Source organism: Dermacentor albipictus, chromosome 1 (genome assembly GCF_038994185.2).
Source record: "Dermacentor albipictus isolate Rhodes 1998 colony chromosome 1, USDA_Dalb.pri_finalv2, whole genome shotgun sequence".
Taxonomy (NCBI): domain Eukaryota; kingdom Metazoa; phylum Arthropoda; class Arachnida; order Ixodida; family Ixodidae; genus Dermacentor; species Dermacentor albipictus.
Window position 1 is genome coordinate 169,123,645 of NC_091821.1, and position 72,089 is coordinate 169,195,733.

At 46.7% G+C, this 72,089-nt stretch overlaps 1 protein-coding gene and 1 long non-coding RNA gene across 5 annotated transcripts; both read left to right on the forward strand.

Moving 5' to 3' along the window:
- Positions 1–21,700: 21,700 nt before the first annotated feature.
- On the forward strand, positions 21,701–27,492 carry LOC135905767 (uncharacterized). Of its 2 annotated transcripts, none has more exons than XR_010565485.2 (3): positions 21,701–21,904; positions 25,004–25,202; positions 26,815–27,492. It is a non-coding gene; the product is annotated as an uncharacterized lncRNA (long non-coding RNA). The 2 variants fall into 2 exon arrangements; XR_010565486.1 differs by lacking the exon at positions 21,701–21,904 and adding an exon at positions 23,355–23,993.
- Positions 27,493–55,421: 27,929 nt separating this feature from the next.
- On the forward strand, positions 55,422–68,083 carry LOC135905727 (uncharacterized). 3 transcript variants are annotated; one of them, XM_065436705.1, is made up of 2 exons: positions 55,422–56,283; positions 66,715–68,083. In XM_065436705.1, the coding sequence occupies exons 1-2, from the start codon at positions 56,267–56,269 to the stop codon at positions 67,103–67,105; spliced, it is 408 nt and encodes a 135-aa protein (XP_065292777.1). In that variant the 5' UTR covers positions 55,422–56,266; the 3' UTR covers positions 67,106–68,083. The 3 variants fall into 3 exon arrangements, with proteins under 3 accessions (XP_065292777.1, XP_065292779.1, XP_065292776.1); XM_065436707.1 differs by having other exon boundaries at positions 55,446–56,283; positions 66,793–68,083; XM_065436704.1 differs by lacking the exon at positions 55,422–56,283 and adding an exon at positions 56,345–56,508 and having other exon boundaries at positions 66,793–68,083.
- The last annotated feature ends 4,006 nt before the right edge of the window (positions 68,084–72,089 follow it).

Below are 72,089 nucleotides of genomic sequence, written 5' to 3' on the forward strand. Positions count from 1 at the left end.
CATGTTTTTAGGAAGTAGATTAATTTTGAGATGGCGCCTCTGATCGTGAGGAATTTCTACTTTAGTGCTTTGCATCGGCTCGTAGTTGATGCCGAGATTCTGGAGGATGTTTCGTCCGGTTGCGCTCTGAGCTAGCCTTTCGTATTGAGATATAAAGTAGGCTTCCACAACTTCCTTGAGGGTGTTGTGAACATCTAGGGCTAGCCATTTAGCACTGGCCGTTCTTATAGGTAGCCCAAGAGAGAGAGAAATAGACTTTATTGTTAGACCAGGCTTCTTGAGCCCAAAGGTGGGTGGCCTCCTCAGTCCAGGTAGCCATGGCTCGCTGCCGCCGCCCGAGCCCTGTTCACCAACCGTAGCTGGCTATCAGGGTCTTGCGTCACCAGCAGAGCCTCCCACTGGTCTTCCGATTCTTCCTCTATATTCGCTTCTTCCTGCATGTTATCGCCTGGTGGTGATGATGACGGTGGTACCTCGCGGTTATTTCTTCACTCCAGCACCATATGGCGCAAGGTGTTGGGCGTGTCCGGTGGGCAGAACTTGCAGTCTCGCCCGTAGGTGCCCGGATACATGGCGTGCAGCAGTGTTCCATGCGGGTAGGTTCCAGCCTGGAGTCTTCTCCAGGTTACCGCTTGCTCCCTACTCATCGTCTTATGCGCGGGTGGGTAGCGACGCCTCTGCTTCCTGTAGCCCAAGAGCCCGTTTTTAAGCCCTCCGGATAATTCCCTCTATTTTCTCTTTCTCAGCCTCTTTGAGGAACAGGTACGGTACAGTGATGCGGCTGAGCACGAAGGCTTGTACCAACCTTATCAGGTTGGCTTCTTTCATGCCAGAGTGTTGGTTGGCAATTCTTGAGATGAGTAGCATCGTCTGTTGGACGCACGCTTCTAGTTTATGAAGGGTTTTGCCGTTGCGCCCGTGAGCTTGCATGTAGAGGCCGAGTACACGGATGGTGTTCACCACCGGGATCGCGCCTCCTCCGGCTTGCACAGTGATCTCTGTGGGTGGTCCAGTGTCGGATTTGCAGTTTGTGGGGGCTCTGAGTAGGAATATTTCTGATTTTTGCGGGCAGCAGGCGAGATCTTTGTCGGTCCCATACTTTTCAACCGTGTCTACAGCTTGTTGTAGCGTGGCTTTTACATCTCCATCGCTACATTTAACCATCCACAGGGTGATGTCGTTGGCATACAGACTGTGGTGTATATCTGGAATCTGATTAAGTTGTTCCGGTAATCAGATCATTGCTAAATTGAAGAGAACGGGGGACAAGACTGATCCCTGCGGCGTGCCGCGACTTCCTAGAGGGATCTTGTGCAATTGCTGTTCCCCTATTCTTAGTTCCGCTGGGCGGTGGTTGAGGAAATCTTTGATGTAGTTGTAGGCAGTGGCGTAGCTAGGTCGTCTGGTACCCGGGGCCCATAGGTTTACTGTCACCCCCCCCCGGGTGCAGCCGGCGGAAAGAGGGGTGTCTTCAGACGTATATGACACCCCCCCCCCCCCCGCTGGCCCCTTGCACCCGGGGCCCAAGGCCCCCCGGCCCCCCCTGTTGCTACGCCACTGGTTGTAGGTCCTCTGGCCTACACCTAGGTACTGCAGATTCTCCAGTATAGCATGATGCACTACGTTGTCAAAGGGCTTTGTAAGATCAAGGCCCACTACAGCCCGGGTACCATTCTTGGATATGTGGTCTAGAACTTGCTGTTTAAGCTGAAGCATGACGTCTTGCGTGGAAAGTTTTGGACGAAAGCCAATTATGGAGTTTGGGAATAGGTTGTTGTACTCCGCAAAATTGTGGAGGCGGTTCAGTATGACGTGCTCCATGAGTTTTCCTGCGCATGAAGTCAGAGAGGTTGGGCGTAAGTTCTCGAGCTGTAGTCGCTTACCATGTTTAGGTATGAATACTATTTGTGCATGCTTCCATCGCGTGGGGATAGAACCTGTTTCCCAACAGCGGTTGAAGTACTCTGTTAGGGCAGTGATATATGCGTCGTCTAGATTTCGGAAGGTCTTATTTGTTATGCCATCGGGGCCTGGTGCAGATTTAGTTAGGAATTTCAGCAAGACGGCTCGTACTTCAGCCTCTAGGATGGGTGCGTCCAGGTTAAGATCCTCCGAACCAGATTCAGCTCTCCTTATTGTGCTTCTAGCCAAAGATTACGACCTTTCACCACCTCTGTGCGGCATACCCATGCAGTGGGGAGCGTTAAAGTTACCTGATAATAATATGGTTTGCTGTTGGGGGATTCTGAGAGCCTCTGAACTTGTGGCATCGGCACTTTGGACAACTATCGACAACAAGGATGAATATGCTTCCATCCTCCTTACATTTAGAGATGAGTTGAAGAAAGACGTAGTCTAAGCCAACTTCAATATCATGTTTAATGGCTGTTAGCCTTCTGTGAATTAGAATAGCAGTGGTGGAATCCGACCCAGAAGCATTATAGGATTCGTACTCTGCCAATTTTACATGGCCTCCCGTCTCCTGAACGGCAATGATATCCGGGGCCTCCTTGCCCTAAACGAACTGCTGAAGGTTTCCCCGTTTCCAGCGAAACCCACCGCAGTCCCACTTCCAGATTTTGTAGTTAGGAGTGTGAGCCATGTTGAGGTGTCGGGGGTTCAGTGGCCGGTTTAGAGATTTCGGATAGAGATGGGCGATCATGGGGTTCGGATGCCATACCCTTAAGGGAGCCGGAGGTCCTGGAGGTGAATCTCAACTCCCAACGGAGGGGACTTTGACTTCGGTCGCGGCTACCCGGGACTCTATATTGGTGGTTCTGGTTTCCAGAGCGTCTAGACGTGCGCTCATTTGTTCCTAGTGGGCGCCATTCTCCGGGTGTTGCTGAAGCATCTGGTTGACAAGTTCAGTAATCATGTGTCCGAGTTTCTCGAATTTCGGATATATGTCTGAAGAGTGGTCTGTATGTTCTTCTGCCTTACGTTTCTGTGGTGGTGCTGTGGTGTTGTACGAGGAAGTAGACGGTGGGGTTGGGCGCGGCGTCTGACTGCGCTCCTGTTGTCTTTTTTGTAGTCGGGTGATTTCTGCCCGCTGCTTAGTACTTTCGGTTCTCTGTTCTATTAACTGCCTCATTTGTTGGAGTTCTGCCTCGACAGCCTGCATCTTAGGATACTGAGCATTGGAAGAAGAGACCATGTTAGCCCAGCTCAACTGTGGAGCGCTCTTAGTCGGGGTCGTTCGTCTCCCGGAGCTCGACTGGTTCCGCGACGACCCACCAGAGTCGGTGGCGCTCGGAGTTGAGCTTAGTCTCGAGTAAGATCGAGATCGGCCCCTGCTGCTCGATCCTCCAGGGAAAAAGCTTGCACTGGTTTCTTGGCTGTTCTGCGTCGATCGGCGTTCTCGCGATCTATTGTGCCTGCCCTCGTTGGGGTGGTTCTGTTCTTCCACCGAAAGTGTTTGCCATTGTCGCCGTCGGATGATGTAGGGAATTTGGAAACGCTCCTTGGATTGCTTTGATCCGGAGAGGTCGTTGCCGTTGCAGATAGCACGCACTAGTTCACAGTCATGGTCCGTTGGCGGGTTTGCGTGCCGCACCGGATACATATGTCGTTCGGGGGCAGGGGGGGGGGGGGGCACACATCGTCCCTGGGGACAAATTTTCGGCAGATTCCGCACACCTCAATCTGCTTCTTGCACATAAGACATCGGTATGTAGTGTTTCGGTAGTTCATGTACTGGGGTACTTCTTCACCTCGAAAAACGATGATAACTGAGGACGTCTTGCCCATGCGCCTGGCGTGCAGGACCCGGGGGGCGTTACGCGCCAAACTTCTAATAATGTCTTCTTTTGTGTCGCAGTCCGGAATCCCATGGATGATTCCTTTGGCCGAATTTTCGGGGGCCGTAATGTAGGTAGTCATGCTGAATCTCTTCTCTTGTAGTTTCAGCTCCTTGATTTGGCTGTACTTTACAGCTTTGTCTTCTCTTGGTGGTGCTGACAATATTGATATTTTGACTGGTGTTGATTCAGATCGTGTCTTCTAGTTGCGTCGCCGCTTCCAGAGTGGACGTTCTTATAATGTTGTCGGTGATGAGCGCGGAGCTCCAGCTGGCTGTATTAAGTCTGTCACGTGGTCGGAGAACCACTTTAAAGTCGTCCTCCGGCAGCTATAAAGACTTCGGCGCTTGTCGACGCGGATGGAACGCAGGCGTCTGCACTATCGAACTAGTTGTACGCAGCATGGCGCTGGGTTCGGTAAGGCTTTGTTTACGTCACTGTAGGTTCTTATGGGCGACGAGCCATCCTGCCTCGTTTAGTTCTTCTGGGGCGATTTCAGCCCCTCCAGTTCTATTTCCATAGCTGCCTGATAAGTTGGGAGACATGCCGGGCTGCCGAACCAGCGTTAGGGTTAACGCGGCGAATCGGGCATGGCGAATCGGGCACGAGATGTGGCGTTTTATAGATTGATACGGAAGCACTTGCCGAGATGTTGAGCTCTTAGTGATGCGGATGACTTCCCGCAGTCGTGGCGACGGTTACTTCCAGGAAATGTAGAGGTTGACGGTCGCTGTGAAGCGAAAAGCCGGAGCTCATGTGAGGTACGTCTACATCGCTCGGCCCCCTAGCGGCCTCCCCAAATTTCCGGAGTTCCTCACTATGACGTGCCTCATAATCAGATCGTGGTTTTGGCATGTAAAACCCCATACTTTAAGAAAGTTATGGGCTTATACGCAAACGACACAAGCGCACATTTCTCGGATGAAATTGCAAGGCTTTGATTGCGGAGATAAAGTGTCGCCTGAGTCGCAGCTCTCTGGTGCCTCGCAAACTTCTGCAGGTATGTTACTCTGGACGCCCAAATATAGATATTATCCGCGTGCATCAAGAGTTTATTTGTGCTTGGAAGGTGATCAAGAAGGACAATTGGCGTGATTCTGAACAACGGAGGACACAGTACACTGCCCTGGGGCACGCCGCGACATGTGCAATGCAAAGAAATGGGGCCGTATTCAGTGCTCGCAAAGAAAGATCGCAGAGATGGAGAGACAGCTGTATATCTATCGACATAATCCGACCACCCACGCTTATCGCTTCGACAGCAGCGCGGATACCTTCACGTATGACGCTCCCATACACAATCAATCAATCAATCTTTATTTAGCATTCATTCATTTACAGAAATGAACACTAGGACAAGAACTAAAAGCTGCTTTTTTGCAGCTTGACAAGGTTCTTGCCAATATCCATGACAACGGGGACAGAATAATGTTTGTACACTTTAGTGTGTGCAATGCACAAATGTATAAGTGAAAAACGTGTGAGGCGAAATGTACAATCAGTGATACAATACAAATAGTGATAATACAATCAGTGATACAGTACAAATGACATATATGAATATACAGTATATAACAGAAATACATAATTATTTTCAACTGCTGTAAAATTTATCATATAACGTTTTCTTGACATGCAGAAACATAGATAGCAAATGAAGATGTGCGTAAATTTCTTGCAGGTTATATCCTATATGCGAAAATGGCATCAAAATGAAAAACTACTTAATTTAAAGGAGGTAAGTAGTGACTTTCCCTAGCCAAAGTAACTTAAAAATAATTACTCAGTTTGAATTAGGAAGTCTCGTAATGTTTTCCTAGTAATGTCAGTTATCTCTATACAATTTTCATGAAGTTTATTTAATAAAGATGGGACGCGACTGGATAGACGATTTGATCCATAATTAGTACGGGAGAGTGGTAGCTGCCATCTCTTTCTTTCCCTAATGTTATACGATATATCTATTGGTTCTGTTAGGTTGCACAAGCGCAAGAACGCTTCGTTATTATACTTAAAGTAGCTCTTGTATTTTTGGGCAAGGTTAACGTTATATAAACTTACTAGACAAATGATATTATACTTTGAAAATAATTCAGATGTATGTGCGTCGAATGGCGCGTTTGCGATATGACGAACAGCCTTTTTTTGGAGTAGTAATAATTTATTGATATTTCCTTTTGACGTGGTACCCCACACAAGGTGGCAATACATTAAATGAGAAGAGAATAGTGCATTATAAAGGATCAGCTTAACTTTAGATGGTATCGTCTCACGGAGTCTACAAAGCACGCCGCAAGCTTTGGCTAAACGGGATGCTATAAGTTCCACATGTTCATTCCACGTTAGTTTTTGATTAAATATAACACCCAAAGTTTTAACGTTAGGAACAACTTCAATTATTTCAGAGCCAACCTGCAACGGTATGTCTTCACTCAGATGTTTTTGTGGAGGTACAAAAATAACAGCTTTTGTTTTTGTTGTATTTAATTTGAGAGCGTTAACCTTGCTCCATTCGGCCGGTTGTTCTAGTGTGGTATTTGCCAACAACGAGAGATCGCTGATATTGCGAGACTGAAAGAATAGGCTGCTGTCGTCTGCATAAATGATGAAGTTAGCGTCATTAGAAATGTTGACAATGTCGTTAACATATATATTAAACAATACTGGCCCTAGTATACTTCCTTGGGGAACGCCCTGTGTAATTTTCCGGAGACGTGAATCTTCTGATGAAATCGAAACTATTTGTTTTCTGTGATTAAGATACGATTGTAAGAGTTTGAGAGAAATGCCCCGAAACCCATAATGTTCTAGTTTAGTAAGCAAAGTCTGATGATTTAGCCTATCAAATGCTTTAGAGTAGTCTACGAAAATTCATAGCGTTAGTTCTTTATGTTCAAAACCATTTAGAATGAACTCTTTTTGGGTTAGCAGAGCCAATTCAGTTGACATTCCCACACGGAACCCAAATTGTTTATTTGATATGATGGAATGTTTATCACAAAATGACTTTAGTGTTTTACAAATAACTTTTTCTAGTCCCTTGGATAGGACAGGCAGTACTGATACTGGCCTGTAATTTGACAGCTTATTTTTGTCACCGGATTTAAATAGGACTGTAACTTTCGCGTGTTGCATTTTTCTGCACTCGCTTTCTGCATTTTTTTTCTTTTAAATAAACGTTTTGATATATATTTTATAGGAAAAATTCCAGTTGACAGCGATAGGTTAAAAATATGAGTAAGTACTGGGAGCAAGAGATCAAGCACAAACTTAATAGGTCTTATTTGAAATCCGTTCACATTGCGGGATTTACTATTTTTTAGTGACATGAAAATTGCATAAACTTCATATGGATCTGTAGGTTTCAGGAAAGCTGTATGTGCGTTCCGTGTGCCCAAATACTTGGTTACTGCTATGTCGTGAGTACTTTTTTCCAGACTTGTGAAGTAATCATTAAACATATTTGCTAATTCTTTGCCTCTTAGCGTTTTATCTTCAACTACAAATTCAAAGTCAACACTATTGTGGACATCGGAATTCAAAAGCTTTTTAATTTCGCGCCATAATAGACTGCTCCGATTACACCATTTTGATTGGCAGTTGTCGAACAAGAAATGCCGCTGAAGCCAACGTTTCTACAAGGGGACTTGTCTTCGTCAGGGCGAGAGAGGTTCACAGTAAGATGGAATCTTGTCACAAAGTGACAAGTTCCTTTCTCGAAATGTTGACTTCGGCGATATACCTTGTTCTACGACTGTTAGTAACTTCTTTCATCCACCTTCATGTCAACCTCTTTCTTGCTTAGACTTCATACACCTTTTGGCAATGAGTAATAAAGCAGCAACACTGAACAAAGGTCGATGACATTATCAGCTGAGGAGTGGCCACGTCGGTAGCCTGGCACCGCGTTTCAGTAAATACTGTGATACTCCAGGTATTACTACAGACGGCCAAGAATCATCATCTCCGCCAGTTTGCCCACACAGCTCGCCATTTAGATTGAGCGGTATGATGAACGTTCCAAAGATGACTTGCCAGACTTGAGAAGTGGAACTAGGTGACTAATCTTCTATCCTGTGGGAAGCGTGCTATCACGCTAGGATTCAAGTAGAACACTTCTCGCCCGGCCATCAAGATGACACAGCGCTCTGTACGAAATTCTGTCAAGTCCTGGTAATGACGGTAATGACTTTCTGAGACGAAAGCAAGGTCAAGGCATGTGCTGTGGGCTGAATCGCATAAAAACAAGGACTTCCATCATTCGAGAACCAAATTCGTTGTTGTTACAGTTTCGATGGAGGGGCGAAGCAATGACGGCGATAGCCCGCACGCGAGGCCTGTGTTGCTGAGCAGAGTTACTGCCTTTCGCTTTGTTATTAGAACTTCCCCATAGTATATGGCGCGCGTCTAAGTCCCTGATGATAACCCAAGATCGAAAATGTATGGCGGGATGTCTCATAATCTCTTGTAATTATCCTACACTATTCGTAAACGGGAATATTTTCGAATAGTTTTCGAATAGTTCTAAACAGCAACTGCGCCCAAATAAACATAAAACTGGAGCAATAGTATGGCAAGTTTCTACCCCAGCGGGCACAGTTAAGACATAAAACATGAGAGCTTGCGCTGTGAAGCAGGCTACATCACTTAGGTGTAGCCATACTTTACAGGCTATAGCGCTATCATTCCCACTTTTTGAAGAGCCCTGTGCGCGGCAAGAAACAACTTGTTTGCTCCTGATGCTCCATTTGTGCTTTTAGTAAACTACCAACGCTTTATAACGTACTATGTATTGACAGAAACTTGCTAATTTGAAGAATACTGGGATGTGAAATCGTTTTACATTAATTGTGACAACGGCTATACAGTACTGGAAAAGCATTCGATATTCGATGCGATTCACTTCTGGCACTATTCGATTCGGTCTCGCCAACTACTATTCTTACACCCCTAGTTTTCACCAATTGTTTATGACATAAGTGATTGACATAAATGATTGAAAGGGTCAGATTCGGCTCGATAGGTTCATCTCGCAGATCACGACGATCGAAAACTCACAGGTGTATACGCACCGACGGAAATTGACAATGAGTGATCTGAGCCCCCAGGCTTTCCACAGAACATTTGCTGCTCTTCGAACCTGCCCCAGGGGAGAGTTACTGATGAACCATGGTTCTACGGCGGCGTTGCTAGTACAGAACTCAGAACGTACACAACCGAAAATAAGTTGGCCCGACTAGAAAATACAGAATCCACAAAACTAAATAGCAAGGGGGGTGTCCCATAAGGCTCAAAGTTGGGCCATTTATCATTCTTGACATACGTGAATTGTATTGTCAGTATACCAGAATGCCCCGATTTAATAATGCATGCAGATGATACGAGCGTGTTCTTTTCATCAAATAATATACAAGAGATTAAGTGTAAGATAACAGACTACCTGACGTCGCTACCGCAATGGCTGAATTTCAATAAGCCTAAGTTAAATATGGGAAAGACAATGTTACTATCCGTACATGTTACAAAAATATTATCTCCAAACTCAACATTATTTATCATGGTGAGCAAATAAACCGTGTAAGTAAACAGAAGTTTCTTGGGGTATGGTCCAAAGAAGACTTGACCAGGAACGTGCACGTAGATTAGCTATGCGCTAAGTTGTCAAAAACTGTTGGGGCAATATACAAAACAGCACATCTTATTTCATTATGGCTGAAGAAGCAACTATATTTTGTGAGCACCTACTTTAAACTTCGTTACGGGACTCTAGTTTGGAGTACTACAAGCAAAAATTATAAAAATTTTATCAGATATTATACAAAAAGAATTATCCGGGTGTGCGTTAACTTTCGAGGCCGCTATGCTAACTTAAGAACAGCCCCGCTTATCGTCGAGCATTCTATGCTGAGGAGCATAGAATGCTGGGACTTTCACAGAATATCCGGAATCGTACCCATACACAGAAAAATAAAATTTCGAACTGCACTACACCCTCAAACACGAAGTAAGGCGCAACCCCAAAGCTAGAATAAATAAGGGAAACAGACATTTTTATTGCAGTCCAAAAAAAAGATGCTTGATAGAATAGAAAGGCTTATTTGTTCGATAGCATGAGTAATATTTTCAGAAATCAAATAAAATGGTTATTAATTAGAGAAAGCATATGTTTCGCATAAGGACCTGTTTGTTGACGTGTTTGTTGTTTCTTACCAGTAAACTAAGAAATTCACTATTTTTATTTTTATACAGTTGTTGGTTTATGGTACAATACCGTTATATTGACACCATATCTTGCTGTCAATCTGACTGCTTGCAATAGCACTGCTCGAAATGCACAATAATGTGTATATTTTCGTAAACTTTGTGCATGTATGCAAAGTGTAGTGCGCATGTATTCTTTATTCCTCACCACATTTATGTGAAAAGAATATAGAGTAGCAAAATAATGTTAGAATAATATTGTCAGGCTCTGATCGCCTTTTTTTAAAAAATCTTTTTAGTGTGTAACCTATCATTAATTGTTAACAGGAAGCGGGGATCTCAGTTAGACATCAATGTCTTAAGTTCTTGCCTCTTCTCTGGTGCTCGTGAAATCCACAAATTTCAATCAATAAGTTATATAGTCATATAGTTATATAGTTTATTAATTATTAAATTAATCAATTAACATTTGACTGATGGTGTATGCAAGCTGTTCAATAATATGCACATGGTGTCTATTAAGCATCTCGGCAGTGACACAGCTTGCCGAGCAACATATTGCGGCACGTCAGTAGGGGTAATTTGCTGTATAGGGAGCGGCATATGTTGCAGCTCTTGGACAGGCCGTGTACGCGGAAATGGTGGCGATTTCTCTGAACAGATAAATTTCCCAGTCATACTTTCTGTCATCTAGCCTCAACTCTGACTGCGCTTGGGAGCGCAGGTCAAACTGTTGCCTCACAAGGAGCATGCTTCGGAAGTGTTGCAGCCGTTTTCGAAGACCGTCGACAGCAACGTCATCGACGTCGGATTGCTTCAGCTGCCTCGTTGTGAGTCGGATGCTGTTTGCTAGGAGACAGCAACCCACTTCTTAATACTAGGGTAGTCTTTGGAAGGCGCACCATGGAAACCGTCGCCTTTGGCGCGCTCGAAAGTAGTTACGCGGCAGATACCTGCAAGGTTCTCCATGCATCGGGGTCACACTTTAGAATTTGTGCAAATTCCCTTCACATGGCCGATCTTCTGACACTTGTGAAATCGCAGTAGTTTAGCAATAAACGGTCGAACCAGGTGGCGGAAGTGGCCAACTTTTACGTGATAGAATGACGGTCACCCTTGAATGTCATTCTCACGCAACGTTTGTTATCAAGGCGGCCGACGTGCACAACGACAATGCTATCCCTTGCTACTTTTATGAGCGCTTGAAGGTCTGCACCCAGGATGTCAACATCCAATGTCGCCTGCTATGACGCCTGCCACAGTGGCACCATACGCTGGGATGATGGATCGAACCTTGACTGTTACGCCCTTATGTTACACGATGCAGAGTTCTCCGCTAGTCGTCAGATCGATTGCCAAGATATTCTTTCTCGTGTTCAGCCTCACATGTTTGATCTCGTTCGGCACGGTGTTTTCAACAGTCAAGGACAGTGCTTGCCTGTTGGTGACGTGTTGATTGCTAGTAGCTAAAGAAAGGCGTTTAGACGAAGTGCTCAAAGTGGACGAACTTGACACGAAAATACGTCGAATATTCTTTGTTTGGCCTTGTGGTGCAGCTCAGGTTAAAAAACTATTTTCCGAGGACTCATCACCTGCTGCAGAGCACAGCGAGGCACACAATGCCGGAACATTAACATTGCTGTATTGTATACTAGCTGTTTCTTGCGCATTTAGATGAATGAATGAATGAAGCGTTTATGGACATAAAGCTGACTCTATGGCCTAAATGGGAAGAGATATGTAAGGGAGCTATAGAGAGAGGAGGGACATCGTGGTAGTCAGCGGCGGATCCCGAGGATGCCTCCCAGATTTCCTCTAAACGAGGCGGATGACGCCTGTTTCGCAGGCGAACGCGTAGATCGCCTCGAGACCATCCCGCTCGTTCACTCGCGGTCAGATCCAATCCTCCAAGTTGGTCACCAAGCCCCGGTGCTTGGAACGCTGGTCAGCGAACGCGCTGTAATCCCATAGCAGGTGATAAACGGTTGGGCGGGAGCCCATTTCGCCTGCGGGCCAAGTAAGATCAGGTGAAGGCGGAAGCGTGTTCGATTCGGGGGCGCCGCGCTTGCTGCGGTGCTTTCGCCAGCGGCGCGTCTAGAGTTAACGCCGCGCCGGCCCGGGCCACGTGCACCACCGCCCTTGGTAATCCGCGTGGCAGCGGATCCGAGTCATTCGGTATTTGTTGCGCAAGCCATTCCCTAATTCGTTTTTCGCCAATGTTACGCTTTCTTGCAGCAACTTCAAAGTGGACTCCAAATAAGAGATCCTGGAGCGGCGGCACTGTCGTCGCAACGGCGGGTGGCAGACGGAATCTCGCTCACCGCATCACGCGCCGCCTCCTTCCCGCAATGTCCGGGTACCCAGCGTACGAGTGCGCAGTAATGCCGGTGTCGGTTAGACGGTTAATTACCACCGGCATTCCTAAAATTAAGAGAGATAAAGGAAAGAAGTAAATTCTCTACCATACGCTTCTACAGAGCAGTATTTCTGAATGCCGCGCTAGGATAACTGCACTTGGGCTTTGCGCAATAAAGAAACTGTATTTAACGTCTCCGCAAACATAACGGCGTCCTGGTGTTTATTTTATTTATTTATTATCTTGTTGGATATGTTGCGACAGTGTGTTGCCGGTTTCTCCACAATGTTAAATTGTTGTAGGAAGGATGTCGCGCACGAGGTCAAGTAAATCTTTAGAGTTATTAAAGAAGTCGCTGCTACACGTGAGGCAGTCGTTAGTCGTTTGCAATAATTGAAAAGAAATGGCAGAATAATGTGGGAAATGGCACTTTCCGGAAGGTTTGAGAAAGACTGAATGAAACAGTTTTCAGTTCAGTTCAGTTCAGTTTTATTCCTTAAAGGCCCCCATTTCAGGGGGTGTTACATAAGGGGTGGGATTACATTTGTAGTGAGGAAAACAAACAGTGATGGTGATTTAACATTGAAGGTGATCTGTTACGCGTTCTTGAAAAGCAGGTGTTGAAGCGATGGCGACGATGTCATGGGGTAGGCCGTTCCAGTCCGTGGCTGCTCGAAGAAATAACGAAGCTGAAAACATAGTAGTACGTGATAGTGGGCGGGCAACTTGAAGGGGATGACTGGTGCGGTGAGATATGCGTGATGCGGCGGCGATATACGGTGCTTGATTGAGAGGAGAATAAAAGAATTTGTGATAAAGGGTGAGGCTAGCAATGCGACGACGAAAAGAGAGGGGTGGCAGCCCGGATGTGGCTTTCAAGGATGAAACACTGACGTCATATGAGTATGAGGAATGAATGAATCGGGCAGCACGATTCTGCACAGCTTCCAATGCGGGGATTAGATATACTTGATGCGGGCTCCAGATGGGGGATGCATATTCTAATTTGGGTCTTATAAGTGATTTATACGCGAGCAATTTAACATGAGGTGGGGCAAGACGAAGGTGACGTTTTAGAAAACCGAGTGTTTTGTTTGATGCTGAAATGATGTTACCGACATGAACCTGCCATGATAGATTAGAAGAGAGGGTGACTCCTAGATATTTATATGATTGTACTTGCTCAATCTGTGTGTTAGAAATTAAATAATGAAAGAGATATGGATTGTGACGACGAGTGAAGGACATGAGTTTACATTTACTAGGATTGAGGGACATTAGCCAGTTATTACACCAATTTAGTACGTTGTTAAGCTCTGTCTGAAGAGTGTATTGATCGTGACAGTTATTAATGGTGCGGTAAATAACACAATCATCTGCGAAAATTCGTATACTACAGGAAACATGCAGGGGCAAGTCGTTAATATATATTAAGAATAGGAGGGGACCGAGGACAGAACCTTGTGGGACGCCTGAAGTAACCGGGAGAGATGTAGAGAGATGACCGTTAAGATAGACTGACTGAGAACGGTTAGTCAGGAATTCTTCAATCCATTTGAGAATATTAGGGGGTAGGTTCAGCTTTGAGTGTTTTAGTAATAGGCGGTGGTGGGGAACCTTGTCAAAAGCTTTAGCGAAATCAAGAAAGATGGTGTCGGTCTGCATATTACGGTCTAGATTAGTGTGCAAGTCGTGAAGGAAAAGCGCTACTTGGGTTTCGCAAGAGAGGCCCTTACGAAACCCATGTTGTGAAGGGTGAAAAAAAATGGTTTCGGTCCAAGAAGTTTATGATTTGTGAGTAGATGACATGTTCCATGATTTTACAGGGCACACTAGTCAATGAAATGGGGCGGTAATTCAAGGGCGAGTCTCTGTTACCTGATTTGTAGACTGGAACGACCTTCCCCGTTTTCCAATCAAGAGGCAAAATTCCTGAGGAGAGTGACTGTGAGAAAATGAGACATAAATATGAAGCACAAATTTATTCCACATTTTTCAATAGTTTTGAATTAATCAGGTCCATACCAGCTGATGATGAAAGTTTCATATTATGAATTATGGATGAAATGCCTTCTTCGACGAACGTGACTGCCGGCATGGGGGTATCTAAGATAAAGGGTGGTAATTGTGAAGGTGCGTCGAGTTCGGTAGTGAACACAGATGTGAATGCATGGTTAAATATTTCTGCGCAGTCGTGGTCAGTCACCGCTACATGTGAATAATTCGTCAGTTTAATATCGGTAGGATGTGTTGGGTTTAAAACTTGCCAGAATTGCTTGGGGTTTCTTATAAGTAAGTTTGGTAAGTCATTGTGATAAAATGAGTACTTGGCGTTACAAACAGAAAGTAGGTATGATTTTTCGGCCTTGAAGTATTTTCCCCATGCGGCAGGCGTGTCGTTTCATTTGGCGGTACGAAACAATCGTTTCTTTTTGTTTTCTAGTCGTTTTAAGTGCTGGGTAAACCATGGTTTATTGCGATTAGTATGAAAGGTAATCCTTGGTATGAACATATTAGTGAGATGGTTTAATTTGTTCTTGAATATCAGCCAGTCTTCATGAATTGAGTGAGTGTGAAATGCGGATACGTATTCAGGAAAAAAGGTGTTAAGTTCTTCAGTTATTGCATTATAGTTACCCTTATCGTAGAGTTGTATCGTTTTATCGGATGTCTGTTTTTGAGTCGAGGTAAATGAGAATAAAGCATGCATGACTTTGTGATCGCTGATTTCAGGAAGGTAACTGATGGATGATACATTCTCGGGACTGCTTGTTAGTATCAGGTCGAGCGTGTTTGCTGATTCTCGTGAGACACGGGTTGGTTGGGAAATTAATTGAGTGAGGTTAAAATTTAAACAGACATCGATGAAGTTCTTCGCCTCTGCATGACACGTTATTGTGGAACTAGCTATGTTCTGCCAATTAATATCCGGGTAATTAAAATCACCAAAAAGAAGAATAAGGGCATTTGGATATGTGAGAACAAGTTTATGAAGGATGTTGTTCAGATGACGTGGAAAGTCTGGATTATTCTGGGGGGGCCTGTAGCAAACGCCAAGCAGAACTGTTACGGGGGGAGCGCGACAGATGAGCCATATGGCTTCAATGTCGGATGCGACGTCAACAACAGAGCATGATATGCCTCGATGAATGGCAACGAGAACACCGCCCCCCCCCCCCCCCCGTTTGCCTTTTCGATCGTTTCGATACACTTCGAAGTTGGGTAAGTCGGCCAAAATTTCCGTATCCGTTACGTCACTATTTAGCCAAGTTTCTGTTAGTATTAGTATGTTGCTCCCGGATGACGACATGATGTTTGATATGAGTTCGCGCTTTGGAAGAAGACTACGGATGTTAGTGAATATTATCGAAAACGAGAGAACATTGTGCGGTGGAGCGGGTCGACGATTTGTTAAAGTTTTGTGACGGGGCAATTGCTATGCTATTTCCTTAACGGCTTGGGATGATGCGTCAAATACATAGTGTTTTGAGCCGATGTGCAGGGTTTTGAAGCGCAAGGAGTACTTGTTAGAATTGGTTTTGGCAAACACTAGTAACTGTTTACGCGCGTGTCGAACGGTGCGGGAGAAGTCCTCTCCAATACTGTAGCTTGTGTCTTTCAATTTACGGCCATTTGATAACAGTGCATCTTTGGTTTTACGAGATAGGAATTTTACGATTACGGGATGAATTCGGTCGCCTGAATGATTTCCGAGGCGATGCGCTCTTTGAATGTCGTTAGGTTCCAAGGTTATATCAAGATTTTTGCGGCAAACATCAATGACTAGTTTTTCTGACTCAGCCCACGTTTCAGCGCTAGCAGGGTCGGGGATGCCATAGAAAATAAGGTCATTCCGACGTGATTGGTTTTCCGCGTCATCCAGGCGTGTTTCTAGTTCTTTAATCTTTTTAGCTTGGTCGATTGTGGTTGACTGCACTATTTCAATATCGTTTCTGAGGTGAAGAAGTGTTTGGTAATGTGTTTCGAGATCGGCCATTTTTTTTTATTGATATGATATAAGGAGATGTTGGCGCGCAATTTAAGGCGCCGGCTACTCCTTATCTCTTGGGTGGTTCCGTCACACATAATTCAGGGTTCACGGTTACATATCACATAATCTTTTCCCACAAGCACCAGGACTTATAAAGCAACGTTTCCACAGGAAGACTATGGCAAATGTCTCCACACCTGTGTAGTCGAAAGTCTCAAAAGCACAAACGATACTGTCGCCTAATAACACATTTTCTAGTCAGCGGGTCAGCGGGTACATACAATATACATGGCAAATGTCTCCACACTTATGGAGTCGAAAGTCTCAAAAGTACAAACGATACTGTCGCCTAATAACACATTGTCTAGTCAGCGGGTGGTATATACATCGTGTAAATATATTAGCACATACAGTCACAACAGAGCAGTCAACATAACATAATTCCCAAACAGATGGATATATAGAGTGACATTGAAATGAACAGAACAATAAAAGCACTAATAACGTCCAACGATACCGCTGTCTTCAAAAAAAGTCGTTAGTGCTTTTAAAGCGCTCTTCTGCAAGGCCGTTGTTGGCCAAGGGCCCAAAAGTTTCCTTAAACTGAAAGGTCCGCGGTCTAATTTACTTAGCGCTGATTTAAGTCGGCATCTTGGTGTGTCGTGATGTGGGCAATCTAGAAAGAGGTGATATATATCTTCATCTACAAATCCACAGTCACATTCGGGGGTTTCCGCTCGGCCAATTCTGTGTAAGAAATGCTCTGTGTAGGCAGTGCATAGCCTTAGTCGATGAATAAGCGTTTCCATAGTTCTATCTAATGACAATGAAAATTTGAATTCAATAAATGGATCAGTATGATATAAGTCAGAGCTCTTAGAATTCTGGTCAAACCAAGTGTTTCTAGACATGTTGAAAGACGTTGTCCTTATGATGCAGCGTAATTCATTCTTTGATATTCGGAGCGGAGCCGTATCATTTTTCAAGTGCGGTTGTCGTGCTGCTTCATCGGCTGCTGTGTTACCAGGAATGTTGCAATGCCCTGGTATCCACTGGAATGCTATTGCATGTTTCGCTTCGCTTGCCTTTGTGAGGTTTTTAAGTGTTTCATATATTATACTGTCGCTGAATGTTTTCCCCTTTGTACTGCAGAGTGATGTTAGAGCAGCCTGTGAATCGCTGAAAATTACCCATTTTTGTGCTTCTGTTACTGACAATATAAATTTTGCCGCACATAGGATTGCGAACAGTTCAGCTGATGTGGACGAAGTCGCACGAGATAACTTAAATGATTCTTGTTTGTTGAGGTGCGGTATAATGAATGATGAAGTTGAAGAGGTTGCTGTACTGGAGCCGTCTGTATAGACGTGTGTGTATCCTGAATACCGCATATATATCTGGTATAGTGCTAGTTGTTGAGCAGCTTGAATGAACATGTCTCTTTTGCTGAATATCCCTTCTACTGACAATTCGATTTTTGGAACTGTAAGCAGCCATGGAGGATATTTGATGTCTGAGTTCCAAAATTCATTTCCTGGCAATATGTGAAGATTTTTTTGAATTTCTATATGAACATAACTTCTATCTCTTTTCATTATGTCTAGAGCCAATGGGTGGTTTTTATGCTGGGTTTGAAGACGGAAATAATGCCGGCATGTTTCTGCAGTTCGCATAACTGGAAATGGTGATTGGCGAGCCTCAGCTATTACAAGAGAACTCGAAGTCGCTCGTGGAACTCCTAGACATAGGCGTAGTCCTCTAGCTAAAAGTCTTTGAAGTCTCTCTTCTGACGTGTGGGAAAGTCCGTGTAAAATGGGCGCGGAATATGCAATTTTTTGTCGGATTAATGCATTGTAAACAGTCAGCATGGACGATACTGATCCGCCCCATGTTGTGCCTGCAAGTCTGCGAAGTACAGTCACTATGGCATTGACCTCGTTTTCGAGTTTTTTTAAGTGGGGTGCACAGGATAACTGCCTATCAAGTATTATGCCAAGAAATCGATGCTGTGTGACAATCATTAGAGGGTGTCCTTCCAGATTAAGAGTGAAATTTTTTAACTGCCTCCGAGTGAAGGGCAATACAGCAGTCTTTGCGTGTGATAGTACCATTCCTCTTTCTCTCAAAAATTGGTTGATGATATTTATGCCCTCTTGCAATGCCATCTGGAGTAGTTGAGCATTAGACCCAGATGTCCAAATACACACATCATCTGCATACAGTGAAAACTTTAACTGTGATGGCAGTCTTCGCGTTAAATCAGCCATGACGCAGTTAAAAAGAAAGGGGCTGAGTACGCTTCCCTGTGGTACTCCCTGTTTGACAATATGTTCATCACTCTTTCCTTCACCCGTCTGAACAAATATTTTGCGACCTGATAAAAATGCAGAAATCCATCGCAAGGGGACCTGCCAGACAGACCAAGTTCCAACATGCTTAGCAAAACATGAACGTGACTAACGGTATCAAATGCCCTCTTGATGTCTAAGAATACTGCTATAGTCATGTTTCCACGTGCACGCTCATGCTCCACACAGGTTACTATATCTATTATTGCATCCATTGTGCATCTATGTTTTCTAAAATCTACTAAGTAGTTGGACAACACCTTCGTTTTATTACACCACCACTGAAGTCGCGCGTCAATCATTTTTTCCATTACTTTGCATAAACAACTTGTCAAACTAATGGCGCGGAAGGATTCAAGGCACAAGGGCGTCTTACCAGGTTTTAAAATTGGTATGATTCGAGCGACTTTCCAAGAGTCAGGTACAGTTTCCTCTATCCATAACTTATTATAGATGTCTAAGAGCGCATTTGTACCTGTCGGTCCGAGGTTTCTTAGCATATTGTACGTAATGCCGTCCGGCCCAGCAGCGGATTTTTGGCGACATGGTGCAATTGCACATTGGAGCTCGTTTAACGTGAAAGTGTGATCTAATTGAGGATGTTGGACCCAGTAGCAAGCAGTAATTTTTCGCTTAGCCAACTCTACTGAAATATCAAATTCTGCACATTGTGATGAAAAAGCAGATCTGGAAATAAGCTCACAAAATTCATCTGCAACTATTATTTCACACGTGTCCCGGGCTACAGCGAGAGCACGAAATGGGAAGCTTTGTGTTACAGGTCCGCTTAAAGAACGAATTACTAGAAAAATTCGTGGGACAGCCGTGTGAGGAGACAGCGTGCCGCAGAAATTGCGCCAGCGCCGTTTGCCTAAGCTTTCCATTCGTCTGCGCATTACATTGTGTATTTTCTGAGCGTTTCTGTATGCTTCTAAACTTGCACTCCGTCGGTAAGCTCTTTCGGATCGGCGTCGGATGGCTATTAGGTGTTCATATTCTCCGTCAACTGCAGCATAATCTTTCGGTATTGGGACCTTCTTTGTGCATATGTTCATATTATCCTGCAAAAATTCTGTAAATTTTTCCACTGTTGCATGTTGGTTAATTTGATCCGTTAGGCGGTACCGAAAAGCTTGCCAGTTGGTTAGTCTGCTGTAACGCCTGATATCATAGTGCATGCTAGGGTGGTTAACAAGGATGGGAAAATGATCACTTCCGCGCGTTTCCATATCTGTTGTCCATCCCACACCATTCACTAGATCATGTGAACACAGGGTGACATCTATGCAGCTTGAGTAATTATATCCACGAAGGAATGTTGGCGACCCATCGTTTAAAACAGTCAAGTTGCATTTATCTATGGCGCACTCAATAACATTACCCCGTGCATCACAATGATCACTGCCCGGATGATGTTGTGTGCGTTGAAGTCGCCACATATAAATACATTAGAATGAGCTATTTTGAAGATATCCACTAGCGCATCTACTGAAATCCGGTTTGAAGGTTGTAGATATAGATTAATCACTGTTATACAGAACTTGCCAAAGGATACTTTACATGCGATGAATTCCGGGAAGTCTGAATCACTGGACTGAATTTGATAAGATGGTAGGTCCTTTCTGACGCACAGGAGCACTCTGCTAACAGCACCTTGACGAGAAGTCTTATATATCACATAATTCGAGAGGCGAAAGTCGTCAGTGATACCCGCCTCTTGAATGCAAAGTATTGGGAAGTTGTATTGCACAAGCAGTTTACGAAAGTCAGCGCACTTTCTTCGAAGACTGTTGGCATTCCACTGAAATATGGAGACATTTTTGTAGCGGTTATTCATGTAGTGCCTGCCGCAGTTTCGGCCCGGATTGTTGACACAACAGTGCTTCTAGAGGCAACCAGGCTTTTACTTCTGGTAGGTTGTTTGCTTCCGGCAAAGCAGATAGGATTGCCTTAAGAGCTGCGAAAAGCATTGGCAAAATCAGTTGTGTCACCGATGCTGTGGTATGTTCGCTATTAGCTGGTGTTACTTCTGCAGTAGATGCGTAAGGTCGCTGAGAGAAATGTGTGCGAGTACAGGAGCTTTCTTGTGTATTACTTTCTGCCTGTTGTCCTCTGGGTTTCCGTAGCACTGATGCATAAGACTGGGCGCTTGACTGTGATCCTCTTGATTGGTCTCTTGATTGCACTGTTGGTTGTTCTCTAGAGGAGGGATATCTTGTTGGTGCTCTTGGCTGTGGTGGTTCCGGTGCCCGCTGAGGTGGGTGATCTGGCACTGGATGAACAATCTCGAGGTTTGGTGCGGGTTCATTGCGTCGCGGTTGTCTTCCATGAGTGAGTTCATGTCGACGCATTTGTGTCGCTGCTTTTTTCTGTGGGCAGCCTGAGAAGGAGGCGGCATGGTTCCCCGCACAGTTTGCACATTTAGGTTGAAGAAGTGACTTGCACTCCTTGTGGTCATGGTCTTCTGAGCAGATTTTGCATCGACGTGTGCTACGGCAGGTTTTCGCCATGTGCCCAAATCTCTGGCAATTATAGCAGCGAAGTGCGGGTCCTAGGTATTCCTCGACAGGGTGACTGGTGATCGGCCATTCGTTTGTCTAGGCTTGCTATGGTTTGGTCTGTTGTGTTCAGCTGTGTTTTGAGGCCCTGTATTTCCGTGATCAACAGGGTCTGTCCCGCGTTTAGCTTCTGTAGTTCGGCGAGTACAGCAGCGTTGCCCTGAAGGCCAGGGTTAGTCTCAACGTCACCTGATAGCATGAGCAAGGAATGAATTACGTGAGCACACTCAACGGCAACGGCAACACAGCAGTGCGGGCTCGGAAACTGCACCAACATATAATTACTGGATTTTTTAGCGAAGAGGGCATACGATGCACTGACCTGCATCGCAAAGGTAAGCGGATTAGTTGGCTGCGCTGTGGTGCAGTCACCGAGCCCACGAAGCGGCGTCAGTGGACGATGCTCTTTTATACATGTTGGCATTGTTGCTGATGTCGATGTGGCCATCCATGGTACTGTGATTTCCGGTGTGTGCAGCTCCTCTGGCGGCATATCCAGTAGGGACGAGCACCCGCCGGGCGGTGGATGGCAGGAGCAAGGGTCATCCCCAGTGTACGGCAGTGCGCACACCGATGACGCCCCCGTAGACAGGCCTGCCAGGGACGGCAGCAGCAGGCTGGCAAATGCGAGGACGGTCGTCTGCATCGCAAAGGTAAGCGGATTAGGTGGCTGCGCTGTGGTGCAGTCACCGAGCCCACTATGAACAGACAATCGCTTCAACGAGAGAATACAGAGCAATAAAAAAAAGTTTCATAGAATTGTTCAATAGTACACAAAAAACAACAAACGTTTTCAAAGCAAAATATGCAAAACGAACAATATTCAAGCTACCAAAACGCAGTAAGCCTGAATATAATAAAGAACTAAAGAAAGCAATATAAATTACAGAACACTAAGGTTCGCTGTATATCAATACTACGACACTATGTCACTATCTGTTAAAAAAAATTCTTAACAAAACATTCACAGCAGTTCATTGCGCTGATTCCGCGGTAACCAAATCGGTTGATTGCGGTGCTCAAGACACTTCCTTATGAATCGCATCGAGGTCATTTTATTAGAAGGTGTTCTGCATTTTCCCACGATAGTCCACATTCGCAAAAAGGCAAAGGTGTACGAGGTATACGGTAAAGAAAATTGTCTGTGTATTCCACTTAGGCAATCGATCACAGGATCCATATTGCGGCTATATGATCGATTTCACTGGGAAACTTAAGTGTGAATCCACTCAATATAGAAGGCTGTTCACTCAAGCTTCCTGAAAACGCGACACTTAACTCAAATACATGCGTAATGCCTCACCCTCGCATTTGCGACTGCCTTTGTAAATTGCGCAAAACCAACAAGAGCAGACCTGTGCATGTCAGAAGCAAGCTTGTCTGCTTAGTGTTTCCAGGATACCAGCATGCCCAAGTATCCATCGTAGTTTCGCCCGTTGGCTTGAAAGTTCTGCTTCAGCTATTTTCGCAGCTAACCTATATATTCGAAGGTGAAGAACACCGCAGGTACGGAGCGAAGAAAGAGGACACGCGAAGTGCTGATTAAATCAACACAGCGGCGTCCGGGTCACACGAGGCAAAGGGCTGCAAACATGCGAGAGATTATTTCAAATCAGTCAAAATGGGCCATACGGCCGTTTCGAATGATTGCACTCCCCTCCCTTTGAAACGTCGAAGGGTTGAATAATTCAGTACAGGCCATATTAACGCTGTGGCTAGCAATAGAAAATTCATCGGACAAGGCAGAAGGAGTGGAGTTGTCGGTTCAATACGTTCCACTTTCACCTTTCTCCCCCTCTCCCCCCCCCCTTGCCTTGATAAAAGATTAAAATACTAGCTATGCCACAGCAAATAGCCGTTGAAGTTGGATACGCTACGCTGCTACTGCTCCCTTTGTGAACGAAAAGAGAGCCACTCTCGCTACCTGTTGCCGCACTTGGGCAGTTTCACACTTAGTACTACGGGCGCACGGCGGGCCGCCGTTGCGTGCTTCAGTATATACCCAGCGGAGCAAGCTCCGTGTTTCGGCCTTGACCGCTTGTAACTGTTAATGAGCTGCACCTCTCGGGGCCTGCGGCATCTCTATATTCTGTGTGGGGAGACTGCTTATAACGCGAGCGTCTATGCCTCGGTCGTTGTGGTCCACTTGCATAGCCTTGGAGTGCAGGCGAGAAGTCCGCGCAGGTTTTCACTGCGCAGAGTGAACGCAACAGCCTTGCTACTAAAGGTCTCCCGTTCCAGTGTTGGCGCCGCGGAACGAGGGCGAACAATGGGCGAACTGTCGACGGAGGCCCGTCCGCCGCGATAGGTTCGATTGGAGCGCAGGCGAAACGCTGTAATCTTCGGTGGGCCAAAGGACGCTGCAGCCACGTGTGACTCATGTTGAGCGAACTTTCGGGGCGTGCGCTGGTCGCATGTGTAGGCGCCTTTCTCTCTCTCTCTTCAGAAGGCCGCGCACGTTGCGCACGAATGTGTGCGTCTGCGGTAGAACCAGAGCTCGCGCAGACAGCTCTTATGCGTCACGCGCTTTAGCGTAATTCGCCAGACAATAATAGCATTGTCCTGTGCGCATGTAACTCTACAGAGCCGCACTTTTCCCGGAATTGCCCCTCAACAGGACAGCCAGGCAAATAGCACGCCCCATGCATAAAAAATGCGATGTCCACACCAAGGCACCAGTGAAGGTGGTTCCGGTAAGGCTGCGAAACCGCACACGGTTCCAGTGCAAAGACTACAGCGGAGGTTAGTCTCATTTGCCTATGTAAAAAACTTATCACGTAGCTAGAAGCTTCCGTGTCGCGTGCAGCCGCATACTTGAAGGTCTTGTCGACCACTGCGTACTATTCAGAATTGCACCACTCCCTCGACGAGTACAAGCCTAAAGACGAGTGAAGCGACATGCGCCCATGCATAAGGGTGCATTACGGTCACGCAACTTCTTGCAACAAGCCTTTCATATAACCTGTAACTTATTCGTATGTTATGTCATATCGGCTGCACAACGCGCACCGTAGTGAAGACAAGGTCTTCTAATGCGAGTTCAGATTGATTTGGGGTTCGTGGGATCTGGGTATTTAAGCATTTTCGTTTTGTAAATTACACAATATGAGGCTTTATTTAGTGCGTGTATGACAACGAAAAATGCGTCAAAATGAAGCTTGGAAGGAAAAAGACGCACCAAGTGAGCGTACAGCTATGTATGGAGCAGTCATAATGCGTAATTAGCAAAAGAAGGCCTAAATGAAACCTAGAAGCGCTCGTTCAAACTGCGCGGACCTAAACCCGGAACCGGAATTGCGGCTTTACTTAACAAAAAATGTAGAACGATCTTGGAAATTGCGCCGTCTAAAGAAGTAGGTCGATTCCAAAAGTCCCGCAGCCCCCCTCCTTCCCCCCAAGTAAGATAGTAAAGTATAGTTTAAGTAAATGGGCTTTATATAAGAGTAACATAGTATTAACGCAGAATGTGGTGGTGTAAGTGACACAACAGCGGTTGACATCGAAGAAAGGAAGGCCAAAGTCCTCTCTCTCTCTCTTCCCTCCCGAATAACAAACATGGAAAACGTCAAACAACAAACCGCATGGTACACTCATGCGCCCCTGAAGACCTTCTCTTTCTTCGATGTCAACGGCTGTTGACTCATATGTATAAAAGACACATTAGAGATGCTTTTAAAAAAAATGCATTTGTACGTGAAGTATAAGGCAGCAGCACCTATAGGGTTGTTTCTGACGAGGTTAGTCTTTTCCAGATCGCAGCTCTGAGGCGCCTGTTCCTGCGGCGAGCGTCGGCGTCGTCCCTCGGCGTCCTCGTAACCAAGCGAACGAACACAACGAAGGACGAAAGAGCGAACGCGGATGAAAGACGGCCATAGCAAAGAGAGCATCAGGAGGAAAGAGGAGAAGGAGGGCGCAGCGGATCCATGAGGCAGAAAGCGGAGGAGAAGAAAGGTACGGTCGGCGCGCAAGTTCGTGCGCGTGATAACACCGCTGCTTAGAACGACAGAAAGCTGAGCTAGTTGGTAAAGATTCATTATGCAAAATAGAAGTGAGGCGTGCAGACAGGAATGTGCGTGAGTCAGCCTTCGATTACTTTACATAAGGAAGAGATTAAGTACCTTAACAGTTATCTCTCACGTAGGCCGGCACGTGTACCCGATTGACACGTGGTGTTACCATTCCTGAGCATGCGCAGATGAGTTTTTTGTCTTTCTTGTTTCGCCTCAGCTCCCTTCAGTTGATAGCGGCGTTCGTGTTGTCCACTTCTCTACTCTTGTGTCCTGTCTGCACGCCTCACTTCTATTTTGCATAATGAACACCGCTGCTCTTATCACACGCGAACATTCAGGCTAGACACCGCAAACAATTCACGTTCACCGAAGCGAATGCTCCAGTTGACCGTAAAGGAACATACATTGCAGGGGGCACAGAGCTGGCTGAGTGAAAATAAGAGCACGAACAAGAATGGCAGTCGCACACATCGTACTACAAAGTAATGAAACACTTAACACTTGAAGCAGACAGCAGCTGAGAACATGAGGTGTGCGTTTCAAGTATGTGAACCGCACACAGGCTATATATGGCACCCTTGAGCGGGGTTCATTCATAATGTTACGTTAAAATTGGGCACATTTTCACATTTAAAGATAACACCTGTGCTGTGATTTCCGTACACTGTTCCTGGAACGCCATTCCAGCAAGTGCTATTTTACTGAAACGCCTGCGCCTAGTTCGCAGAAAGAGGCGTAGCTGTTTCAGATATAAACCGAATACTTCAATTGGATTTCACGCTGCAGAGTCTATGCCACAAATATCGAACACAAATAGTAGAGCGGGTGGGTGACAAAAGACTTATAATAAATATATCGGTATAGGGGCTCAATAGAGAGCTTTAATACAGCCGTAGGGCAGATACGGCAAACGGCGAAAGTGCTGCATTAAGAAAACAGTGCATTGGGGTGCACTTCTGCTGGTCCTTCTAGTTGAGCAGCAGTTAAACTCGCTGGCACCCGCCTGCATGGTTAGCCTCCTTTGCTCGTGAAGTTTTGGCTGTCAGCTAGGCCCCATTACACTATTCGCTCTACTGTATCTCACACTATTTTGCAGCGAAGCTCTATAGTATAGGTACCCTCCGGCGGTAGTCGATGTTCGTCCGTCTATACGCGTCGCGTCGACACGAAAAAAATTTCGTCTCCATTTTCTCGCGAATGCTCTGTAGCTCTCAATGTAATGTAGCTATCTTGAGAAAGAAAATATCTTGCAATGTGTCGCTAAAATGACTCTATCATTACGCCGAGTTTCATTTACTTCTCATAATTAGTCAGTCCACAATGAAGTTGTAAATGTTACAGAATTTTCGTCGGCTGTGAGTACATGACCGTCTACGGAGAGAGTATGGTTACAGAAAATGACTGTAACTGTTGTTTTATCAAAACTATGCCCCCGTAGTCGGCTCCTACGGCGTAGACCGACTTGTTTCCTTGGCGTTCCTGCCTGTTTCGCTTAGCGTATGCCACATATGTAAGGCTTGTCTCTATATCCCGTAAACTCGTTTTCATTGCAGTGCAACGTGGAACAGCCGCAGGGAGCAGACCAACTGGTAGACGTCTCTGTCTTCTCTCCACATAACCTCCCCTTCAGCGTTATCCCTCTGGTCATCCAAAGCAACCGCACCGGGAACGGAAAAAGAGAAAGCAAGGAGAGAAATGTAGCGAGGTTGACCACACGAGCATCCGCTTTGAACTCGACGCCAGATACACCGTATATATTTATTTGCACCATTAAGGGTGTAAATCGGTTTGCAGTGAATGCATGAAGGAAGTCTATTTACGAGAAAGGGTGGCTCTTTCGCTCGGTTCGGATTTAGGGAATGGAAGGGGATGGAAAAGTGTCCAACCTCGAAGGCGGCATCACAGAACACAGATGACACCGGACTTACGGGCGAAGATGTACACCGGCATAAGAGCGACCCGAACCTCGATTCACCCCGTGTCTTATCCAGTGATGGAGTCTCGTGAGAATTAACTCGTTACCTCAGTTAGAATGGTCATTAATGCCGACATAAAGAGAGTCTTGTTTTAATTAATAACGCGGGCTGGAGACCAGTGCCGATACAAGAGCAGCTGCTTCTATTAAATGTGGCACATGTCATAAGCAGTGACTGACCAAGATGACAAAGCCTTTATTTCCGTGCGAGAACGTCTCAGTTCTCGCTCTGTATATGTTTACCAGAGGAACAAAGTCTGAATGAAACCAATAAAAAATTATGTTGCAATATTTGCCCATTTAACAAAATGCATAGCGAATTTTTGAACAGTGGGTGTAGGCTAACATACAGGCTTTCGTTAAGATTATGCTACTAAAAGTTACGTCCAAAGTCGGTATACTTGTCCATGCGCATACACGTTCGTTGTCTTCCAAAGTAAGCATGCCACGTCAGTCCCTCTATTATCAAACGTATGCTAATTTCGATGCGTGCGTGTGCCTAGAATCCAACTTACGGCCGATGTATCTATAAATGCAAATAGCACGGTTGTGCTACGTGCCGCTTTGTCTCCTCTAATATCACCGCGATTGATCGGGGCCCCTCCTCCGGGGTCGCACCAAGTTACCCTACTGCAGAGGCCCATCCTACGGCTTGGCGGGTTCTGGTTGCGTTGGATGTTGCGAAACAGCCTAACCGCACAGTGCGCTAATCGTGAGCACACTGCTCGCCCTACTCTGCGCAGTATTAAACCTGGTGAAGGCTGAGCCCTGGCGCCTAGACGTCCTCCGGTTCAAGGACACGGCGAAAGGGCTCCAAAGGAAGCGGCGCTGCTGTTATTGATAGCTTGGCCGCTTCCGACGGCCGGCCGTCTGCGGCAAGAATGCGCGCTGTGCAGCGCTTTAGGGCGAGCGCGCACTGCAGAGCATTTCCGGTCCCTTAGCGCGTCCTTGTCGGCGGCAGTCTGCATGCTAAACGCCTTAAAGAGCACGCGCATAGTCCTTGATTGTCCTTGCCCCGACAGTCGAGCCGCGCGCGAGCGCAGCTCGTTCGCGAGAGTTCAGAGCGCACGCGCCGAGCAGAAAAGACAAGCCCGTAGGGAACGCCGGGCCTTGTTGCGTGGTGTCAAGGACGGAAGGTAGAGCTATACCATATCGCGTGCCTGAACGCGCACAATCGGCGTCGCACTATAGCACGCCTTAGATCCCACCATGCAGCGGAGGAGGGCATCATACCGCTTTGGATGTTTCGTTTCCGAGGTACACGTGATTGAGAAGATAACGGCGACATGGGCGCAGGTTCCGAACGGAAGGCAGTCCCTATAGTGGAATACATACGCAACTCGTGATGCTTTCAGAGCGCTCGTAGTTCGTATAGCGGGAAATAATGTCTTTATTGCGTCATGTATATATACAGTACCTGTGTGTGTGTGTGTGTGTGTGTGTGTGTGTGTGTGTGTGTGTGTGTGTGTGTGTGTGTGTGTGTGTGTGTGTGTGTGTGTGTGTGTGTGTGTGTGTGCGCGCGTGCGTGTGTGTGTGTGTGTGTGTGTGTGTGTGTGTGTGTGTGTGTGTGTGTGTGTGTGTGTGTGTGTGTGTGTGTGTGTGTGTGTGTGTGTGTGTGTGTGTTAAAATATAACTAGAACATTTACTCGTATCACGTCACAGCAGCTGGATTATCTGCCCAGGCGGACATCATTCGCAAGAAATACCAAAACAATTCAGTCACTATTTAATTTAATCGCATTATTTAACTTCTTAGTGGCGAACTGGACGACACATTTATTTTGGAAAGTTGAACGCAATCGTCATAACAGTCTAGTTCCGTTTCTCACATTAAAATTATTTGTCCAATCCACCTGATGACGCATCGGATCACCGCGAAGCGCGGCTCGTGGTATAGCGCGGCGTAAAAAATACAGATTCGCCATACTGCGTCACACAAAGCTAGCGGTAGCTCTGGCCCTTGCTGGGTAAGTGAATATATGCGTCCAGTCGCGAGTTGCGAAAACCGCGTATCGAAATCGGCTCGAGGAAAGAGAGAATTGCGATGGTAGGTTCATATTACGCCCCATGTTTAGAGGACCGTGCTTCGCGGTGCTGCGTGCGTAAACAGGTAAATTGAACGAGTAATTTGATGCCAGTTATTTTGGCCTGCATGGCCATTTTTAAATGTAGAAACCTGCAACTATAGGCTTTTATGACTGTTCTCTTCAGTTTTCAGACATAAAATGAGCCTTAAAGTTTGTAACTATAAGAACTAAATAGTATAATTAGTTTATATATTGAATTGATTGCACTGATGCTTCTCGCAAATGATCTCCACCTGAGTAAATAATTCATCTGTAGTGCCGTAATTCGATTAAACTTTGTAGGTTTTCTTTCTTCTTTGAAGTGTACGAAGCAAAAAAAAATTTTTGCGCCTTAAGCGAACAGTTATTTTGCGAGGTACTAGTCCACGTCTCTGAGAGAGCTTGCACACAATTTCTCTTGGCCGAAAGTGGCTGTACTCGAATCTCCACTTTGCCAGATTGGACTAGGATTAAATATTCCCACAGTACTATAATTTACGGCTTCGGCCGTATAGTTTATAGCCACAGGGTTGTTTCTTGCGCTGTGTTTTATTTTCTGAGTAAAACAAAACGCTTATCTATTTATTTTTTTTTCTTTAAGTTTGCTCTTCTTCGATGTTCACTATTCACTTCACTTAAATTGATTCTCCGAACTTTTTTTTAATGTGGTCTTTAATCTCTTCTTCATCAGTGTCTCTTTTATAATTTTGTTACAGCAGGTCTGACTGCTCAATCGTGTACTATTCTAGTTTTTCCGGCCTTCCCTTCTTGTATTTTTCGTTTCTCCTCTAAAAATAGCTATTTCTCATGTGTTACCTCCCGCTGCCCGACTCTTGACCAGCCTCATAAGTGGGTACGCGCCATAAATGAGTACCCCCATCACCGCCACCACCACCATCATAATAATCATAATCATGACAACCAGTGGCATGATGACCCTGTTAAACCATGTCCTTGTAGGCACTAAGTGGTGCAGAGGAAAATTCAGACAACGAACCACATGTGACGGTTTTTCAGGTTTGCAGTTCAGTCGGCTGGACTCTGCAGTGCACCACAGCCCGGGAGCCAACTGTAAAATCCGACAGCAACGACTCGGGCTTGTTTAAAATCTATGTTCATCTCTCTCTCTCTCTCTCTCTCTCTCTCTCTCTCTCTCTCTCTCTCTCTCTCTCTCTCTCTCTCTCTCTCTCTCTCTCTCTCTCTCCACATTTGCATTAGCAGTATCGCTCTCACGGCTTCGCACTATGGGAGAAACAGCTTGCGACAGAGGAAAGGTAACACAACGGACGTTCATAGCGCTTGTATACGTATACATTAAACTTTTTTCCGCACATATAATACATATTCTTTCTTTTTTCGTTTCTCTGCCTTAGTTCGGCAAATAAATACGAGATCCACACTGCCTTCGACGGCGTGACCACTCGTGCAAGGCTATCTTGTGCGTCTCTAATGGAACTTGGTTGAAAACGCTTTCTCTTCCGTCGTATAACCTTGCGACTAAAATGAATTATCATTGCGCGTGTGGCGCGCGTCTTCTGGTTACCTTTATCTCGTTGGGCATCAAAGCAAAAGAAGCTTAGCTGTGCGCACTTTGTAGCCAGATAACCGATAGCAAACTCCACAGACGTCCCTGTCGGTGGAAGCAGACGGGCGGGTTCGCGTGCGCGTTTTATTATGCATGCCTCACAGATGCGCGAGTGAGCTTACGAAAAGCGCGAGGGTCAACTTGCACGCGTAATAAAGAGCACAACGAGCGGGGGAAATGCTTGCGATAGTGCAATAGGCAAGTACAATTGCACAATGAGCTCACTGGACAACGCCGACAGTTACACAAAAACGACGCATCGAAGATTACCAATCTTCGCGCACAAGATGTGCCACGAAAGGCAAAGGCAACTGTGCATTTCACGGCAGGTTGTAAACATCACGGCCGACGTCTCGGAATCAGGCAGTAGCATCCGAGGTCATTGTCGCGGTACAAAGACCGGATGTTTCACACGCGTTGCAAAGAGTGCGCTCGATAGCGGCGTTGAATAGTACCTTGGTAATAATACATTTGAGACTAACTTCGCATAGTAAGCAGGATAGAACAGCGAACGATCATGATCATGATGAGCCTATCTTTTAAGTCCAAAGTAAGACGAATGCTTCTTTGTGCGATGTCCTATTACCCCTGTATTGCGCTATAGCTGATTCCTGCTTGCGCCTGCAAATTTCATAATTTCATCACCCCAGTTAGTTTTCTACTCTTCTCGACTGTGCTTCCCTTGGCACCTATTCTGTAACTCTAATGGTCCACCGGTTATCTACCCTGCGGATTACATGGCCTGTCCAGCTCCATGTTTTTTTTATGTCAACTCGAATATCGTTTATCCCCATTTGCTCTCTGATCCACACCACTCTCTTCCTGTCTCTTAGCGTCACCCCTAATATCTTTCGTTCCATTGCACTTTTTGCATTCTTTAACTTGTTCCCAAACTTCTTTGTTAACCTCTAAGTTTCTGCCCCATAAGTTAGCACCGGTAGAATGCAATCATTGTACACATTTCTTTTTAACAAAAGCAGTAAGCACCCAATCAGGATTTGGTAATGCCTGCCGTATGCACTCCAACCAATTTTTATTCTTCTGCAAGTTTCCTTCTCACGATCAGGTTCCCCTGTGAATATTTGACCGAGATAAACGTACTCCTGTACAGACTCTAGAGACTGACTGGCGATCCTGAGTTCTTGTTCCCTTGCCGGGCTATTGCACATTATCTTAGTCTTCTGCATATTAATCTTTAACCCCACTCTTACTCTTCCTTGTTTAAGGTCCTTGGTCCATTATGCAAAAAGGGGAGGCGTACAGGCAGGACACAAGAGAAGAGGCGTGGACAACACGAACGCCGACTATCAACTGAAGGGAGCACTGAGGCGAAAAAAAGACACAAAACTCATCTGCGCAAGCTCTTGAATGGTATCACCACGTGTCGGTCGGGTACATGTGCCGGTCTAGGCGAGAGATAGCTGTTAAGGCACTTAATCTCTTCCTTATATAAAGTAATCGAAGGCTGACTCACGCACTCACTTCCACCATTGTCGATATGTAATGCCACTCCATAAGACGCATATCCTCATTCTTGTTCCTGTGCAATATCGCGCATTCATCTAACTCTGGAGTGCACTTACAATCTTGGCAATGTAGGGAAAGATTAGAAGGCGATCCACCGGTTAACGACCTTTTATGACAGGCCGCCATTGCAATCTGAACCTGGCAACGTTTAACGTTAGAACGTTATCTGGTGAGGCGAGTCTAGCAGTGTTATTGGAGGAATTAGAGGGTAGTAAATGGGATATAACAGGGCTCAGTGAGGTTAGGAAGACAAAAGAAGCATATACAGTGCTAAAAGGCGGGCACGTCCTATGCTACCGGGGCTAAGCGGAGAGACAAGAACTAGGAGTCGGATTCCTGATTATTGAGGATATAGCTATTAATATACAGGAATTCTATAGCATTAATGAGAGGGGGCAAGTCTTGTTGTGAAACGTAATAAGAGGTACAAATTGAAGGGCGTACAGGTCTACGTCCCTACATCCACTCATGATGACCAGGAAGTCGAAAGCTTTTATGGAGACGTGGAATCGGCGATGGGTAAAGTCAAAACAAAATACACTATACTGATGGGCGACTTCAATGCCAAGGTAGGCAAGAAGCAGGCTGGAGACAAGTCAGTGGTGGAATATGGCATAGGCTCTAGGAATAGCAGGGGAGAGTTATTAGTAGAATTTGCAGAACAGAATAGTATGCGGATAATGAATACCATCTTCCGCAAGCGGGATAGCCGAAAGTGGACTTGGAGGAGCCCGAATGACGAGACTAGAAATGAACTAGACTTCATACTCTGCGCTAACCCTGACATCATACGAGATGTGGACGTGCTCGGCAAGGTGCGCTGCAGTGACCATAGGATGGTAAGAACTCGTATTAGCCTAAACTTGAGGAGGGAACTGAAGAAAGTGGTACATAAGAAGCCAATCAATGAATTAGCGGTAAGAGGCAAACTAGAGGAATTCCAGATCAACCTACAGAACAGGTATTCGGCTTTAACTCAGGAAGAGGACCTTAGTGTTGAAGCAATGAACGACAACCTTATAGGCATCATTAAGGAGTGTGCAATGGAAGTCGGTGGTAACTTTGTCAGACAGGATACCAGTAAGCTATTGCAGGTGACGAAAGATCTGACCAAGAAACGCCAATGTATGAGAGCATCTAACCCTACAGCTAGAATAGAACTGGCAGAACTTTCTAAGTTAATCAACAAGCGTAAGACAGCTGACATAAGGAACTATAATATGGATAGAATTTAACATGCTCTCAGGAACGGAGGAAGCCTAAAAGCAGTGAAAAAACTAGGAATAGGCAAGAATCAGATGTGTGCGTTAAGAGACAAAGCCGGCAATATCGTTACTAATATGGATTAGATAGTTCAAGTGGCTGAGGAGTTCTATAGAGATTTATACAGTACCAGTAGCACTTACGACGATAATGTGAGTGAGAATAGTCTAGAGGAATTTGAAATCCCACAAGTAACGTCGGAAGAAGTAAAGAATGCCTTGGGAGCTATGCAAAGGGGGAAGGCAGCTGGGGAGGATCAGGTAACAGCAGATTTGTTGAAGGATGGTGGGCAGATTATTCTAGAAAGACTGGCCACCCTATATACACAATGCCTCATGACCTTGAGCGTACCGGAATCTTGGAAGAACGCTAACATAATCCTAATCCATAAGAAAGGGGACGCCAGAAACTTGAAAAACTATAGACCGATCAGCTTACTGTCCATTGACTACAAAGTATTTACTAAGGTAATCGCAAATAGAATCAGGAACACCTTAGACATCTGTCAACCAAAGGACCAGGCAGGATTCCGCAAAGGCTACTCAACAATAGACCATATTCACACTATCAATCAGGTGATAGAGAAATGTGCTTAATATAACCCACCCTATATATAGCTTTCATTGATTACGAAAAAGCGTTTGATTCGGTCGAAACCTCAGCAGTCATGGAGGCACTATCGAATCAGGGTGTACACGAGCCATATGTAAAAATACTGAAAGATATCTATAGCGGCTCCACAGCCACCGCAGTCCTCCATAAAGAATGCAACAAAATCCCATAAAGAAAGGCGTCAGACAGGGAGATACGATCTCTCCAATGCTATTCACAGCGTGTTTACTGGAGGTATTCAGAGACCTGGAGTGGGAAGAATTGGGGATAAGAGCTAATGGAGAATACCTTAGTAACTTCAGATTCGCTGATGATATTGCCTTGCTTAGTAACTCAGGGGACCAATTGCAATGCATGCTCACTGACCTGGAGAGGCAAAGCAGAAGGGTAGGTCTAAAAATTAATCTGCAGAAAACTAAAGTAATGTTTAACACTCTCGGAAGAGAACTGCAGTTTACGATAGGTAGCGAGGCACTGAAAGTGGTAAGGGAATACATCTACTTAGGGCAGGTAGTGACCACGGATCCGGATCATGAGACTGAAATAATCAGAAGAACAAGAATGGGCTGGGGTGCATTTGGCAGGCATTCTCAGATCATGAACAGCAGGTTGCTATTATCCATCAAAAGAAAAGTGCATAACAGCTGTGTCTTACCCGTACTCACCTACGGGGCAGAAACCAGGTGGCTTACGAAAAGGGTTCCACTTAAATTGAGGAAGACGCAACGAGCTATGGAAAGAAGTATGATTGGTGTAACGTCAAGGGGGAGATAAGAAAAGAGCAGATTGGGTGAGGGAACAAACGCGAGTTAATGACATCTTAGTTGAAATCAAGGAAAAGAAATGGGCATAGGCAGGACATGTAATGAGGAGGGAAGATAACCGATGGTCATTAAGGGTTACGGAGTGGATTCCAAGAGAAGGGAAGCGTAGCAGAGGGCGGCAGAAAGTTAGGTGGGCGGATGAGATTAAGAAGTTTGCAGGGACGACATGGCCCTGTCACCAGTTATTGGAGAAGTATAGGAGAGGCCTTTGCCCTGCAGTGGGCGTAGCCAGGATGATGATGATGATGTTCCATTAACCTCTGATTGATACACCGCCCCGTTTGCTTTGAAAAAGGAGCAGCTAAAAGGCAAAAAAAGAACAGATATTTGTCCTGTGAAGCACAGTAAGGACAACAGTTTTACTGACTGTCGTATGGGTGTGGTTTATAAAGTTCCCTTTAGCTGTGGCCAGTTCTACGTAGGGCAAACAGGGCGGTGTATCAATCCGAGGTTAATGGAACATAAAAAGTCGTTAACCGGTGTATCGCCTTCTAATCTTTCCCTACATTGCCAAGATTGTAATTGCACGCCAGAGCAGGCACAACAATGAGGATACGCGTGGCATATCTATAATGGTGGAAGTGCGTGCGTGAGTCAGCCTTCGATTACTTTACATAAGGAAGAGATTAAGTGCCTTAACAGCTATCTTTCGCGTAGATCGGCACATTTACCCGACTGACACGTGGTGATACCATTCCAGAGCTTGCGCAGATTAGTTGTGTCTTCTTTTCGCCTCAGTGCTCCCTTCAGTGGATAGTCGGCGTTCGTGTTGTCCACTTCTCTTCTCTTGTGTCCTGTCTGCGCACCTCACCTTTCTGCATAATGAGTCCTTGATCATTTGTTGTAATTCGTCCCCAGTGTTGCTGAACTGGACAATGTCATATACGAACCGAAGGTTTCTGAGGTATTCGCACTTGATCCTCCTAAGCCTTCCCAGTCTAATAGCTTGAATACTTCTAAGCATGCAGTGGCATTGGAGAGATTGTGTCCCCTTCCTGACCCTTTCCTTGATAGGTCACTTTCTACTTTTCTTGTGAACAACCAAGCTAGCTATTCACGTATACCTCCTGTACTCCTACATTACGCTATGCCTCTATGACTGCTGTTATCTGTAATGAATAAAATGTCTTTTCATAATCTATGAGAGTTTGACTGTACTCCGCAGATTTCTGCATTACCTGATTCATGGCATGGATGTTATCTCTTGTAGGATATCTTTTCCTGAACCCATTCTGTTCTTTTGGTTGATTGAAATCAAGTGTCGCCCTAATTCTATTGGAAATTATCTTCTTGAATATTTTATACAATACTGAAAGCAAGCTAATGAGTCTATAATTGTTCGATTATTTAATGTCTCCCTTCTAATCGATTAGTCATTAGACTAATCGATTAGAAGGAAGACACTTGAAGTCGCGAAGCATTACGTATAAAGGGCCACAAACTTTTCACACATAATATATCCTCCACATTTTATTAAATCGACTGTTATTCAATCTTCTCCTGCCGCTTTTTCTTGCGTCATGTCTTGCAAGGTCTTTCTATCTTCATCGCTAGTTACAGAATGAGCCTCGGTATTGTTGTGCCATTACCACAAGCCCGGATTCCGAATCTGCAAGATGCAGAATTTATCCTGCGAGCGCCCAAATTCTCCCTTGACAAGTCAAGATGCTGAGCCGTCAGGCAGCGGTGTCCTGCGGAGAAGCATCGGCGGGCAGCATGTTCAAACGTGTCAGCAAGTGCCAGACAGCCCGGCGCCGCACCTCCTTCTGCCTGAAGGTCACCGCGCGCGCGAACTTTGAACCGTGTGGCCAGCGCGGTCGCTGGTTGGACCTCTCGGACGACCGTCGTGTGCTGACTTTGTATTGGGCCGTTTGAGTTACAATGGTTCTCGGGGAGTATAAAGCCGCGAGGCGGTCGCCTCGAAAACCGGATCCGCCGACCCACCGGGAGCAGAGTGCCGCTCTCGATTGGGGTGAGATGTGTCACGCGTTTTCGCCGGACGTCGCCGTGCGGGAACAGTCGCGTTTGCTGTGAGATCTCGGCCCCAGTGCCGACCCGTTCATGTCCTGTATAATGACCTGTATATAGTGTATAAAGTCCCTTTTGTTATTCTCATCGACGCCTGGTTTGGAGTCTTCGCTACCAACGCTCTGTCACGAAACGGGTGACGAGAGCTACAGGACCACAAAGTCGCAATCGTGGTGCAGCGGTGCAAAGTCGTAACAGTATCCTGTTCGTCACTACTTCGAGTGAAGGCAGCGTGGCTGCCCTGGATACTGTAATTTCTGGGGTTTTACGTGCCGAAACCATGATCTGATAATGAGGCACGCCGTAGTGAGGGACTCCGGATTCATTTTGACCACCAGACACGTTCGTCTGGGTCCTGTACAGGTCAGTATAGAATTATTCTGCTGCTTTTAATATATCATCGGAATTGCTGATGACATTGCATTACTTATCTTTCAGTAAACACATCTTGCCTTGTCCTACGTCAAGTTTTCTTCTCACTGATTTCATGCTGCGGCCTTTTTTTACTGCGTGCTCAATCTTTCTCACTTCATTATTTCGAATATCGTTTGCTTTCTTCTTGCGAATTGATCGAATTCATTTTCCTTTTTTTTGCGCATGTGCGTGTGTGCTACCCTACAGCTGGCTCGGAGGCCTTACTACTTTGTGTTCACACTCGGTAAGCCTTGCGATTTACACATGCAGTGTTCTTTTGCATATCTATCAAAGTCCACAATCTTTAAGAGTATGTATACAGTTAGGAGGTAAAAAGCGATGGACTCAGAAGATGCTTGAAAAGCGCCGAATTGAATGCGCACATGTGAGAGAAGAATCTAAATTCCCATACCTGACTTTTGCCTGTCCACACGATTGATACGCTTACTATTAATTTGTTTTCATTTAGTACCTTTTCTTATGTTAATGTGATTAGAATTCTCAAGATTCTTAACGCACTTTCTGACTATCTATCTATCTATCTATCCATCTATCTATCTATCTATCTATCTATCTATCTATCTATCTATCTATCTATCTATCTATCTATCTATCTATCTATCTAACCAACCGTGGGACCAACTTGGGTTCCTAGGTATGTGGCACTGGGTATGCGTCCCTTTGCTTGTGCAGCTCTTCTGTGAACCTGACGCCAACTTGGGTCCATGTGTTTGTACCACTAGGTGCGTGCCGTGCTTCAATACATCTATTTGAGGCGAACTTGGTTAACTGCGCATGTGTCACTGCGTATGTGGTGCACTTCATTGACAAAAAAGAACCCTTAAATTTTTTTCTGGTGCGCGGCTGACTTGGACCTACTCCAGGCACGGACTTCGATGCGGCACAGCTAGATGGCACAGCGTGACAGCGTGAGAGAGCACCCCGGAAGCATACAAGTTTCAAGGGCCACGAGGTCAGGTGGAGAGTTTGGAAGTGTCATGCTTCCTGCTCCGTTTCGCTTCTTTGTGGGCTGAGGCACTATCAGTGATGAAAATCACTGCAAAAAATCCTAATGGATATGAAAAAATTTCTAAAACAAATACATGGTGGAGGACGTAATACCACGCTAAGCAAGAGGTTGTGAAGACGAAAAGTTATAACGTATGCATACTGTCTGTTTTTCAGAATATGTTGCACGAAACAATTTTTGCACAGCACATGGTTACTTAACGGGGCCTCAGTGATCGGCATACGAGCGGTTATGCATCCCATCACCATCGGAATGATGACCCGACGTGTTGCTTAGTGGCTATGGTGTTGGGCTGCTGAGCACGAGGTCGCGGGATGGAATCCCGGCCCCGGCGACCGCATTTCGATGGGGGCGAAATGCGAAAGATACCCGTGTACTTAGATTTAGGTGCACGTTAAAAAAAGAACCCTGATGGTCCAAATTTCCGGAGTCCCCCACTACGGCGTGCCTCATAATCAGAAAGTGGTTTTGGCACGTAAAACCCCATAATTTATTTTTTTAACCATCGGAATAATGCAGCCACCACCGGTAATTGAACCCACTCTCTCGTGCTCCACAGGAGAAGGTCCTGGCCACTGAGTCACCGCAGCGAACGAGCGCAAAAATCAGTACTATTGCAATCATTTCGAAGTCGCTCTGGGCTCCAGTTGTTCACATCCAAATATGATGCCATGTAATGTAGGAATGTCGGATATTGGAAAAAACAAAAGCAATTTTTCTCAGCTGTCGAAGCAGGACATTTATTATGCTGGCCATAAATATAAGGATGCATAACTACACTTAAATAATTATCTGAGATTGACATAGTTGAATGATTTAACTAATGCCTTGATGGCGGAAATGTACTTCACACTAGCATGCCAGTGTTCTCGCAAATATGTCTACTATCCAAAGAAGATGAACAAAATTATAAGAGAGAGAGAGAGAGAGAAAAAACAAGGGTAGGAAAGGCAGGGAGGTCAACCAGAACAGCACCCGGTTTGCAACCCTACACTGGGGGTGGGTGAAAGGGGAATAGAAAGCGGAAGAAAGGGAGAGAGTAAACACTGAGTACGTGTGGGAGGGACACCATACACAAGGACACTATAAACGGTCTGTTAAGCCCATGCACTTCAAGTACTGCACTAGTGCACGAATCGCTTTTCGAGCCAGTGACGGGTGTGGCCACGGTCCGAGTATCTTTGACTCGGTGAAAGGTCTCGAGTCCAGTCTGCGTAAAGTTACCCGCAGAGAGAGGCGTTGGACATCGTAGCGAGGGCAGGTACACAATAGGTGCTCGATGGTCTCCTCGCACCCACAGGAGTCGCACATCGGGCTCTCGGCCATTCCCATACGGTAGGAGTATGCGTTCGTAAACGCCACTCCCAGCCACAAGCGACACAAGAAGGTTGCTTCGCCGCGGGAAAGGCTAGATGGCAGTTGCAGCCGTAGCGTGGGGTCCAGTTTACGTAATCTGCAATTGGAGCCACTTGAAATCCAAAGATCTTGGGACTTCTTGCGCGCAAGTTGGCGAAGCTCTCTGGCAGCGTCCGACCTCGCCAAAGGTGTTGGACGCGTCTTGGTATCTTCGTGGGCACACCGGGCAGCCTTGTCAGCTAGGTTGTTGCCGACGATGCCACAGTGAGCAGGAATCCACTGAAGTATAATGTGGTGTCCTCTTTCCAGAGCATGATGGTGCAGTTCCCTGATTTCAGATGTCATTTGCTCGTAAGTTCTGGGACGTAATGCGGACTTGATGCTGTGAAGGGCTGCCTTAGAGTCACAAAATACAACCCATTTCTCTGTTGGCTCTTCGGTGATGTACACCATAGCGGCACGGAGAGCTGCAAGTTCTGCCGATGTAGATGTAGTCGTGTGCGACAATTTGAATTTAACTGTAACGTTCTTGGCTGGAATGACGAATGCGGCAGTTGAACTGGTAGGTGAGGTCGAACCATCGGTATATATATGTATGCGGTCATGATACGTCTGGTGCAGTAATAGGAGCGTAAGTTGCTTCAGAGCCGGCGATGGATGATTGGACTTTTTTGTAATTCCAGGAATGGCAAAATTCACTTGAGGTGGTCGCAGGCACCACAGGGGAGAGGAAGGCTTCGCCGCCGGTGTAAAAGATGCCGGTATGTACTCTTGATGAGTGCTAATCACTCGAGAAAAGGTCGCTTGAGGTCTCTCTGCTGGTAGGGAGGCCAAATGATGGTCGGGGATCCTTGACAGATGGCGAATGTGCGCTCTGAGAGAGTAGACAGCTACATGAGTCTGGATTGTATGGTCCCTAGCGATGGCGATTGTTGCTGCGGTTGAAGTGCACCGAGGCAGCCCTAAATACGTGCGTAGGGCTTGACCTTGTATGCTCTCCAAGGCGCGAAAGTTCGTCTTGCATGCACTTGACAATACTGGTAGGCTGTAACGTAGGAGTCCGAGAAACAAAACCCTGTACAGTTGCAACATAGAATGGACTGGTGTACCCCAGTTTTTCCCGCATAGAAATTTGAAGACCTGAGCAATGGCGACTAGCTTCTTCTTCAGATAAACGCAGTGAGGGCTCCACGAGAGGTTGCGGTCAATGATGACGCCCAGAAAGCGATGCGTCTTAACATAGGATACAGCTAGCTTGACCATCGATGGTAACAGGATACGATGACATTTGTTTCCGCGTAAAACCAAGTAATGCGCACTTTTCATTAGACACACTGAGGCCTTGTTCTCGGAGATAAGAAGCCGTCATGGTTGCCGCCCGCTGAAGCCTGGCTCTTAGCTGAGGACGAGTCACCGCAGAGGCCCAGATGCAAATGTCGTCGGCGTATATTGAGACATGTACTGTCTGCGGTAGGTAATCTGCTAGTCCTACCAGGACGAGGTTGAACAAAATAGGGCTCAACACTCCACCCTGCGGCACACCACGGCAGATGTAATGGTCTGAAGTTGGGCCGTCTTCGGTCTGTAAGAAAAAACGCCTCTCTGTCAAGTAGTCCCGAATCCATTGATACATCCGGCCACCAACTCCAACAGCCTCAAGTGAGTTTAGTATAGCGTCATGAGCGACGTTGTCGTATGCTCCTTTTATATCCAGAAAAAGTGCCGCAGATAGGCGCTTGAGGCTTTTTTGATTTTGGACCCATGTTACGATGTCAATGACGTTGTCGATGCACGTGCGACCTCGACGAAAGCCTGTCATGGCGTCTGGATAGATGTTGAATCGTTCTAGGTACCATTCCAATCGAGCAAAAATCCTTCTTTCCATCACTTTGCCGACGCAGCTCGAAAGCGCAATCGGACGATATGATGAGATCTCAAGCGGAGACTTTCCAGGTTTCAGAATGGGGATCAAGCGGCTCGATTTCCATTCTTTAGGAACGGCGCCGTTCTGCCAAGACTCATTGTAGTAGTTGAGCAGCTCATCACGTGCGTCATGTCCAAGGTGGCATAGGGCAGCATACGTGATGTCATCAGTTCCTGGTGCCGAAGAACGCCTGCAGGTCGCCAACGCAGCATCGAGCTCTTCGAGTGAAAATATCAAGTTTATTTCTGGTACACGTGCCTCAGGGATGTCATTCAATGCTGCGTCAGTAATGATGGCCACGGACCCAGCAACCCGTGCACAGAACTCTTCAGCCACTTGAAGTTCCGAGCGGAGTTGGTAGAGGGCCAGAGCAGCGAAGGGCTTCCTTTGATGCGGAGATGAGCGAAGCCCCCTAACCATTCTCCACATGTGCGAGAGCGATTTTCGGGGATCAAGCGACTGACAGAATGTTTTCCATCGCTTATCTTCCAATTTATCCATGCGACGCTGGACTTTCTTTTGTATGCGTCGTGAAGCCCTCAGATCCAAGACGGACTTCGTGCGCCGATACCTCCTCTCCACCTGTCGGCGTGCCGCACGCAGCCTCTCAAGTTCCATGTCCAAGTCTGTTCGCCTTGTTGACCTTGTAAGCGAGCAGATGGATGTTTTCAATGTCTCTGCGATTGCTTCTTCGATGGTGTGTGAGAGACCTTCCCGACATGTGTCATCCATATCCTTCTTAAATTTTGACCAATCAACTGTACGCAAGACAGTAGAGGAGCGTTGCTCAACTCCACTAATCTTTATATATGTTGGAATATGGTCGCTTCCATGTGTTTCTATGTCCGTAAACCATTGGACGCTCGAGGCAAAGCGCCGTGACACCAAAGTTAAGTCCAAGCAGCTACTGTAAGTCGTGCCTCGCAGAAATGTAGGGCTGCCGTCATTCACACAGCACAAATCATGGTCAGCAGCAAAGGAGGCAAGGCGTCTGCCTTTGGAGTCAATTTTAGTGCTTCCCCATAGCTGGTGATGCGCGTTGAAGTCACCTGTGATAGTCCAGGGGCCATTGTTCATTAGTAATATTTTCTTTAGTCGTTCGCCGTCAAAGTGGCCCGCTGGGGATATGTAGGCTCCAATTAGTGTAAATGACACATTCTTCTTTTGGACATTTAGGCAGACATATTGATTGTCGTCATGAGGCTCTATCGCGTTAGCTACATAAGTTAAGTCCGTGCGGATGTAGATGATCACCTTCGTGCTCGCACCGCATGTGGACGAGACGAAAGATTCATAACCGGACAGTCTGAGTGGAATTGATGTATTTGGTTCGCAAATAACCAGTATGGGGAAGCGATGTGTGAAAATGAATTGGCGAAAGTCTGATATACGGGTCCTTAGACCCCTGGCATTCCATTGAACGATCGACGCACTTAAAAGTTCAGTGCGGAAGGGGACTGTTGGTCGAGCCATGATGTTTAAACGATGCTAGCAAGCACTGGATTTAGTGCATCCAGTATTTACAGAGCGCTTCGAGCTGCTGATGTTTGCAGCTTGTTCAGTATAATACGCATTGTATTAATTAGCGATTGCAGCATATCAGCCACTTGCCTGTCTTGGTCGCACAAATCACCGGCAGTAGACGTCGGGAGTTGTCCAGCGAATGTTTGCTGTGTTTCTGTTGGTGAATGTTGTCGTTTCGGTAGAGCCGGCCAAGATTCGGCAGATGTGGTCTTCTCAGTGGAATTGCTCTTCGCGGTCCTTTCCACATTGTCTGGCCTAGGCGGTGGAGGAGGAGGTGGTGTTGTAGGAAGTGGCATGCGCCTTCCTTGAGGAGCCTTCCTTGAGGAGCGCCGGCGACGTGAATGTCGGTTTCTGATTTTTTCGGCGGCTTCGCGATGAGATGAGTGATCTCTCGCCATCTCTTTCAAGATGGCCATTTCCTTCTTAATATGTGGGCATTTCTTCGATGAAGCTTCATGTGATCCTCCGCAGTTTGAACACTTCACTACAGTCGCGCCACATTTATCTGCAGCGTGGGGCTCTCCGCAGCGGGGGCATGCTGCCTGATTTTCGCAGACGCTGCTCACGTGTCCCAGTTTCATGCATTTGCGGCACTGAAGAGGTTTCGCAATGAAAGGCCGCACTGCATGTCTGAAGTGTCCCACCTTAACATGCGAGGGTATATATTTACCCTTGAATGCTATTTTCACGCAGCGTGAACTGCCTAGCCGCTTAACATCAACGATGACCTCATCATTGGCTGGCTTGATAAGAATCGGCAAGTCGTTATTAAGGATGGCGACGTCTACGTCGTAGATAACACCGGTGACTACGTCAGATCCCAGAGGGATGTAAGAGCACACCTGGATGCCATCGAGGTCCGTTACGCTGCGTAGAGTGGTCAAAGCAGCCGCATGCTGGATATCAACCGCCAGAAGATTTTTTCGGGTGTTCACTCGAATGTCCGATATTTCATTTGGCACCAGGGCTTCCAGTGACATCGACACAGATTGCCTGTTAAGTAGCTTCATGTTGACGTTGGGAAGCAAGGGCACAAATATGATGGTATTGGCGTCCGGCCTCTGCGTCTGTCTCACTGTTTGCGTGCTTGACGATGAGGACGTTCTGGTGTTCCTTCTCTTCGCTCTGCGGCTCTGCACAAGCTGGAAGTCGTCATCGGAAGTGTCCTCACTACTGAGAGAGTAGACATGGGTGTCCTCGCTGTCGGTGTCGCTCTGCTGACCGATCCGCTTCCTGGAGGCGGCCGCCGCTGACGCCGCCGTCGCCGGCAGACGTACGGGGTCGTCCACTTCCATTACGACCGAGCAGGGAGCGAGGACCAGCGGATGAACTTAGGTTTTCACAGAAATAAACCGGAGCTAGAAAGAACAGCGCTGTATCAAAAGACACTTCGTCGTCGTTCTCAACAAAATTATAAAAGTTGGAACGGGGGTAAGCGATGAGGGATGTATGTAACGGGGTATGAGGGTTGAAGATGACATTGGCAAAGCAGCCGAACAAAATTATTTAAGACGCGGATAGACGGGCCAAAAATGGAAAACGAAAAAGGCGAGACAACAAAAAAAAGCTATTGTTGTCTCGCCTCGTCATCTCTCTCATCTTCTCTGTTTTCTTTTTTTTTGCTTTAAATATGATGTGTTATGTATGTCAACTGACCGCCATCTGCAAAGCTACACTGTTTCATAAAACACACCTGGAAACCCAAGTCGGAGTCGTCGGGTCCAACAATGCAACGACAGGAGACGCCAAACTTGTTTCACGTAGCTACCATCTACAGGTTTCTCCCGATTAAAAAAAAAGAAAGATGCATGGCACGAACGTGTACTGTCTGCTGCAGAGGCGTCTAAGTCTTTATACTTTGCGAGGACATCGCATTGCCGCCTGTGCGACAATCATAATGAACCGTTCGGACACAAGCACGTATTCCGGCGAGTGCGCTTCAGTGAAGCCGGCCGCCACCGTCACAGACTGTTGTACATCTTGGAGCGCGCGCACAGAAGCAGCATGTCGGCCTCGCTCATGCTGGCCCCGGGACCGACACCGACGCCGCCGGCGTTAGCGGCGCGCGGCAGCGTTTTGCACCAGTCCTCGGCATCGATCAGGGAAGCGCCGGCACACACGTGGAACTGTCGCAGCAGCGCCCGAGTGCGCCTCTCCTTGGCCACGTCGTACCAAATGCAGAGCAGTCCAATCAGGCTGACCAGGGTGAGCACGATCCAGGGCAGGCTGACCACCAGGCTGAAGAGCACACCGAGTGCCGCCAGCGCGCACATGGCGATGGACATGAGCGCCGGGAACAGGTACTGGCCGACCTCGTCCTCGCTTTCGGGGCACTCGAGGCTCACCAGGTGCGCTCCGCTGCGCTGGCCGCAGGAGCTGGGCGCCGGTGCCATGCCGCTGTCGAGCCTCGGGCGTTGCTGTGCGCTTGCCGCCGGCGGGCTCAGCGGATCACGGGGTTCTCGAAGCACTGATCGTCGCTCTTGGTCACTGCGGGGGAGGCGTCAGCCAGCTGAAGGACAAAGCGCGATCGAGAGCGATGCGCGCCTGGCTGGAAGCTCGTTGTCTGCTGCGTCACGAATGTTGCCGAGAGCGAGTGACGCCTGGCGTGAAGAGCGAGACCTTCGAAAACTTCCCGGCTAACGCGGCGCACTGGAAGAATCTGTTGAAAGAACAAGAGAACAATGAACTCGCTCGCGTCTCATCGATCAGGAGCGTGTCTCCTCTAGCGCGCTGCATGTTGAAGCAGCGTCTACGCGGCGCGACCCTGCCGTGGTTGAAACGTCATGGGGAAAATCCATATAAGTACCAAGCACAGAATAATTGTTGCTTTCATTAGGATGTCTCCGCGAGGAACATGAAAAATCTCACTCATGCAATAATTAGGCAGTCATTAACTTGCGCATATGCGTGGATGTTGACAGACGTTGCAAAGGATTTTTTGTTGTGTGGTGTGCAAGATTTGGTGTCGGGTTTGTAGGGCGATCGGAGGAACTTGAGGCGACAGGACTGGGCGAACAGGATTTATTTACAGTATTCACATTTGAACATGGAATACATTTACACAGTCTAGTGTGACTCCCAAATGGAGCCCGCAAGACGAAGCATACAGCAGACGAGCACACAGCTCACGAGTACAGAGCACGACGACGAGCACAGAGCACGACGACGAGCGCCGTTTTTAAACACTTCGTGTTCCCTAGATCTCTAGGTGAGGCAAAATGTTCGACGTTATCGTAAACAAGCCGCCTCTCTGCGGGATGTCTTACACACGCACACTCACACACAGGTTTCAGTGCCCCCTCCGAGGGTCGACGACCTTTGCAGCACTCGGAGCTGACCTTCGCAGCGCGGCCGTCGTGGTGTCCATTGTCTTGCGTCCCCGTAGCCAAGTGGTCACGCCCGACACCAGCCGGCGCCTCTAAATTCCAGAGCGGACCTCGCACAGTGGCCTCCGCCGCTGCCCCTTGCCTGGCGTCTTCAAAGGCCCGTGAAAAGGCACCGCAAGGCATCTCCTTCCAGGAAATCCCCCCTGCTTCAGTGGAACCGTGAAGGCGTTGGCGATTACACTAACAATAGCTGATCGCGTTTAGTCTTGCGGCGTCGAGGGGTTGTTGACGCGGCACCTCGCGGTCCCTACGAAACGAGTCACCACGGTGTTGAAGGCTTGCATGGTATCTTCGGGGAAGCTCACCACGCTCGCAGCTGCAGCTGGCTGCGAAAACTTGCATGTTGCCACCTCGGCAGGCCATTCCTAACAGGTGGAAATGCGAAGAAATGAACAAGAAGAAAGACATCAGAAGGAGTTTCAATTTTGCTGAGGGAATGTCTGGTTCGCGGGTAAGCGCATGTGTGAGTTTCTTTTTCTCTTTTTCGTATTTATATGACTGTTTGAAAGCAATAAACGTTTAGTCGTGGGTCAGTGCTCGCGTATCGTCTTTGTCCCTGTTTAAAGTGCGCGCTGTAAGTAATAATGCAAAAACGGTGAATAAACCTTCGGACCTCCTTCTGTGTGCGCCCAACTATGTACCATTTCTAATATAGGTAATAAACTAGAATTGGGCCTGAACTTGAAAAAATAGACCATCTTTTGTGATTTGATGCCAACCCTTCAGAACCTAGACCTAGTACGAGTTAGTGCCCGAGATTCGAGAAGTGTCACAACATCATTTTTCAGTAGTTGTCGGGTCATTGTGTCATCGTTGGCAATGCACGACCTCGCTGATGGCGCCGCTTGGTATGCCCATGACACTTCCTAGGCAGTTCAAATACTTGTCTGGAACGGACGCTGCAAAAGAAATGGGATCACTGGCACTTAACGCCACTCGAGCTCACTATAGAAAATTTGGGCGTATGTAACCCAGAGTATTTCTGTTTATAATTGTCAAACTTTGCTTTCTTAGCAAGGGTATCTCACTGACTCCGAAATTAGTGGATTTATGGGTCTACATTGTATTTTAGCTAAGGCGACGAAGTTTAAAAACTTACTGAAAAAATCTTCAGAGTTTCTCCCAAATTATAGTATGAAATGTGCAGCTCCGCTACGCAATTATTTGGTAATGAAATTCCAAAAACACCAAAATTTCACAAGTAGCAAAAATTGGCTTCATTTTAAGGACGTTTGAAAATACGTTACTTGCCAATTTTTATCAAGATTTTGCAGAATGCTCACCCAGAACTTATAAATCTAGTGTGGCAAGAACATTTCACATTATCTTATTTTGCGCGGAAAAATTTAGCTTTTTTTAGGTCCCTGTATGGTCGTTTCTATGATCAGTGTAGTTCTAATAATAAAATCGAAATTACATTAATATTGCATTTCGAGTTCGTTGTTTTTGTGGTAGTAAAGAAAATCTGACTCAGATTGTGTCTTTATTGCCTCTATATACTGAGCCACGAAATGGGTTGAGCTTGGGTTTTTAGGCCTCCTGTATCCGTATCGTTTCTACGGTACGTTCAGGCATACCAAGCACGCGAGAGAGCGCACTGCGAGCTGTTTAAGGCTGATCTGGGCAAACTGCACTACTACTCTAATTACAGCCGCTCTATGTGAAATGCTCACCGTGTATATGGATGTGACCGATGCTCCAGCCTAGTGGGAAAGCGCGATGACACCACTGCAGGGGAGAAGTCTGCTGGGTGTGTTAAAAAAAATTAAATTGTGGGGTTTTACGTGCCAAAACCACTTTCTGATTATGACGCAGGCCGTAGTGGAGGACTCCGGAAATTTCGACCACTTGGGGTTCTTTAACGTGCACCTAAATCTAAGTACACGAGTGTTTTCGTATTTCGCCCCCATCTAAATACGGCCGCCGTGGTCGGGATTCGATCCCTCGACCTCGTGGTCAGCAGCCCAAACACCATAGCCACTGAGCAACCACGGCGGGTCTGGGTGTGTTCAGAGAAAGTCAGTCGCAAAAGCGGTCTCGAATATTCTTAATTTTCGATCGCCAAAATTTTTATATTAGGCAGGAAAATCCTTCCATACAGCGGAACCACGACTAATTTTCCGATATACCTTTTTGTTTAGCATTGAAAAAGGCTTAAGTGAGAGAAGATGCAAGATTCTCGTTATCTAGTCGCAAAACGTTGCAACGTAAAAAAAAAAGCGCGTGGCAGAGAACCCAGTTTTCTACACATTAAATGTTTTACTCTACGTCTATACAACTTCTCTCGGCTTGGCATCTCCGATATTTAAGATTCAGCATGTTATCTTCAATCTCGAAGACGATCGCCCTTTAATGGGGAACTCATGACAGCACGTAAACACCCGAATTATTTTTTGTGGCACTGCTCTGCACTACGTAATGCTGCAGCGCGCTCAAGCAAAGGCTACCGCTTCATAAGTATATACCACGTGCTATAAAGAGAGTACTGACGCAAACTTTATGTGGTACGCTCGAAAGTTTACTTATTTATTTTGTTTTTGTGCACAAATTTCGCAGGTGATTCGTGCTGTGGAGTAGTCATCGATATACGTATATGGGCCGATCGCAATGGTAACCCTATAAAGGTCTGCACCCTCCGGCCGCGTGGAACCGCGGCGCGCGTCATGCGAGTTTAGGTGGTTGTTCCGCGTTTTTATTCCGTAGAAAGTAAAAATAAACGCAGCCCAGAATCAAGCCAGCTCGTATATCTGGCAACTGCTCCGTGACAACGTCATCATGCCTTTACCACGAATCGAGCGGGAACACGCCTATGTGTGCACATGTCGTTACAACAAGCCGACAGCCGATCGTCATACGTCGAAAACCAGTCGACACGCCACCAGACTCGCAAGTGCCTTTCAGCTTGCAGGACATACAACTCGATTCTCGTTCAGACCACGCCTCGAGCACGAAAGAAATGCGTCTAATGCGGACACCGAGGGCCTGTGAATTGCACAGCGATGCCTCTCGAGCGCCGCTGCCGCGATGTGGCATGCGGTGGTTTTGTTGAAGTCGAGCTCTAATGGAACAATCCACCGATGGTGGGATGGGGTTGGATTCGTTTTGGCCGCTTGTGAAAACCTAAAGTGCCGTTCGCGGAACCCTGTCTGCGAACCCCTGGTTTAGAGGATGGAAGCTTGAGCAAATGGCAGCAGACATATGACAAGCAGCGTCCGCCGCAGCATAAGTGGGAACACTAGAACGTGGAACGCCGCAGATTCAGTCAGACTATCAACAAGCTGCCGCGCAGGGGTAGTCCATCGCCACACTCACTAAGCTGTCGCCGCGACAGAGGAAATGGACAGCTTGCGTTGCGCTGTGCGCATAATGATGCTTAGAGAGTGACTGACATTGACGAGTTTCAAGAAAATCAAAATCCGAGGAGATTTAAGCACTTCTTATGACTTATAAATGCGAAAGCATTAATGTCCAATCGGACGACGCTGAGCGTGCTGTTACGATCGGCCAGCGGAGGAAGTGACCTTCCAGCCTCTCCTGCCCTACTGCGGCGAATCGCTTCGCGAAGCTAACAATATGTCCCATAGGACAGACCAGTGGCGGCACCGTGACACGTTTTGAAGAACACGTAATTCATTGGATGTCACTCGGCCACCGACCACGACGCTGGGAGCAGGGGACTCCTGGAAAAGGGCTTTCGACGCCGCTTTCTCACGGCCACTGCTAGCCGCCAAGGCCGACCGACAGACGTACTCGCTAATGGCGGAGCCATCCCAGGAACCAAGACGCACCAGTTTGAGTCAAGCGTGACAATCCCTGACGGGGAGACTCCCCTCCTTTCTCTGTGTTCTGTTAACAAAGGTGGCGGAGTTACTGTGTGCACCCTCGCCCTTAAGGCAATCCTTCGGTGACTTTGGACGCTGCGATTGGACGAAGGTGTGACGGCAGACTTCCCTGGCCTAGGGATCTAGGGAGGACATCATCATCATCATAGTCAGCCTATTTTATGTCCACTGCAGGATGAAGGCCTCTTCCTGCGATCTCCAATTACCCCTGTCCTGCGCCATCTGATACCAAGTAGCACCTACGAATTTCTTAGTTTCATCTTCCCACCTAGTTTTCTGCCGTTCTTGACTGCACTTCTATTCACTTAGCCCCCATTCTGTAACCCTAATGGTCCACCCGTTATCAAACTTACGCCTTACATGGCCTGTGTAGCTCCATTTTTTTTCTCTTATTGTCAATTAGAATATCGGTTGTCCCCATTTGTTCTCTGATCCATACCTCTCTCTTTCTCTCTCTTAGCGTCACGCCTAACATTCGTCGTTCCATCACTCTTTGCGCGGTCCTAACTTGTACTTTGTCAATCTCCAAGTTCCCAGTATAATATATGCGCACTTAATTAATGAAATTTAAAATAAAATTCAATTTATTGGTGTTGTGAGGAGTGTGAAGTGATAAGCTAACTTAAGAGCTTTAGAAAGTTAATCTGTACTATCTATGTAGTAAAGGTTCACTTAAGGTGAGTAACGTGACCATACGATAATTTGGGCGTCCTGGGTCCTCTAGGCACGAATGACACCGTCACCCGCAACGAACACCGTCACCCCTTCACGAGATAGAGGTGCAGCTACCGCGCAAGTGGCGCGCACCGGCCGCGGAGGCTAGCGGAGGCTAGGCGGAGACGTAAACGTGAGCGTCCTGCACGGTGCAGTGGTGGCGCATAGCGCAGAGTGGTGGCACATGGTGGCGTAGAGCTCAACCAGACAAACACAGATAATAGTGCCTTGTAATGACAGTCATCTTGAATCAATGCGCTGAAGTCAACATGTCGGTGACTGCGGAGGCCAGACCGTCTGAGCAAGGGTTCCCGGATACGTCGTGCGCCTGAGCAAGTTCACAGCAGGTTGCACATCTGTGTCCTGTGCAAAGCCATACAGTTGGGTAAAGTGGCATCCTCTTCGATGAAGGCCTTTTACTTGCAGGTGACAGCAGGTGTGAGGGCTACCTGCAACCCGGATCCTCCTTGGGGAAACTTCCTCTATCCTTGTGAAGTTGGAGGGAGGGAGTTAACACATGGGGAAAAGGGGCATGTGTGCTGTGTCCAATGGAATTTTTTTCGGCTAGGAGGCTCTTGAGCAGGAAACCACTGCAGAACGATAAAGGAGGAAATACAGAAGACAGGTGCAGTAGAAAATGGGCTCAGCGAAGGATGGGAGGATTTCTAAGAGTAACCAGGCACGTGCGTTTTTGACTGATGTGAGAGGCAAACATCGCCTCGATGATGCCGACACACACAGTGAACATGAGCGCGTGTGCAGTATGTGGGTCTATACAGACGCCTCAAAAGTTGTCACAGCCTGCGGCGTCCGTATATAGTCGATCGGCGTTTTGGAGAGAATGTGTTCAAAGAGTCACGGTGTACTTACGTAGCCTTGTGAATAGCAGAGCCTTAAATGTCATTTTATAGAAGGACTGTGATGCAGGGAACGAGGTGGTCGCTTCTTGATAAGCATTACATTCCCGATGAGAAGCTGGGGGCGCCATCATTGTGCCTGAAGTGGAAAGTGAAGAGTCAAGAGGGTGATTTTTAGTTGTAGAAGAACTCAATCAGCCAGCCGTTGGTTCCAAAGTGTCCTTTTAAGTCGGTGCAACAAGATTGCCCCCAGATGCTGTCGGCAGGTCAGCTGCATGCGACAGAGATCGCACGCGACGCTGGCGAATAGCGTTGGCTAGGATACCTCAATCCATCAGTAGTACCGCACTTCTCCGTTTATTGTCTCAACAGCAGCGCCGCCATTCCGGGTTGCGACAGCCTTGCGGTGGTTGCTTCGCGGCCGGATTGTGACGCGAGTTTACTGGCCACAGTCACATGAACACGTCGAACTTGGTAGAGCATGTTAGCTCAATCACAAGAAAATGACTGACTGCTGTGTCAATTTGTGCATCGAATCGACGAAAGAAGAACTCAAAGGGTTCTACTTTCCGCAAGACCCGGATCGGAGAAAGAAGTGGGAGACACGGGTGAAGCGGGTCCACTGGAAAGCGACCGACGGATATAAAATCTGCGATCTAAGACGAGAAGGCACGTTTATATTCTGATTGTTCGTGCCACCTGTTATGGATGTGTTTATTAAACAGTTTTAGCTGAGCGTCGCCCACGGAACGCTCCGCTCACTTTTCGCGGGCTCCGACACTACAGAGAAATGCCTCGATTTTGCTATTTTCAAGAGCGCGTCTCAACCAAACGCAATTGACGAGTAGTGAGCTTGGCACGCAAAACAACAAAGAAACCAAGCGGACACTCCATCACGCTTAATTTACTCGGCAGTAGAGCACTGAATTTCAGCTTCTTCCAATTACCCATGACGGTGTGGCTAAACTGCGTGTGTACCACAATAGCGGCGTCGCCCCATGTCTTACCACTCTAAACGGAAAGACGCGGTGCATTCTTGATATAGCGCTGCTATCCAGGCACGCTATTAGCCCCGAGCACATTTCAATTTAGCTTTCTGCGAAAAAAATATTTACTTTGGTTGCGTAGGAATAAAACTTCATGATGACTGAGCGTGTCTTATTTACAACATAAGCACCCAATCTATCCGCTCTCTCCACCATGCCGCCTTTGATAGGCAGGCTTCAGTGACGTAGAAGAAGCTCACGGATGTGTTCTTCCGATTGTGCGTAGCTCGTGTTCTGTCGCTGGAGGCGACAAGTGCTTTTGTGGAAAGCTAAAGAGTTCAATGAGGGGAAGAAAATGAGCGCCCTGTCATGGTCTCCTTAATTGTCTTGAAGTTTAGCGCGCGGATTGTGGAAGCTATACTTCCCCTACATGATCGTCAGCCCACAGAAGGAGGCTTACGGCAGACGTTATACACTTGCAGTGCGAATTTCTCCGAGCAAGGTTCCAAATCTGTGCTACCAAACATGCACAACCTGCGCCAGTGGACAGTACCAATAACCACCGCATGAACCACCCGCCACGGTAGTTCAGCGGCTATATGGCGTCGCGCTGCTGAACTCGAGGTCACGGGTTCAATCTCGGCCGCCGCGGCCGCATTGTGATGGAGGCAGAAATGCAATAACGTTTGGGTACTTATATTTAGGTACACGCTAAAAAACCCCACGGGTCCAAATTAATCCGGAGTGCCCCACTACGGGCTGGGTCACAGTCATATTGCAGTTCTGGCACGTAAAAGCTCCGAATGATTTTTTTTTCTTTTACCGCATTATCAAATAGTGAAAGCGCGACTCTGCATGAATCAATCACACCATGGGTACACGTACGTGTGATTAACACTGAGCGTGTTAATGGCCTATAGAAAATTATAGAGAAAACTTACTATAGAAAACGATAAACGTCTTTTTTTTTTCTTTACTATAGAAAACGAAAAAAATAATAATGAGGACATCGTGCCTTTGATGTCGACGTTTTGTTAACTGTCACCGTTAGCTCTTTGTGCCGCAAAAAAGAAAATCGCAGCAACGCGAAAAATTGTCGTAAACAACGAAAGAAGCGACTCCGGATCCTTTAGCAGATATTTAATGCATATTCTTATTAAGTATATTTCGTACGGAATGCCCTTAATGAGCGAACGAGCCCTTGGATAGCCAGTGTATACGGTATATTTGTGCGCGTTGAAATAGTAGCGAAGTGTGCACAAATTCGTCAAAAACACGTCGTATATTGATGAGCTACATTCTCTTGCGAACCATCAGTTTTCGTTAACTTTTGAGATAAGCTTGGCGTTCGCATAGTGTAGTGTGTCGAAAACACGAAAACACAAGATCGCACTGTCATTATCTAAAGGACGGGCGTCAACTGTGAACGGCAGAGAGGGCGCCGGCCAACTTGCCCCTACCCGATCCACTCGACGCGATGCATCAGACATTTGCGAAGAGTTCCTAAAATGCGATTTCCCTATCCCCATCCAACCCCAACCCCGTCTGCCGTGCTAATGCGATGCACTCAAAGGGAGATGCGACTCAGTATACTGTAGCATTTACGAAAGCAAGCCTGTTGAGCCATACACTGAGGGCGTATACAGCAAAGACGTCAGTAGCACTTCTCTCTCCAGCTGTCGCCAGGACGCAGAAGGAGACAGTGCATGGGTACAGCAGAAAGTCAATCGCAGCTACGCTAAAACTCGACCCCGGAGGAGGAAAAAAAGATCTATCGCTGACTAACAACGCGTCGGCGCCCCCCGGAATGAGGCTCAGCCTCTCTCACACTCCCAACAGGCGCCCGTGCATGCTGTGTTCCCACATGTCTACGCAACCTTTCGCGGACACGGGAAACTCTACTGCGTTACACACGTACTAAGTTGATACGTGGAATCGCGTAAGTCGGCTTTCCCTGAACAAGGGTGATCATACATTCCTGAACGTCGGGGAAACGATGACATCAGCTCTTTGTTCCTACTTTAACGTATAGCTCCTGTTGCATCGAAAAGAACAAATTAATATCGGAGAACTTCGGCGTCATGCGGCGCGCCATCGTCCCCGCCAGTGTTGCGGTCCTTCTTTCTCTTCGTTTTTATTATTTTTAAACGCTCGACAAGCTCGGCAAGCTGAGTAATGACGCATGATAGCGCAGATGGTGATAGCAGCTGCGGATCGCCGGCTGCTATCTATGTCGTTTGAGTTATTGCTGCGTGGCTGTCACGAAACGCTGCTCCGTCTGCTGTTTCTTTTGTAGCAGGCAGAAAACGCAGCGTTCGAACGAAAGGACGCGCTCTTCGTGCCATTTCGTCCGTGCATTTACATGACCCCTGCTCGTGCCTGCCTGCATGACCGCCCCCTTGTCCTCATTCGTTCACAATAGCCAGGTCTCCGAAAGCTGTATATGCCACGCGAGGGAACCTTGTTGAAGTCAACGGCACATAAGCAATTCACTTATGAAAGAAATTCCATTTATATCGCCACTGTGCAACAAGTCCCAGAGCTCTGCGGCCGTTTAGTAGCCGAACTCCTTCATATATGTATACTTTTCCCCACCATAATATTCCAAATTTATGCAGATTTAGCCCTGCTGAAAGCATGTCTCGGCGTCACTAAAATGGGCAGTTGTACTAAATGCATACAGAATTATGCACGTGTCACGTTTTGGCGGGAATTTTCGAACAAGTTCAAGAATCATTTGGTAAACCTGCTCCGCTTGACAAGGAATACACGATTCGATTGACGTAATCGGGGTATAGTCTAATAGCCTACGTATGACACATGCCACCCCGAACCGCTAAGAATGCGGCTGCGCTGTAATCTGTCGTAGTCCCAGTCCCCTTTGTTTCAATATTTTTTTATCTACAGAGATGATCGCCCCGCCGCGCTAGTGTGCGCGCTCGGCTTTTCAGCTGCAGTTGTTTTATCGCACGCCTCAAGTTACTATCGCCGGAAGAAACGCGTGCTCGTATCCAGGCTGTCTGCTTCGCACCATCGTAAAGTAAGGCACTCCCCGCCAGAGCGGTGCTTGTTTCACCGCGGTGGACTGAACTATGGGCTCCAAAAACACGTAAGTCGGCGCCAAGCTATATTTTTTGCTGATGACTGAGAAAACTACGATGCTTAATTTGCTTCGTGTGCTGGCGATGAAAGCTATTCCGCAACTTGAGCGCAGCACAGTGAATGAGGAACGCTTCCGTGAGACGAATGTTGAACTGTTCGCCAGTCCTAGCAACAAGATGGGTTTTCCCGAGCACACTACCTCTGTGCACTCGATCGGCGTGGTTTTCACGAGGTAAATGTAGATAGAAGCCTATACGTTCAAGCCATGGCGATTCACCGGGCTTAGCTCAATCTGTGTGACGAGGGAACACTTCCAGCGAAAAAAAAATTGTGACGCCATACGTATCAAAAACAGAAGTCATTTTTGTTCTCAAAGGCGCAATATTTGTTTTGGTGCCCTGCCATTAGAGGTGTATTTTCAAATGACCCGCAATTCGACTCAATGGGCGTTTCGAGCTTTCAGCGCGGAAAGCGATGCGCCAAAAGATCAACCGTGCCAGATTCCTTGAAGGACTCTGACCGTACGGATGTCGAAATCGCACGCCTGTGCGAACATTGTTTCTTTGCAGGCAGACGAAAGTTTTGGGTCTAGAGTTCTGGTCGCATCATCAGACGCCAAGTCTGTCGGCCAGCGCAGCCGCACGAAAACAGTCAAAGTGTAAACAATTATCTGGCGGTCGCAACTTACTATTTTGACTGAATACGTTAAGAAACGATGAAACCAGCCGTGCAAGCAGATTTCAGGCAATCGTTGACAAGTAAAAGAACACAACGTGGGAGGGGGTCATATTATAACAGGTGAATTTTACGAGCGTGCCTTTCTACACACTTCAGGAGCTGCTTTGCATTGCAAGTGATAGCGGCGTCAACGCTACCTTGTATAGTGGGCGCGAAAAATAGGTATTTATGATTAACGATAGTCAAATAGAATTGCATTTTCTTTCCTCGCCAAGCACATATAAAACTGATCAGTTATATTGTTTTCGTTGAATGAATGAAACTGTCTCTCGCTTATATCGAAAAAAAAAAAATTTCTTTCTCAGTGTTTGTTCCCTCCTGCACATAGCCGCCCTTCAATCGCTGCTCCCATAACCACCCTTGCTGCTGTCGGCGACAGTTGGTTCTGAACTGCTTTTCGCCCGAAGCTTCGCGACCTATTTCGATCGGCTTTGGTTTTTAATTGATGCGTAGGAGCTTTGGTTTTTACTTGATGCGTTTTTACTGATGTGTGTGTGTGTGTGTGTGTGTGTGTGTGTGTGTGTGTGCGTGTGTGTGTGCGTGCGTGTGTGCGTGTGCGTGCGTGTGTGTGCGTGTGTGCGTGTGTGTGCGTGTGTGTGCGTGTGTGCGCGTGCGTGTGCGCGTGTGTGTGCGCGCGCGTGCGCGCGTGTGTGCGCGCGTGTGCGCGCGTGTGTGCGTGTGTGCGTGTGCGTGAAAGCGCTTCCTTTCTGTTGTCGCTCTGAAAATGCCATTGCCTTCTGTCGGCAGCCATGCACCTTTTCTTGGCTACAAAGCGCGAAAACATGTGCATCGACGAGAGTTGCGGAATCCTCCGCAGTTCTCATCAGTTTTAATCCGATTGATATGTATAAGTTCTTCGAGGAAATTGTGGTGCACATTCTGGCTCCTAATTTCCGTCGGTCATAAAGCTCCTTTAATATGCTCGATTTTATCGTCTTATCTTAAATTACAGCAAAGAAAGGCCAGTGGCATAACCGCGAGGGCGTGTCTACATCCACAAACACGCAGGCAAAATATCATGTGCGTATTACATGCATATAAAGGCAATAATGTAGACGAGATGATCAAATGGCTATTTACTCGCGTATACATGATCCCTCCACAAATTTGTTCGCAACCTCGGCTTAAGGCCGCCAGCGCTTTCAGCGCTTGCCATGAGCCCTGTGGAAACAGTGCGTTTCCGGCCTTGCCCAGGGCTTAAGATTTCTTTCTTTCTGCTTACGATATTAGACACACCACACCAAGGGTGTCTGCGGACATAAAAGAGAGGCGCCAACTTATTAGTGACTAATACTTCAGAGCCCTTGGGCTATAGCCTTTCGAAAGAGTGGTATTTTCGGGACACAGCGCGACGCCCGATTCAGGGATCGCGCCGTACGAGATGGTATACCGGAAGAGCACGTTCACAAGACACTTGGTGAAAACTTGGAACTGCACCGTTTTTCTCTGCTTCTTTCACTGTTTGTGCATCGATCACGTTCACAAATCTGCAGAAATAACTAGGCAGGCATGTTCGGCGAAACGACGTTTGTTTTTGTTAGAACCTCAGTGTGCGTAATGCTCGCCACGAGACGCAGATTAGCACGTCTCTAGCGGCGCGCGCTTCGCCACGCGACAGATGGCAAACACTCGAGTCGGGACTCTGGTGGCTGGCCACCATATCGGTGCGGACGGCATCGCCGCAACGCATTCCAGGGGGCGGGTAGCTTTCCACTGGAACACTATGCGCCCGTGTTATGCCGCATGCGTGTATGAGTGGCTCATCGAAAGCGAAGACGTTACCAGTCAAAGGCGCGTGCGAGTCGGGCGTTTGACGACGACGAGCGGTTCCATGTTGACTCGCACACATCTTTGATCGTAAATGAGCACGGGTGATTGATATAGCGTAGCATAAACAAACCAAGAAAAATAGAAGCTGGCTTCGACGCGCAGCCGCAACAGTCCCCCCCCCCCTCATTTTGGAAAACCTAATTAATTGTCGAAGATAGCTTACCACGTGACATTGCTAGCACACACTAGCACGTTTCGCTATTCTATGTTATGTTTCGGACGAGATTATGCCCGGAACTGGCTATTTCTTACAGAATCGTTTCCTGAGATTACGTACTAGGAAGGCAGATACACGGTCAAGGACGACCGAAAGAACTACAGCAGTGTGTTGCCAGTGTTTATATATATATAAATATATATATATATATATATATATATATATATATATATATATATATATATATATATATATATATATATATATATATATATATATATATATATATATATAATTTCCTGCCGTTCTCTGAGTGTTGACATTTATGTTCACGTAGCTTTTCTACGTTGTTTTTCGGGGAGAACGTAAAAAATATTTGTAAATTTTTTTTTCACATCGTCATTCTTGTGCGATTGTTACCATGCAATGGTTCATTTTGATTTTTGGCTGCAGTATAGCTAAATTAAGTCGCTATAGAATTTATCTGTGAAGGTTGTAATGTTAATTAAAATGATACGAGCGTTTGTGTTAAAGTCTCTCTGGGAAATATATATTTCTTTATAATCATTTATCGGAGACTGAAGCGCAATGTAAGTAATTGTACTCTACACGGAAGAACGCAGTGGCAAGCTTTCGCTTTCGTGCGCCGATTTAAAGTGAGCTAAAGATTGTGCACAAGTGTGCAAAGCAACTCCTATTGCGAAACTTGTTCGGTTCCCCACGTTCTCCTTCCCAACCGAAAAGATAATTGCGCTTGAATACATTGCGGAAACACTTAGACGGCATTAAAAAAAATGACGGTTCTTGCTGCTTTTCTTGAGAGTGAGTAAGCTGGCGAGAGAGAGAGAGTGTAGGTGTGTGTGCCACTGGACACGCACACACCACGACGGCATGATGACGGTAAGACGACGATTCTGAAATGATGACGTCCGTATAAGGACGACCACGTGACGACGACGGCATTATGACAATGGGATGACGACGAGTGTGTGACCGCACGCACGCACGCATGCTCGCGCTTACTTTTGGCATCCTCATGCCCTTTATGTTCAAAGCAGTCAACGGCACTACAACAACGATGGCAACATGGCGACGGCCGTTAGTTGGCCGACATGTAAGGTCTTTGTGAGCAGGATGCTGAGGATGACTGCTGAGCAGAAAGTCACGCTGCGTACGACCCGCGCTTCGCTTGGCCTTCTGCTCGCCAGTATTTCGCATATAATTATGACAATGCTGATTATCCTACGACCTTGAAATTTATACACAGTTTTATCATCCCGTGACTCTTTTATCGGGCCCGTGAAAATGATTTACGGTGTGCACTTTGCGTGGCGTTACGCAGGCTAAACCTTGATACCGCAAAGGCATTACTGCTTTGCGCACTAAAATAGATTGTCCAAACATACTTTTGAGAGCGAGAAATCAGAAATGCCACCTGTTCGAAAAATATGCCGTATTTCCACCTGTTAAGCCATGTAGTTAAAAGGCGAGCACGGACGTGACTGTACCGTGAGGCCTGCGTGTCGCGGCATATAGCGTAGCGCCATTACCGGTTTCGCTTTTTCGTCGCTCCTGACGAAGTGCGCTGACGACAGCCAGCACGTTCGACGTCACTGGTTTGATGTGGCGACATTATTAGCTTCGAGGTCACACCAAATATTTAGAGAACACAAAATAGAAATAAGCAAAATGCATAGCACTACAGCGAAGCGGCATTGGAATGCTAAGAGGCACAGGGTACTCCTGATGAATGCAAATGCTACTGACAGCAAGTGGCGTATACGTACGTACAAGTCCTTTGAGCGGTGGCCTTTTCGAAGTCCAAAAAAGAAATATGTTGAAAAACCTGCGATCCTGCGCTGGCTAATGTTTATAATCGAAATGAAAGGTCGCCAGTAATTTGCTGGCATCTACGGGCGTGGTTTCCTCGACTGTTCATTTCCCTCCGCCAAATGAGTCAAATGCATAGGTTCACGTGGCCGTTTTCTGTGGCTTGGAAAAAGACTTGGCCACCCGGTCTGCTGTCAATTCAGATGGAAAAGTGTGATAAGGATTAACGTTTTCGGCCACTTCGCTCGAGACTCGTTTGTCAATTTGTGCGGTATCAGCATACAGACTGGAGCCGCGTCGCAACACGTGAAGTCGTCGGTTTCTAGTATACAGTCTCGTGTTTATGCTTTAGTTGGCACAGCGTTACGCGACCACCGGGCATCGGAGTTTCTCGATGGATTGAGGTCTCGGTATCTTCGGAATAACCGCGAGACACAAGACGTGCTTTACAGGTCTTCGGCGTTGAGGCCCCCTATATAAGCTTCGAGTGCATAGTGCGAACGTCATTTCGTGCACCGCGACTTTGCTACATAAAGTTGCAAATGAGGGATTTATGTCTCTGCGGAATTCTCACAACTGAACACCTTCTGTGAACGCCCGAGCTAAGCCTTCCTGTGTCTACACGCGCGAGCGACGGGCGCTTTCACTGCGTTGTAGAGTGGGTGCAGGTTGTCTTAAAGATCGGCTCCTGCCTGCCGAATTAGATCAGTCGAGAAAATAGTGCCAGTTGCACCGGCAATAGACTTTGATCTGTAGGGAGCTGTTCAGCGTATACACTGATCCTCCATGTACACGTTGCGCATATATAGAGTTCCTTCGAATCTTCATCCTCGTATATGTATGTTCTAAATTTTATGACACGAAACGCCATTCGTCAAACTTGCTTTTGTTAATGCATTCTGTATGGCACAAACGATATTATTGAGATGCAACATTAAGCTGGTGGTGTCGACACTAAGCTTTTGCCAAGTCATTCGATTAAAGCTGCAGTTTTATTCGTTGTCGTCGTCACGTTACCTGACTCAACGTGACAATCCGGATTGTTGATTGTGCCGAAAAAAACGTTCTTTTTTCTTACTCATCTCTTCGTCTACTATTACTTTCTTTCTATTTTTCTTTATTCAGCCTGCCGTGCGCTGCACAGTTGCACGGCAGGTTGGATGCCTCGTCACGCGACCTCCGTGTTTGTATAGGCGCGAAGTGTACAGCCAAGCACGTTTGTGCGGCAGTGGCGCAAATATATCTGTACACGCGTTGGGAAACCCGGATCTTCGCCGAGCTGAGCGGTCCAGAGAAGTTTATTACGAGTCATCTACTGCATCTTTCATATCTCAGCGAGACTGCGATGATTTGAAGCGCAGAAGCCCCTCCGTTGGAATTCCGTGTTACCCGTTTGGTGTCGTGCTAAGCTGTAAGCACGCGTGCCGCTTGATAAGCATAGTAACACATAAATAGCTCGCCACCGCTGGTCTCCGAGGCGCACACCAGCGAGCGGGTATTTCCCCTTTCTTTCTCGGCCCTCCAGGTGCGACCTTCGACGAGACCAGCAGCCGGCGGCGCGGCCGCCCGAGGCGGCCTTCGGCGCCTCGGAATGTGCCAACCGTTGTTTTTATCCCTCCAATTTACCGCCGTCAGCCCTCGAGCTCGAACGCCTCAGTGTGCTCGCGCGGCTCGGAAGTGAATAATTGCCTCATGGTTGAGTAGCCTGGTTCCTATGCTGGGTGTGTATCGCATAGGCAGGTACAATGTCTTTCTGTCCTCTTTCTTTTCTTTCTCTTTCTTTTCTTTATTTTTTTTTAACGTTACGTGTACACAACACGCTAAGAAAGTGGCCCGGGCCGGCAGCCAGATTGGGGACCACTGCGGAGAGTGCTTATATAAATCGGCAGCGAAGCCCAAACATATCGCCGTTTAATAAAGCGGAACGATCGCGGAGGTCAAACTGTTGCATTTCGAGGGGGATAGAGCAGCCCGTGTTGATGTCGCCGCACCCGTGGAATCCTAATTCCGCATCTGCCAAGAAAGCGGAGCAATTACGCGGGGCGCCATGCCCTTTATTTAGCGCTGGTCACTCGCTGCTTGCGTCAATCGAGGCATTCCGGTAGCTTCGGCCTTTTTTAACCCTGGTTATAATGTCGCATCTGACGCCCGAGGGACGCGGGAACGTTAAAACGTAATCCGGTAGTTCAGTCAAGGTTGCTTCCTTCATTTTTCTTTGTCGTTCTTCTTTCCCGCACAAGGAGGTGGCACAGGAAGCGAAACTCGCGAATATCTATGCTGCCTACGTATGCGCCCACATATGACGGCATTCATTGCACACAAGTACAGCGGGTCATGTCAAAGAAGAATCTGTAAGAGAAATTGTGCGAGGCTAACCAGGATGAGCCTTGTTAGCTACCCTGCGCTGGAAAAGGGCAGAAAGGCGACCAGAAAATAAGAAGAGAACAAAAGTTAATTGCATGCACACATGTGGCTCAAGTGTTCGTCGGTCGCGAGTGATCGGTCACATAGGCCAGTGTCCTTCACCCAAACGAAACGCGGCATGTCATATACCGATAAATGAACTCTGGCTTTATTGAAGAAAGTGAGCAACGGGGGTCCTGGAAATTTCGCGTAAGAGCATTGGCCGCTAAATATTATTCACGAGTCAGGGTCACAGTATTATAAATGCGCAGTCAGGTAGCAAGTTCGAGTGAATTAATCCGATAGTGGCGCTTCGTTTAAAAGTCACCAACTGCAAGTTCCACCTAGAAGATACGCTTGCGTAGCGCGTTGATCTATGAAGTGTTCATTATAAATGTCGCCGTATGCTTTTGGCTGGCGGGCATGTGTATATACAGGGTGTTTTAGCGAAATATTAAAAATTCTTAAAGGTTGCCTGTGGCAGACATCACAATTCTAGTTCATGAGCTGGTACCTACTCGAAGAGGCGGACATTATTTGCACAAAGAATTGAAATTCATAATGGTCTAATTAGCAAACATAAATAATGAAGTTCCTAACTAATTACGTTATGGCCCATACTGCAATTTACAAATCCTAGCCGCGGAGTTCGCAAGGCTACTTTTGGGCTTGTATGCATAAAATGGCGTTTTGTTAAGAACGGCTAGAATTGGTAGATTGCAATATGGGTGATAACGTAATTAGGAACTTCATTAGTGAATTTGTTAATTAGTCGATTATGCGTTTCAATTTTTTGTGCAAGTAATGTCCACCTCTTCGAGCAGACCGGCTTATATGAACTAGACTTGTGATATCTACCACAGGCAACCTTTACAGAATTTTGAAAGTGCTCGCTGAAACACCCGGTATAGTCACCTTTAGCACTGATTTACAGCTTTTTAATTTGCTTCCCCACTTTACCTCAAGAATGCGCATTAGTAAGTATCGAACTGTTAGGCCCCGCAGTATGTACAAAACGTGTGCAGAGCGTCCGCATGCGAACGAGATTGTCTGAGTCAGACTACCCAGAAGGAGCTAATAAATACGGTCGTGTTGCTTTTCTCGCAAGTTATAGGATCTCCTTGTCAAAAGAAAACTCTTCGATCCAATTTTATTACAGTGGATAAACTGCGGGTTCCTGTTCATGTTCCTTAATGAAATGGCACGACCCACTCGGGGATCGGCCATGAAACGGGCGGGGAAAAAAAGTTTTTTTGACGAAGGTAAGGTGAAATAAATAAGTACATTGTAAACGGAAATTAAGCTGTCTACTGTTACCGGTTAACCTCCTATCCTTCTTTCTTTCTTCTGTCTCTGGGAAGTTTTCTTAAATACTGAATGAACTGAACACACTGGATAAGCCTAATATTTATTTATTTATTTATTTAGTAAAGGGGCGGAAGCGGACGAGGTATAAACATACAAACAATGTAGTCTTTGGTGTCTCTGCGATTGCGTGTCGCTTCAAGTCGATCAAGTGATCATTACTCAGTGTATTTTGTGGCAGCAGCAGCAACATCTTCTGGTATACCGTGATCGAAAATAGTGGCTTACATTTAACGACGGTTGTATGGCTGGGCATGCGTACGACAATGACCTCTTGTGTAAAATTGTAGCCGTCTCAAATTCTCTTGAGGTGAGACGAGGTTACTTTTGAAGGACTGCGACCCAGAGCGGTGTGCGCGGCGTCCACTTCAGGTCATGATACTGGGCCGTATCAACAACGCTGCAAGGCGCACGTACAGGCGCCGACAAAAGTGGTATACTCCACGCAGCGGGAGCCGGAGCAACGGCTCTACGGCAAACTAGTGTTCCTGTATATGCTCCCGCAGGTATATGCTCCCTGCGGGAGCATATACAGGAACACTACGGCAAACTGCATCGCAACGCCATCTACAGGCAGCATCGGGGATCGAGACAGCCAAGGGGTGCCCTTTATTATCTGCAGGCGTGTCGCTTGACTCGTGTCAATGTTTCGTGCTTCAGCTCGCCAAAATGCCGAGCGACGCCGCTGCAGTGGCAATCTGCGTGGAGTGTACCACTTTTGTCGGCGCCTGTACCTTTGTATATCACGCTTTGATGCTTTTAGCATCTTGCAAATTTCGTCTGCGCTTTTTTTTTTTTGTCAACAAGCGGAGAGAGCGGCTATTTGCTTTCGTGGCGGAAAGTGAAAACAATTTGATGAGGAGGCCTACCATTCCAAGAGCCCCTCATTAGCCCCGTTGGAAATTTTGCTCGCGGCGTACGTGGGTATAGTACGGTAATACTTTGCAGGTACGATCGCCACCACGTGGTGTAAGCGCCATGCTTGTCTGCTGGCAATGCCTATACAGGGTGTCCTAACTGTTGTGCAGCAAGATTTAAACATATGCAAATGCCACGTAGGTGACCTGAATCAAGGTAATGTTGTTTGCCGCCGCTTGGAAACACATTACTTTTTGCATACCGCCTAATTACATAGCCTTAATTAATTCAACTTCTCAAATATTACAGTTACATGAAAAGTGTCAATGAGAAAATTGCAAAGCGAAATGAAAAACTCCCGATACAGCTTTCTGTTGCTCAATACGGGAGAGTAGCCTACATAGAAGTGTTTTTTCTGAGCGTGAAAGCGCGCGAATACACCCAAAATTGCCGCGCGTCTGGCCGCTCACGACACATTGCGTGTATTCGCAGCCTTCTTTCATGCTCGAAAAAAAAAACACTTTTATGTAGCACGTATTGAGCAACAGAAAGCTATATGAGGAGTTTTTCATTTTGCTCTGCAATTTTCTCATAGACACTTTTCACGTAACTATACCATTTGAGAAGTTGATTAATTAAGACTAATTATGTAATTAGGCGGAATGCAAAAAGTAATCTGAGTATCTCCAAAGGATGGTAAACAACATTACTTTCGCTCTGTTCTGCTACGTCCCATTTGCATAGTTTGAAATCTTGTTGCATGATAGTTGGGCGCCCTGTATACATATGTGTTTAGACGAAGACCGGACTCCGGACGTTATGTTAGTGAAAATGTGCATTTCTTACGTCTGTCTTGTTTACTGGCCTATATTGCACCGGATCCTGTAAACATCTTCATCCTTGAACGCGCGCGCACGTACGTACGCACACACACTATGTATAAATATGTATTTATTCGTTTTTCTTTATTTATAGCCAGCGTACTTGGTTAATTTGCGAAAACATGCCAAGTCAGAGTCACTGCCTTCGAGTTCTTCCTCCCTACAACCTCTCTTCGTGGTACGTCGTGGGCAATCATTGTTGGAAAAATAGCTATAACGCTAGCAGTATTAAAATTTTGGTGCAGATCCTTGATGGCAACAGTGCGCTGTCGTCAAACCTTAGCTTTACCTCCGACAGCGTCCCTTCGGTGCTCAATAACGTTGGTGGTGGTAAAAGTGCGTTTTATTTCTTTGAGCTAACGTCTCGCCTTTGCAGTGACAGCCCGCGACACGCATTCGAGGGCGATGCTCAACGCCGCGCCATTCACAGTACGGCGGCGCTGTGCCCGCGCAGGTGGCTTCCAGCGCCGGAGCCTTCGGGAGAATGGGACTTGGAGGACGTCTGCACCGTGCTGGCCGCCATTTCGCTGCTGCTGGTGGCACTGGTTGGCGTGCCGCTCTGCTTCTACTGGGACAGCCGCTGCGTGCTGCTGACCATCGGCTCGCTCGTGGCGCTCTGCATCATGGCGCGCGTGGTGCACGAGCGCCGCGCCGCTGCCCACCACGCTCGGCACCACTGGCTGTCGCTGACCGCCTCGTTCTTGGTCCAGCAGAGCCCGCAGGAGCGCGAGCCCCTCGTCTCTGGCAAGAGCGCCAACAGTGTCTGAAAAAGGCTCGGCGCACTCCGGCCTACAGCGTACCCGCCACAGTGCTTCGTCGGGAGTTTTCGACGGGGTGCACGGATTCGCTCCTGCCAACAGCCCCATCTTTGCGGCGTACGCGAAACGGCCGGCAACGGACTGCAAGAGCGACGGAGCAGATTCGCTCTCGGTGCGCGTGTTTTCTCAGCGCGCATCCAGAACGGACTTCGCTGTGACTGGAGCATTTTAAAATTTTAGCATTCGTCCTGTGCTCTGCGAGAGCTAACAGGCCTGAACATTGGCGCTTTATACAGTGCGTAACAGTGTGCCTCCCGTGGAGTGCGATTTTGCACACTCACCTGCCTGTGGTCAGCTTTTTTTTTTTTTTGTAGTACTTCAGGACTCGTCTTTTAGCCTAAGGAGTGCTGCTAAACGCAAGATGGCTATGTCTCAAGTAAAGCAGAAAAAAAAAACGAAAGGGAAAGTAAGCAGTTCTTCTGCTGCTTCGGCAGCGCATGAGTGCTTATTTCGTGAGCCATATTGAAAAAGTGCCTAGGCGTATCTGGCCGTCTTGAAGTGTCTTTCGACACGACACTTACATTTTATCCTCCACGACCGAAAGGACTCTCCGATTATTGCCCACTTAGCACCTACGCTTGAAAAACTTATTTCTGTCTCGTGGCGACTCTGAATACATCTTTAACGCAGATATTGAACCATGAATTACATATTCGTGACAAATTTGAGACGGTTTCTCAACTCTGAAATTGCCTTTGCTCGAACGCTTGAAAGCCACACTTTGTGCAATTTTAGTTTCACTTCAAAGCAAAGCCTGTGGGCACTGCGCTCTACCCCTAAATATTTTTGCGAGCATTTTAAGTGTTTCTCATATTTTATTTCGGAGAGAAATTTTACCCCTCTCCTTGTCACAGGTTACTGATATGCGAAAAAAACTTAGGGGGAGAGGGTAGGGAACGGAGCAATAAAGTTGGTTTTATTTTCTCATGTTCAAGCTTTGGTGGTCATTGCACTTAAGCACTTAAACTACTTTTTGGCATCATGCTGCTATCTTGGTTCTGGAAGAGTAGTATAGAACCAGCCTGTCACAACTTATCGCGCACTCTGAATCATCAGTCACTCTGACCACTTTGTCACGTTCTTAAATCTGTCAACATGACACGCGCTTTGAGGGAGACCTTCAGTCTCCCTCAAAACGCGTGTACTTCTAAAGATCTCATTTTTCTCTTTTTCCGCTATTGAAATGTCCTGCTCACCTAAATTGGGCTGGCTGCTGTATACTGGCGATACATCTCCTATGGGAGCGCATGTTATGAAGCGTTTCAATTGCGACTTGTTTGCTTTCGTGGCACTGTGCTTCGTTAAATGAGTTGTCTTCGTTTGCCAGCCCGAGCCTGGAGGAGGCGCCATTGGTTCCCATTCTTGAAGTAAAAGCATTTATTTTCTCCGCGTAGAGAACCACTGTAAGATAGACTCCTGCAAAGCAATTTATTGGGAATTGGTACCAGCATATGGTTCAACTATGCTCTAAGCAGTTATGTAGCGCGAAATGAGGCACCCGTGTTACTACGCTCGCGGGGAAAGTGCTTGCGCTTATGTCGCGCTCCGGCCCCCTGATGTTTGTTGTATGCACTGCGCAATGCGACGCTGTGAAAGTGTGAATACTCAATGCCAATCTGAAAAAAAAAGCTAGACCAGCAGTTCGTGCGGCTAACTCTCCAAGGATGCGAAAGCATACTTAGATTGTGATCATTTGGGACGTCTCGGCAGCTGCGAGCACGTGTGCCTCGGGAAGCCTTGCACATTCTCATCGATCAGATTGACGTTTCTATGCCTCGTATCTTACAAACTTGTGACTTCCTGTGCACCGTGACACGTTTGCGTAAGCTCATCACACCCCGAGTTTTCTGTTAGATACCCCTAAAGTACACGTGAAGTCTGCCTCTAAGGCTATAAAGAAATGTGGGAACGATGGTAGAATTGAGCCTTGTTTTCTGGATCGAGCCGAGCTGCGTCTTTCGGCACTGCAGCCCAATCGCACGCATGCTTCTCTCCTGCCAAACTCGCTCTTTGAAACTTGTGGCGCGTGCGTCACGGGCCAGTTTCTCGCATTCTTCCCCCTGGACAGACGGTGCTTTGCGACGCTGTGTTAAACTGCACTACCTTCGAGATCGCTCAATGTTTTTCGCCAGACAGACACTTACAATAACTTTCTGCACCTTCCCTCAATTTGTTACTGCCAAAGTTTCCAGAGTGACCCCGTCAATGAGGACGAAACTTGCCGCTATTGCTTACCGCTGCAGGCTATGCTGCACAAGAGACCCCTCAGAAGTGGGCGGATATCAAGAAAAAAAATATTTTTGAAAATTGCACATGTCATACTTCAGCGGCTGTCGGGTCACTACGTCATCTTTGAAGAAGATTTCGCTGGCAGAGTTTCCAGTTCTGTCAAAAAAAGAACGTTGCGAGGAAGCTTAGCTTGCACACTGTAATAGGCGAACTCGCTGTATTTCCCTGCGATTATTTCTTGTCCCCTGTGCACCCCCAGCGCTAAACTGCACCAGTTGGGCTCTTCCGCTAGGATGCGACTTTCTTCGATGACCGTGGTTTTCGCAAGCCTTGGAATCTGATATTAAAAGTTGATGTATACTTCATTCAATGTAGCAACAAACTGCCAAAAAACATGACCAAAATTTGTTCACTAAAAGTTATTTGATCGTGCTTATTGGCCAAATTTAGACCTATACACAGGTTTAAGGGCCTTGTCAGGTGGTATATCAACCTCTAAGTCTTCATTTAATATGCGTAAGCATTTCTATTCTTACCCAACAAGTAAGCCTGTCCGTCGCATGAAACGAATCACTATAAACAAATAATGTACAAATAAACAAAATTTTAAAGCAAAACGTTACCTGTAGTGAGTTTCGAATCTACGACCCCACGCTCAGGAGCCCAGTGTCTTACCCACTGAGCTACACACCCCTCTTCTTTCTTTTTTTTTTCAAGCTTGGCTACAAGCCTCAACGCAGTTTGTCATCACAGATCACACTCGTTTTATATGTGTTAAAGTATCGAACATTGACACCACATTTTCATCACAGTCAATCGCCTTATACACGTCACGTACTTTCACAACCATTTCCACAAAATATTCATACAGAGATCGGCCTTTAACACCACAGTGTCTATATGCTAACAGACTACGCCACACTGCGTGTAGTCCAAGAGACTTCGCTTTTTTTTCGTTTATTGCATGGAATAATGAGTAGTTTTATGTGAAAATTAGTTGCATTACATTTAGACACACATGAAAAACAAATGCAGACGTGCTACGCTGTTGAAGAAGGTTAATATATCTGAATCATATGAATGTGTTGTACCGGCAATACAAAACAAATGAAATAAAGTCGTCTGTAGAACCGCATGTAGAGCCGACTCGGAGCATTGTATATATTAGGAAAATTCCGATTTTGAGAAAATTTAATGCCAAGCACGCTACATCCCCGATGCGTTTCGGTGGTCGTCGGATGCGGCTTCCGTTGTGGCGTTCCTTCACCGACCGAAATGCCACCAAGCTCTAAGGGCTCATTAGCTTCGCGTCGTGCAACACAGAGTAAGCGGTCAATGAGTTTATAAGGATGATAAGGAGTGATGAGGATTTGTATGGCTCTCGTCGAGGTTCATACTGATTCGACACAGATGAATAAGGTACTAAAGAGCGATAAGAACTTGTAATGGTCGAAGCAATCTGATAAGGTTGATAAGGATTGGTAAGGGTTGATAAGGGTCAGATCATGTCCGATAAGGTTGACATATACAGATCAGGGTTGGTAACGACCGCTAAACTTTGATAAAGATCAGATTGAGTCCGATATGTTTGATAACAACCGATAACGGTTGATAAGGGCCGCATCTGGTCCTCTAAGGTTTATAATGACCGATAATGATTGATAGGTGTTTATATATACTAATCGGATCAAGCTTGATAATATTGATAACGACACCGGGCTGCATGGAGATGAGCAAGTGGCACAATGCTTATGTATACTTAGACAACTCCAGTGGAGCTTCTGCGTGACTTTTTTTATTTATCTTTGTGTCAAGTCGCGCAGAAGTTCATGCATAAAAAACTAGAAGCTCTTCATACTACAACACTTGCAATGCGTGTCTAATAGATGCCCTTCACTTTTCCAACAGTCGCCCTGTTCAATAATATTACATGAACTTTATTTGTTGTCAGCACTCCGCGGGCATGCGCATTATCACCGGCAAAAGCCGATATCACGCGCGCTCTACACTCGAAATGGCGGAAGCCACCGTGGTGCGACACAAACGTTTTTTTGGGTCAAAATATAAAAAAGAAACGAAAAATATTATGCCTACATTTGGGAAAAGAAAACAAAGCACCGAGTCCTAAATATAAACTCAAAGGAAAATACTGCTTAGTTTTCAACCTCGGGTCTATTTCTCTGCAAAGCGACGCTACATTTGGCTATGCCCTCACGAGATGACTGAAGTGCAGGAGCAATGCTTTCGAGGCAGCCAATGCAGTGCATGCTGAAAACAGTATGTTTGCATTGGCGCACAGCAACGGGTGAAAAAAAACGAAAAAGAAAACGAGCTAGAGTGGGAGGAGGAAATCAAAACAGAAGGCAGGGATGTTAACCAGAAATGCATCTGGTTGGCTACTCCACTCTGGGGGACGGGAGAGAGGGAACAGAAAGATAAGTTAGAGAGAGGGAGGGGAGGGGGAGGAAAGCCGCGGTGAGCTCGCGCAAGCACGCGGAGGGCCTGAGCGAGTCAAAGGCGTTCACATAGGCCAGCCGCCCTCAAGAGAGACAAAAGTGCCTTCACAGCTTTGTGGGCCGACGAGCGATGGGGACCCCGATCTTCAAGTAGCACCTGCACAGACAACGGCCAATCGTCCAGTCGTCGCATTGCGATAGATAATGTTTGTCTTTCCGACTGAAATTGATGACATTGGCGCAATAAA

Bases quoted from the DNA above. Each gene is read 5' to 3' on its own strand.
- LOC135905727 (XM_065436704.1), top strand. From the start codon at position 56,360: ATGAAAGCTATTCCGCAACTTGAGCGCAGCACAGTGAATGAGGAACGC. The intron at 56,509-66,792 runs GTAAATGTAGAT...GTGCCCGCGCAG, and splicing joins ATCGGCGTGGTTTTCACGAG to GTGGCTTCCAGCGCCGGAGC.